Below are 72089 nucleotides of genomic sequence, written 5' to 3' on the forward strand. Positions count from 1 at the left end.
TCTCTTAGGTATCGCAAACGATGATCTTATCTAGGAAAAGTATCAACCTACAACCACAATTTGAAGTAGATACTTTTGTATATCACCTAGGCCTTATCCCGCCCACCTTCCCTCATATCCGTCTTAGGTGGATTTTGACAGTATGTGAGTTCTAATATTATTCTCAACTTATGAAAAAAAAAGTTGTAACTAGCTATAGGATAATACAACTGAAAATATCTCCACCATGACAGCAAGGATTGGAACAACTATTCACAAATTCAATGTATCATTTCTCATTTTTCTTGTATAGTTGTCATGTGATATGTGTTTTGCAACACATTAATGGATTCAAAAGAATGATAAAAATTAACAAAATTTCATTGAACTTCAATTCATCAATTGCCCTAATATATACCTGGCAACAAAGAGGAAAATGTATAGCTATTATATGCACAAATATCACAAATGCTACAGATATATTCCAACAAGAACTGAAATGTGATTTCAAACCTGATCGACTTTGAGTGATTTACTGAATTTGGATAACTAAAAGGGTGCTAGGTCCAGGGTCAAGGTGAATTAAAGGTAAGAGCAGGGGTGTGAATCTATGACAATCGATATGAACCTAACATGAAATTCACGAGTTTTGGTTTAGTCTAAACAGGTTCGGGCAAGTTTTCAGGTCGAACATGTGAACCCGTTTAACTAAACGGGTAGGTTCATGTCGGACCCCACGGGTTGGCATTTGGCATCTGGTTATCAAATCAGTTCTTGAACCAAAATTTTAAACGTCCCTTTCTTTGAACCAATGAGGGAGTGCAACCTCATTTCCCCAACTCCCGCTCTTCAAACCAAAATCAGTTCATGAACTAAAATCCCGTTCTCAGAAATTCCACATTTGACTTTGAACTTCCAAAGAGATTTATGATGAACTTCAAATCGTCATGAATTTGAACACGGTTAAAGGAAAAGTTGAAACTGAAACGAGTCATAACATGTCAAATTTCGGCTTGAAATATATGTTTTGACTTTCATTGGTCAAACAAGTAATTTTACAATTTTACTACACAAGAATTCCAAAAGATATCGTCAATTAAGTCCCATTAATTTATTTAGACATCAAAAACCAAAACGTTTGCCTTTCACATTCCCAACCCAACTCAGTGATTCATCATCAAAGTTTATAAATAAAATCCAAACTTACATTTTATTCCGCAAAACAACAATGGCAGACTCTTCTTCTTCTTCAACTCCAACAATAGTTCAAAAAAAAAAACTCCAACAATAGTAAGTTTAAAGCTTCTAATCGACGTCAAGTCCAAGAAAGTTCTATTTGCTGAAGCCAGCAAAGAATTTGTTGACTTCCTGTTTCATATCCTTTCACTACCAATCGGTACTGTAATCAAGCTTCTTCGAAAGAACTCAATGGTGGGCTCACTTGGTAACCTCTATGACAGCATAGAGAACTTAAGCAATACATATATGCAGCCAAATCAAAGCAAAGATGCTGTTTTGAACCCCAGGATAGCAAACTTTGGGGCTCATGTCCCACTTTTATTACCTAATGAAGACGGTTCGGTGGATAGGAAGTTCTACAGGTGCGCTAGTTATAGTAGTGGTCATGTCACTATAACTGATGATCCTAATGCATTGTGTCCTCATTGCCACCAACGCATGAACACTGTGATGACCTTTGTGGCTGGTAATGGTGCGGCTAAAGTGGCGGGAGAGGGTGGTGGTTTTGTGAAGGGGGTTGTGACATACATGGTAATGGATGATTTGGTGGTTAAGCCCATGTCCACCATATCTAGTATTACTATGTTGAACCAGTTTAATGTGAAGGAAGTTGGTGTTCTTGAGGAGAAGGTGGTATCTTTGGAAATGAAAGAGGTGTGTTTATGTTATATTAGACCATGTGTAGTGGGACGTTTTCTTTAAAAATATTTCAAAAAAAAACGCCCAATAACGCCTACCCCACCATTACATGGGGCGTTACTTTATAAAATTTTTGAAAAAAGGTCATCCGGCGTTTTCTTTGAAACACCCAAACAAACAAGTAGAACTTTTCATCTTTTTGACTGACCAATAGGAGCATGACCAATAGGAGCATAGATTAGTGGATGACTTTTCATCTTTTTGAATAAGTTTTTTTTTTTAATCCTTTTTAATAATTGGAAGGGGCATTATTAGGCATTATGCCCACTACACCACTTTTGCTATAATGCCCGATGCTAACTGGGATGACACGTGTCGGATAATGCCCCATGGTGGGGGCATTATAATTCTTCACCACTACACATGGTCTTAAAAAGGTGTTTGGTTACATGTTTTGATACTAATTACTGTGTGATGTTTGTAGGGTCTGATGTTGCTGAAGGCCTCATTGCAGTGCAAGAATGTGCTTACCAGTGTGTTCCTGTCTTAAAGGTGCTGTTCTGCATGAATGGAGTTGGTGTTTTGTTTCTAAAGTCAGTATGTTATGTTGGTTTGAAGGAAATGTTTTGCTTCTTTCTTGAGTATTGTTCTTCATTCTGAATTTATCTATTAATAATTAATGCTTATTATCAGAAAATGTTATAGCCTGCACGAATTAGCAACCGTACTTCCGAATTTGGACAGACTAGTATTTTAATTTGAAAGACCTTAATATAAAATAGCTTTTAACATTAGTTAAAGATAATATCTAATTAACCTTAGTTACTTTGTCCGAATTTGGACAGACTAGTATTTTAATTTCAAAGACCTTAATATAAAATAGCTTTTAACATTAGTTAAAGATAATATCTAATTAACTTTAGTTACTTTGTATATTTGAAAGACCTTAATATAAAATAGTTTTTAACATTAGTTAAAGATAATATCTAATTAACCTTGATTACTTTGTATAATTGTATGGTACAACACTACAATTTGTCTCTTCATTCTAGGGTCTAGACCAGAACTTTTTATTTCTAAAGCTTTTGGCTCGTGAGTTTTTTTCTTTTTAGCTTGATACAATCTAGGCTTGTTTATTACTTATTAGTTACATATAACAATATTTTTTTTGTTATATCAACTAAAAGTTTGCATGTTTATATAAATAACGTGCTTGTTAAGACTCAAGCCTCTTTAAACGTGACATATGAAACTTGGGTTGGCTCTAACTCATTTAAACCCAAATCAGTTCGGAATTACGAGCGGTGCGCTATGGCTCTGCTCGCTCTCCCCTGCTCGATTAGTTTTTGAGACCCAATATTGTTTGATAGCAATATTTAAAAACACATTGGTCAAAAACGTGACCTGATTTTAACTAACTCATCATCATTATAATACCTAGTAAATCTTACCAATAGCAAAACTAAGGTAGAGTCTGAGGAGGGTAAGATGTAAACAGCCTTACCACTACCCCATAGGACTAGAGAGACTGCTTCCAGTGAGACCCCTGGCTCCATAGTAGTTTTGCATCAAGCCTTGGACATAAGGCGCATAACTCTCGACAAAAAGGCTGATTAGCACATGTACCCCCCCTTTTCGACTATCAGCGACACTACATAATACATGATTAACTGTCCCTCGCTTTTAACGTTCTTTTCATGAAATTTGTAAAATGACGTTAAAATTAATGCAATTTCACTTTTACCTCTCGAGGGCCCACACATATATACATTACTAGGTTATATACCCGTGAGCTTCACAGGTTATGGGTTTTGTTAAAAAAAATTTATATATATAAATGTATTTTCTTTTGTATGACTTATAACCTGATGTCTCTTCATGCTAAGCCATGTAACCCCGTGTAAAAACATGGGTGGTTTTTAAAAAAGAGTAAATTACAAGTTTTGTCTTTTATGTTTACATCAAATTGTAGGCGCTGTCCTTTTGCCCAAAAGTTTACAGGCGGTATCCTTAACCTTTCAAAATCTTGCACGTTTTGTCCTTTAGGCCAAACCTGGTTAGAAATCTCAGTTAAAAACTAATGCACATGAGAGTAAAATGGTAATTTCCCTCTCAACCTTTTTTATTCCCCATTTATAAACCTCACCCCTCTTTCTTCAACATTGAGATCTGTAAATTCTGAGCATACTAAATAATTCCCATCGTTTGGGATAACAATAAGAGTTGAAGCAGCAACAACATTATCATCAATCATCATCCAATCTCTCATCTTTTATAGCCAACATTAAATTAACTGTCACAATGTGATTTCAAATCAACCTCTTCAACAGTTTCAAGCACCAAAGTTAAGTGTAAGCTCAGATGGATCCTCACTATTAATCTTCTAGACAATTACAAAATTTTAAAGAGTAATAATCCTTATTAAATACATAATACATACTCCGATTGAAACTAAATAACGTATTCAATTTCTAAAAATCTAGACCAATAAACTCACATTTTGCAAGCATAGCTAGCTTCTGCGATGTATGGTGAATACCATACCCAATCTTAGAAGCTCTCTTGTTAAACTCCGATTGAACCGATACACTTGATCGAGATCCCTCAACCTTAGTGAAATAACCACCCCTACCGTTAACTACTCCGATTGACGGCACTAACGACTTTCTCAGGCTCAGTTATGCTTGTAGAAAGAGGGGTAAGGGTTATAAATGGGAGAATAGAAAGGGTGAGGGATTGGATGATGATTGATGATAATGTTGTTGTTGCTGCTCTTATTGTTATCCCAAATGTTGCTGCTCTTACAGATCTCAATGTTGAAGAAACATGGGTGAAGTTTATAAATGGAAAATAAAAAAGGTTAAAAGGGAAATTACCATTTTACCCTCATGTGCATTGCACATGACAGGCTTTAACTGAGATTTCTAACCAGGTTTGGCCTAAAGGATAAAACGTGCAAGATTTTAAAAGGTTAAGGACACTGCTTGTAAACTTTTGGCTAAAATGACAGCGTCTGCAATTTGATGTAAACATAAAGGACAAAACTTGTAATTTACTCTTTAAAAAATTTACATACCACATTTTATTAAACGACGAATGGATACACATTTTTTAAGGTTTATTAAAAATGTATTATAAAGAAAGGGAACATCTTTTAAATAACAAATAAATAACAAACATCTTTAATCGTTTTAAAACAATAAACCGAAACCTAAACACAATGCATGACACACTTTTGACCCATTCACTTCTAAGTGAAACCATTCAGGTTATTGTTATACAAAGAGGTTGAAAGAAATTAGTAAAAAACCATGGGTCACAGGTTGCCTACAAGACTGGACTGTACATGCCATGGGCCATGTGGATCATAGTAATTCTCTAAGTTGAACCACCTTAACTGAACCATCACCACCACATGAAAAAAAACAATTTGAAACAACCTAAATATCTATCACAGTGTTTCAATCTTTAATTTAAAATTCAAGTGCAAACCTCATGTTATTATCTACTAAACAAAAAATTAAACTAAAAGGGTTTAAATGGTATACCCTAACCACTCCAAATCCTCTTGAGCGGTTGAATGAAGGTCGTCTATCATGCATTTTTGGCCAGTGATACCAATTTTGCCCTTTTATCATCCCAAAGCTTTACATCTCCATCTTTACTTCCAGTTAAGAAAAAAATGGTATTTGGAATACCCAAAGTTCTGGTACCACTCCCTACAAATGCTTAACAGAGTTAGAAAAAATGGCATTTGAAAAAATGGTAGCACGTATTCGACGACGAGCTCGATCCAGCCGTGGCACGTGCGTAACAGAGTTAGAGGCGCGGATGCACGCGCAGATGGACGTCGCTCACGGCCGTATGGAGCGTCTTCTCATGGAGGCGATCCAGACATTCCGGCGTGGTGAGCAGCCCGGTCCAGATCAGGGGGCGGGGACCTCAGGCACTGCGAGGGAGGGGCCCTTAGGCACCACTCAGGATCCATAGGTTTAGGTTCGTTGTACTTTTCTTGTATTTTGACGGTTTATGTATTTTGAACAATGGCCTGTGTATGTACAAACTTATTATGTAATTAAATTTGCAGTTTCAGTTTATTTGTATTTGTGATTGTTTATTTTAACTGTTTAGATTGGTATGCTTGGTTACGTACAATCTATAATACGATATTAAGTAAAAATGTGATACGGTACGACACGATACGCTATAATACGATAATTAACGATATAAAAAAAATAATAGAGATGTGATACGATACGACACGATACGCTATAATACAATACTTAACGAGATAAAAATAATAAAGATTTTAAAACTTATTAAAACAAAAATAACCAATAATAAACACTAACAACAAACCCAAAACACCAAAACCCCAACACAACACACAAAAAATAAACTTCAAAAATTCAGGGCCTTAATACGCATCGTATAGGCCTATACAATGCGTATGATGCCAACAGCTAGACAACACCTGCACCTGTCAGTCTGCAATGTTGTTTTACTTTTTCAATACGCATCGTATAGACCTATACGATGCGTATTGAAATTCCATGGTGTGCGGATAGATAATGAGGTGTGGGAATAGAATTCCCCTAATTTTATGCATGCCATTTAATGATACGTTTTGGCGTGTCATAATTACCCTGTTATAACGCGTAATGTGCGTCAAGAAATGTGTTTTTTCTAGTAGTTACCCTATACAATTTTCTAGAAGAGCACAATATATCTTAAGATACACAAATACTGATCCCGGTTCAACTGAACCTGAACCCTCACCGAACTTGCGCCCGCATGAAGATCCATTGGAGTTTGTTGGAGTATGGCATTTTGGAGAAGATCAAGAGATATCTTTTCCATATATTTATTAGAATTTCTTATTTTATCGTATTTGTTTTCTATTTGAATTATAATTTTAAATTATAAGTAGCGACCTAGGGTTTATTGTTTTGTTGTTTTTACTTTTTGATAAACAATTGTAAAGCCTTAAGCTTGCTAATTGAATAATTCGTTAAGAGTTTGAAAAAAAATCATTCCCTTATTGCCCATTTGATTGTTTCCGCAACTGCATCAACCACAATAGAAGACGTCTTTTCATCGAGACCCCTCAAAACTTGTTAAAAATATCTTGTAAATCTCTCTCATAACGTGTTCTGAAAGGATATAAAGCAGAGCCGTACGCCCGTACCTATAATATAAGTAACTCAGGTTTGGACCTAAAGCCTCCAAAAATATAGGGGTCCCACTTAAAAGAAAATCAATAACAAACCACTTTAATTGTTTTAGATCTTTTTGATTTCTTATACAAGTAACCCACTCTCTGTTATAGTTGTGTTAGATTTTTGTTTGATTCCAAACACGGATAAAAAAGTATCGTTTATAACAATCAAACAAGGAAAGTGGGTCTCAAAATTTCATTTCAACCACTCTCTGATGTAAAATACTCTTGTATGCAAGTAATTTTGCGAAAGTTGTCTTGAATATATTTGTTCATATATATCAAAGATAAGACTCAATTTAGTAGATACTAAACTTAAGTAGTAGAATCTTTCACCGCTAACTCAAGCCTAGATTCTCTTAATTATTGAATCTCATCCTCGGTTAAGGCATTAGCAATGTCTACACCCGATCGGAAAGTGGAGGATTTCACCGTCCGTCAGATCTCGGGCATGGTTGTAAAACAAGGTTTCCAAGGCCGAGTACTCCCCGAGTAGTCGCTACAAGGTAGGCTGCCGAGGCGACTTTCTTTGACTCCGCCTAATTACTTGGAGTCGGTCAAACGCGGTCAACCTCATCTAGAATTGGATCTAGTAGGTCAACTCGGGCCCAGTTTGACTTAAATAATAATATAACATAATTTCTATGACTATCATATTAAAGAATGAATATCATTTTCATGTATTTTGTTATAAATATCAGTAAATTTGTGTTATTTGACATATATTTAATCTCCAAAAATTAATTTCTTTGTAATTTAACATGTCCGAGTACTCCCCGAGTACTCTCCGCGTACACCGAGTACTCTCAACTCCCTGGTCGACCGACTAGGGAGCGCCTAGCGACTTTTGCAACCATGATCTCGGGTGCTAAATCCCAAATATAATGGGAAATTCGTTTTTATGACATGGAGTTATACTAAAAGATATACTCCCTACAATTCATGTTTACCATGGTCAACTTTATGAAGTCTAACTCCATTTTTTCTATCTCATGGGGTGGACAATAAGTTTCCTTGATAAATTCCTCGAACTTACTACAAGTCATATTGTAAAGAGAAACTTTGCCACTAGCTTGGATCATAGCTTTCCATCATGATAATGCATCTTCCTTAAAGGACCGTGATGCAAACTTAATCATGTCCTTTTCAGCGCAACCACTGATATCGATGATAGTCTCCGTCTCCTCGAGCCATTTCATGGCATCGACTGCTCCCTTCTCCCCGGTGAAGTCTCGGGGTTTACACGAGACAAAGTATTTGTATGTACACCCGTCCTTGGAACCAAATGGTTTCTTTGTAGTGACACAGTCAGACTGGCTGGTCTTACTCCTACTAGAGGATTTGTAAGAACTATAGGATCGATGAGAAGCTGAGTGAGAGGCATTTTTAACAGTTTGTCTTGATGGCTCAAGGCCTTATAATTGGCCATAGCCATATTAACTTCTTCGGCTATTTGAGCACCAATGTTATTACTACCCTTTCCCTCACGGGTGTGGGGTGCTTTACCACCACCGTGATTTGAACTAGGCATGAGTTATCTATGAGCAATCAAGAAGATTTATCAGCTATAGTAGGGGAATCAATTAAAACTTGGCCTTAAGCTAAGGAATAATAACTGGTTTCGAAATCAATATGATGACAAGAAAATTTAGTCATTAACTAATGAAAATTAGTATAATACTATGTCCGACTAGGACGATGAAACAAAACAATGTACCACACAAACATAAAAGGAACTTGAAAGACAAACAAAAGGAACTCAATCCTCCATCTTTGATTGCACCATCTTCGATATCTTCCTGAGCATTTTACTGGTCCTTTGTTCACTCTACTCAACTTGTCGTTGGATTTGCTTCGATCATTGTACTGCCTGACTGATGATATCCATTGGTATAGGTTGTGGTTGAGGGTTAGCGGGGTATTGGTAATCATAGGCCGGTATTGGGACTGGGTTGGCATAATTTTCTGGGTTTTAGACATACTGGTTCGTATATCCAGGTGGAGGGTTCTCAAAACCCATAGTCATGGGGTTCTCAACAGTGGTTGGGTTAACGGGTTCTCCCATCGGTTCATCCTCTTCTGGGACGGTAGGGAGCTGGCTGGGAGATGGCGTGGAGGATATCTTTCGCATATATTTTGTTAGAGTTTCTTATTTTATCTTATTTGTTTTCTATTTGAATTATAATTTTAAACAATAAGTAGCGACCTAGGGTTTATTGTTTTGTTGTTTTTTTAGTGAGAAATCATCCTTGTGTTTTGCATTTTTTCAACTATTATGAAATAAAGTCCATAAAACTTGTTAAGTTTTTGATAAACAATTTCAAAGCTTTAAGCTTGCTAATTGAATCATTCGATTCAAGCGTTTGATAACAAACATTCCCTTATTGGCCGTTTGATTGTTTCCGCAACTGCATCAACCAGAATAGAAAATAGAAGACGTCTTTTTATCGAGACCCCTCAAAACTTGTTAAAAAAATATCCTGTAAATCTCTCTCATAATGTGTTATGTGTTCTGAAAGGATAGAAAGCAGGGCTGGACCTATAGTATAAGTAACTGAGACTTGGGCCTAAGACCTCAAAAAATATTGGCTCCCACTTAAAAGAAAATTAATAACAAACCACTTTAATTGTTTTAGATCTGTTTGATTTTTTATACAAGCAAACCACTCTCTATTATAGTTAGTGTTAAATTTTTGTTTGGTTTCAAACACAGATAAAAGAGTATCGGTTATAACAATCAAACAAGAAAAAAAGGTCTCAAAATTTCATTTCGACTTGGGTCTCAGAAAAGGTTAGAAAAACCCTATGTAAAGTACTCTTGTATAATTTTGCGAAAATTGTCTTGAATATATTTGTGCATATATATCAAAGATAAGACTCAATTCAGTTATCAGTAGATACTAAATTTAAGTATTCATAGAATCTTTCACCGTTAAAAAAAAACTAAACTTAGCCCGAATAGGACAAGATATTTCATTTACTACGTGTTTACAACTGTGATACGAAATGTTTTTAAATGGTCAACAAAGTCTCCTGGGTGGGACAACACAAAAAAATAATTGAAGCCACTTTGTGATGTTTTTGGAATCCGGAGTGGATGTCATAATTGAAGCCACTTTTTATATAATATTTTTTTTTTTTTTTTAACAGCAAACACACTTTATATATATATATATAAAGAGCCAGCCAGAGGCTGAGAAACAAACAACAGGAAAAGAAAACGGAAAGAAAAAACAGCAAAAAGACGCAGAGCCGAAGCAAATCACGACACCAGATTACAACATAACTGAAATATCAAACGCCCTCCAATCTTCCCAGCTAGGATTAGGCCTTTTAGATCGATTACAGATCCATAAAAAAGCATCTTCCTTCACCTGCTCGACTATATTGCCTACCGGGATGAAGCGACCCTCAAAAATCATCTCATTTCTAGCTTTCCATAAAAAGCATCTTCAGTCACCTGCTCGACTTTTTATATAATATTATTAAAGATTTTGTAGTAGTGGGTATCCCATCATAAAGTTACACTGAAAAGAAAAAAGTATGAATGAAAAGGAAATATGGGAAATGCTGTCGGCTATAATAACATTACATTTATAAAACCCCCCTTCTATCTATCCTTTTACTCATCTCGTTAATTAAAACTCAGTGTTATCATCAGAGATTTTGAAGAAAGATCGCATCTAAGCTATATAAGGTATTTTACTTATTTAATTAAAATTTGTTTTAAGTTTCGCTATAGCTGCTGGATAATTCTTCTTCTTCTTCTTCCTACTTGATTCTGCACATTCAGTTCATCATTGCTTGTTTCTTTGTCGTGATGCTAAGTTTGCACATATACTTTTTCCATATTATATGTTGTAGTATACCTTTAGATAGATCTATATGTTTCCATATTCAGAGGCGGATCTAGTGTGATGGGAGGGGTAGTCTCCGATACCCCTTAACTTTTCCGGCCAATTTGATTTTCTTTTTACCTTCTATGTGTTACGTTACCCCTACGATTATATTATGCTACCTCTCAAAAAACTTTAAAACTAACAAGGAAGGGAGAAGAGAGAAATAACTCAGCCGAACAAGAAAGATGAAGTGGTTGAATGTGAGTAACAAAATGAGTGTTACATCTGGTGGCTGCAGCGGCTGAACTAGGAAGATGAGATTGAGATTAACCTAATATTTGTTGTGTTGAAGTAGGCTTTCTACAACCCAATATCTACATTAAATATAATGTTGAACTCTTTAAGTAGGCTTTTGATAGCTCACTATCACCAATCTATTATTTAAGTTAGCATACAAAATTAAGTACTTTTTAAATGATCTTTGCTTTTTTAGTTTATTTATTAACACTGGCTTACAACCCCGTGTATTACACGGGTTAAATGACGAAAAAATGTAAATTATAAACTTGTATATAATCCTTATTAATGAAATGACTTATTTAGATAAAATAGTAAAACAAAAGAAAAGTTATATTTTCGCTATTCAAAATAATTTTCTAATTTTTCACTTCTCTTTTCAGATACTACAGTCCATTTTATTATGTCTTAAAAAGAAGTAACACTAAAAAAAATAATGATCATAAAATTGTAAGTATTTTTAAAAATAATTATAAGTTATTGTAATTGAATTCTACTATGTATATTAATGATATAATAAATACTTTGATATAAATACTATTTTTAGATATATGAATCATGAGACAAGATACGAATATTATCATTATATAGATTATATTACATGTTAAAAAAATCATACTAAAAACAAAGTATACGTTTAAAAAAGTAGGACTATAGTTTTTTAAACTATAAATTTGAGCGTCTACAACAACTTTTTAAATTAGTAGTTGACATTTAAATATTCAAATTAAAATTTTTATTATATTATATAATGTCTTTATTTAGCATGATGATAATGTCTTTTGTTGCGTAATATGATTGAAATTAAGTTTAATATTTAAAACTCAATGTTATTAGGAAGTTGGACCATTTTTTAAGATGGAAACATATTGATAGTAACATAAATTTAAAATTGGAATAAAATATTGAACACGTGTATTATACGGCTTAAGTAAATATAATGTTATATACTTAATAGCAAAAAAAATATGTCTATTAAAAACCATTTAGTGTTCGCTTTAAAGATAATTTGGTACTTTATTTAGATAATCTGCTTGTAATTTTAGTCTTCTAAGCTATATACTATAAGTACTTGTACATGTGATTTGATACTTTATTAGTAATTATTGTTTATATCCAAATAATATATTTTATCTTAACAAATATATATGGTTAGGGTAAAATGAAAATTTCGACAAGTTGTGAAAACTTAAAGAACTTGGTCTTACAAAAGGTTTTTTGAATTTTTTTTACAGGTGGTGTGAATGAGGTGTTAAAAACTCAGGACGTTAAACCTTTTGATTTTGGATTCAAGTGGTTAAAACCACTAAAACATAGGGACCCAAAAAATAATTTACTATTAATTAAATTTGAAATTATACGTTTGATCTCTAACTATATTAAATAATATTATACTTATTATATTATTTGATACATTTATATTTGTTATAGATAATTATTAATTAAATTTGAATTTATACATTTATCTCTAACTATATTAATTAATATTATATCATATTTTGTGTATAAAAATTAATATGTATTATTAAAAGGGAGGAGGCACCAGAGAGTGACACGTGTACAAAAAGATTTTTGTTTATTAGTATAGGATTTTAACCGTTCTTTTACACATATATAAAATACGGTGAACGTTTTTTTTCATATAGATATGTTCGATATTTTGATAAACAAACTAATGTATGATTTATAACATCATTAAAATAATACATGTTTCTTGTTTTATAATACATGATATGTTCGATATTTTGATAATACATTATTATTAGAGAAAAATGCCCGGATAGTCCCTGTGGTTTGCCAATTTATTCATCTTTAGTCCTTAACTTTCTAAAATTACAGCTATAGTCCCCCAACTTTTGCAATTTCGTTTTCGGATAGTCCCTGGCGCAGATGGGGGTTAGTTTTCTTAGTTAAGTTAGTGTGAAATAACTACAATACCCTCACTAATAAAAAATTCAAAAAGAATTCAATGCACATCTTTCTCTAGTCTTTCCTGTTTCTGTCTTTGTTCCCATTACTCACTTTCTTTGTTCATTCCCCTTCTTAAACTCCAACCCCCAAACAAACAATTTTGCAAAATCTTGACCTAAAAAGTCTCTTAATTTTCAATATCTATCATTCAATTATTGATAGATTTTCATTCTCCCATTGGGGTTTTTCAGACAAATACCCAGGTAATCAAACCCAGTTCTTGTATTTTGTAATCTTGAATTGTATAGTTTTTTTATTTGTTTTTCAAGATTTGACTGATTATTTTGAATTTTTTTTCTTTGGGTGTGTTTCTTTACCTGAAAATTTTAGTAGGTGGTATTTTTCTTGTATGATTTGTGCTTACTGATGTCAAAGATGGAGAATTTGTTCACCGGTACAACCACCATACCCGCTCCATCTAACCAACACCACAGCGGCAGCTCTCTGGCGACCACCCTCCGACACCGGTTATCCGAATCAACCTTCGAGTTTATCCGAAAGAGTTCGAATTGTTATTCTAAACAATTTTGGAAAACATCCGAAACAGTGCTTCATCTTAGCCATCATTGATCCGAAACAATTTTTTTTCGAAACACTGCATCAGAAACAGACAGTTTCTGAAATAGTTTTCGAAATAGATTTTGGATTCAACTTTTTCGAAATAGAATGGATTCAACTTTTTCGAAATAGAAAGGTGCTGGTAGCAGTGCGGAAGATGAAGTGGGTACGGCGGTGGTGGTTGTGGCGGAGGGTGGTTGTGGCAGTGGTGATGATGGCGGCGGTGGTGGTTGTGGCGGGGATGGTTGTGGCAGTGGTGGCTGAGTGGTATGGCGGTGAAAGGCGGTGAATAGAGGTGTTGACAGGCGGTGGGGATGAAGGTGGCGGTGGTTTAGAGAGAGAGAGGGGTCTAAATGTGGTGGTGGTGGTTTAGAGAGAGAGAGATGGAGGGTCTGAATGTGATGTGTGTATATATTATACACTAGTTTAAGATCCCGCGAGTTTCGCAGGTGGCTTAACACAAACATATAATATCTACTGGCATTGAAGCCCATGTCGATCATCATTTTTGTTCTAGGCCTTTCCAAACTTAGGCTTCACGTTTAAGGGTCGGCAGATAGATATCTTCTGGACCAAATATTAAAGCACCAAGCAAAACCTTAGAATCCCTGAAGACTAAAAAAATACAATTCACTTCAAAATGAATATACATGAGCTGTCACAGGTAGAGACTTCCAAGCGTGTAGCAATTCTTTTAGCCTTTTGGTTGTCATTGAAGCTTCTTTTGTCTTCCTTTGAACAACCTAAGTCTTTAGACTTTAGCTGCAAATAAAACATGTTAAAAAGTTGTCACACTACACTATATATGAACTTTGAAGTTTGAATAATATACAGATTAAAGTTTGAATAATGTATAGAATAAAAAGTTAAAAACATGAAATTGAAATATTAAAGCTACATGATGTAAGTGACCATGCTTATAGATCAAAATTAATTGGTTTTTAAGCAACTGATCCAACAGAGTGGCTCTAGCACTTTGTTTCAAAACCAAAGGTCCCTAAAATCATTAAATCTTATGATGGAAAATTTACTGATTTTCTTAAAAAATAATCATGTCAAATAGCTCAAAATTCACCCAAAATATCAATAATCTGCGCGACCCATTTCAGCACTTTGTTTTTGTAATGTTTTTTAATATTAATGAAAATATTTTGTTACTTTATTTGTTAAATGTTTAAAAAAAGTTGAAGATTAAAAAAAATAAAAAAATATAAAAGTGGTGGAGGATGATGACTAGGACCATCCTCCCATGCCCTCTAGTTTTGGAGGATGATCCATCCTTGGGAGAACTATGACGTTTCGCCTATGTGGCGGATCATCCTCCCTTGGAGGACCATGGCCATACCTTGTAGTCTTACGTATTAAAAAAAATAATCAATTTATGTACTATCTTTGAAAAGTATGACAGCAACCAAACCATGGCAATAATTACGTTTGTAAAAACCCCCTTCTGGCCTTCTATCCACCAAACCATCTGATCACACTGTCGGCAATAATTACATTACATTTATAAAACCCCCCTTCTATCCTTCCTTTTACTCATCTCGTTAATTAAAACTCAGTGTTATCATCAGAGATTTTGAAGAAAGATCGCATCTAAGCTAAGGTATTTTACTTTTATAATTAATTAAAATTTGTTTTAAGCTTCGCTATAGCTGCTGGGTAATTCTTCTGCTTCTTCTTCCTACTTGATTCTGCATATTCAATTCATCATTGGTTGTTTCTTTGTCGTTGGCTGTATTTTCCAAACACACAATCCGCCTGTTGTATAAGAAAAATACTTGGTTTGGTGTCGTGATGCTAAGTTTGCATATATACTTTTTCCATATGATATATTTTGGTATATCTTTAGATAGATCTATATGTTTCCATAGTCAGGGGCGGAACTAGGGGCGGAACTAGTGTGGTGGAAGGGGTAGTCTCCGTTACCACTTAACTTTTTTGGCCAAGTAGATTTTTTTTACCTTTTTATGCGTTAAGTTACCCGTAAGATTATATTATGCTACCACTCAGAAAAACTTTAAAACTAAAAGGAAGGAAGAAGAGAGAAATAACTCAGCCGAACAAGGAAGATGAAGCGGCTGAATGTGAGTAACAAAATGAGTGTTACATCACGTGGCTGCAGCGACTGAACTAGGAAGATGAGATTGAGATTGAGATTAGCCTAATATTGTTAGGCTGTAGTTGTTGTCAGGCGTTTGATCAGAAGGATCAAAACAATTTAAGAAATTTTTTAGTGTGGTTATTCGGATTCAAAGGAAGCAGGCATAAAAATTGTTGACAATTGTTGTCTCGGTTTCAAAAGGAAACAAAGAAGGCAGAAAAATACTATTGAATCTGGATGTTTAGCTTGTATATGTTCTTTCAATTGGGAATATAAGGAAGTATATGATTTTGACAGGAAAATGCAAAATAAATAGGGAATTTGATTATTAGTATAAGAAAACAAATTAAAAGGGTCATAGAACAACATTGGGAAGTCTAAGCAGCGGAACCAACATCGGGAACTGAAGTCAATTAAATGAACAATACAACAATTGCATTACTATACCAAGCGATTATAGAAATTTGTTCTTGCAAATTGTAGTTCTTACTTCAGCCAAAGATATTTGGGATACATTAAAGGTTTGACACGTAGGAACTGATAGCATTAAAGAAACATGGTTATAGATACTCAAATTAGACTTTGAATCCCTAAAGATGGATGTTAATGAGTTACTCCATGTCTGTGCACTAGAAAGATTAGTAAGATTTCATAACAAGCAAGTGGTCTCATGCATACTCTAGATGACAAAAGATTGGTTGGAAAACTTTTTGGTTCAGTACCAAAAGAGTTATTCATTTATTTGCAACAATCACACAATTTGCCAATCATAACACGATGCCATTTCAATGCATGTGTTGGTAGATTAAAGGCTTCTAATAGCTAAAGCAGACGGGAAAAAAATCTAAAGATCAAGTGTGAGCATTGTAGTGGTGGGAACTCAAATTGCAAATACTTTGGACGTGCCCGAGGTAGAGGTCGGGTTTTGGGAACGGTTGAGGCGATGGTTGTGTACAATGGGACAAACGTACCTTATGTGACGTTTTTTGGGATAATATTGGTACCAAATCGTGCCCTACAGATTTAATTTTGGTACAAATTCGGTACCCATTTTTGACAGTTTTCGAGATCAGTACTAATAGATAATATAAAATAGGAAGGTAGATATCTTATAAATGGATGTATATCTCTCCCAAAAAATACGAGATACTCTTGTATTCTTATATATTGTGATGATCAATGAGAAGAGGGCAATGACTCTCAATTCTATCATGGTATCACCCTAAACCGATCCCTAGCCGGCGATACCCTACTTCTGAAAACCTCTTCCCAGTTGTCTTCTCTTCTTCCCAAGCGTCTGTAGGTCTTCCCTACAGACGCTGCTCTTCTTGTGTCTCCACTGACCTGTTGGAAACCTTTGTGCCCTACTACATTTGCTGCCTATTTTCTCTCAGCCCTCTTCAATGGCGTCTTCCCTACATCCCGCTGTTACAGTCAACAATATTAAAACCCTCATCCCGGTTCCCTTGGATATTGAGTCAGGCCATTCATTACACTACATGGTCCGAGCTCTTCAAGATCCAATGGCAGGCATACCAAGTTTATGATCATCTTTAACCTAAACCTGTTGCTGCTGCTACCTCCTTTGCCGATAAAGAAAAAGTTCCCTCTGAATCTTCGGAACGCCGGGGATGCTATTGTTTTACAATGGATCTATGGTACTATTTCAACAGACCTTCTACACACAATTATGAAGCCGAACACCAATGCTTTTGATGCCTGGACCGCTTTGGCTAATCTTTTCCTAGACAATAAGGCTACCAAAACGATAGACTTGAACAACAAATTCGCTACCACTAAGCAAGACCAGTTTTCCAGCATGCCTGCTTATTATTGTTAGGCAATGAAAGTTATTTTTTATCAGTTCAAAACGTTGGCTCCCCTATTACCGATGAAAACTTGTCTTCCAACTTCTCACATGTTTAAATGACCAGTATGAAAGTGTGGCATGATAATACGACAAACGAAACCTTTTCCTGATTTCTATGAGACACGTTCTCGGTTGTGCATGGCTGAAACTCGAAAAATGAACCAGGCAAGACACGTTGCTCAAGCTGCTGGCACTGCCCTCACGGCTGTACCTGATCAACACTCATCGGCTTAACAACAATCAACTCGTTAGGACCAACGTAGTGAATCGGAACGGGCTAGGGAATGTGGTCGAAGTCGCGGTAAAGGTCGGGGTCGTGGCTCATCTGGTCGTGGTCGCGGATCTGCTCTTAGTCAATCACCCCAATTTGCTCAGCATCCTGCGTAGTCCCCTTGGCCTGCTCAGTTTGCACAATGGGCCGACCCACAACCTAGATACCCTAATTCCAACTGGGCCGCATCGAGCCCCACTCCTCCTTGCCCATATTCGTCGACTCCTAGGCCCAACAACTCTGGCCCAAGTCTGCTAGGCCCACGACCCGCTCAGTCTTATGCTGCGAACTACACTCCAACGAATATTGACCAGCTCTATGCAATGTCACTTAACTCTGAAGATTAGAACTGGATCATGGATACAGGCGCTTCGGGCCATATGACTCCCAACCCTTCTCTTACTTCTTATTTTAATAATGGCTTAATTCGAAACATAATTGTGGGCAATCGTATAAACATTCCCGTTTATGGTCAAGGCAACCTCACCCCCCCCCCCCCCTTAAACTAAGGGCTGTTTTTTAGCTCTTAATGAGACTCTTAGGAGGTGTTTGTTTTTTCTTCAAACATCTTCAAGGGAGCTGATGTCTGCAGGCACGCAGACGTTACCCTTGAAGACTGTTTGTTTTTTTAAGTAGATCTGAACTTAGCTTTTTTCATCTTAAAAAATAAGCTAAGGACTCCCTTCTCCAAACATCTTCACAAAACCATAATATACTCATCCCTCATATACGCTTAAAACACCTCCTCGCCGTCCGACGACCCCCCTCTTCTCCTTGCAGACAGTAAAAAATAAACAGTCTTATATTTTCAGCTTGCAGAGATTCAGACCACATCTTCAGTTGTAGACATGAAAACAGATGAAATCAGCTTGCAGACAATTTATGTCTGCAAAAACAAATAGCACCTTAATGGTTCAGACCTCTTACTAGTTCAGTACTTAATGGTTCAGACTGTTTGTTTCGCGAGAAGATGTCTGAATGGTTCAGACATTTGCTCTGAATGGCTAAGCATTATACTGAGTCTGAATGGTTAAGACCTCTAATCTGAATTGGTCAGGCATTAGCCTTTGAATGGTTAAACATTATACTAGCTCTTAATGGTTCAACACTTAATGATTCAAACCTCCTCTTACTGGTTCAACACTTAACCATTTAGAAGTTGCCAAATAGCCCCTAAACCAAGTTCTTTACGCACCCTCCCTAATTAAAAACTTACTTTCTATGTGGTGTTTTACTACTGATAATCAACTTTCTATTGAATTTGACCCGTTTGGTTTTTTGGTGAAGGATCTCAAGACCCGGACCCCTATCCTACGATGCAATAGCTCAAGGGATCTCTACACTTTTGATCCTACACAAGTTTTCAAGTTCTCCTCTCCTACCACTCTCACTGCTATTTCTCAAGACACTTGGCACCAGCGCCTCGGCCACCCAGGCTCTGCTTTATTACAGTCTATTAAAAATTTTGAAAATTATTGATTTTAGTAGCTTAAAACCTAAATTTGTCAATCTTGCGTGTTTGGTAAACATATTAGACTTCCTTTTGTTGATTATGTTAATTCCAATTCTTTGCCTTTTGATATTATTCATAGTGACCTATGGACTACCCCTGTCTTAAGTACGGGAGGTCACCGTTATTATTAGGGGTGTGCATGGGTCGGTTTGGGTCGGTTTTTACTATTAACCATAACCATAACCGCTAGTTCGGTTATGGAGTTTTCGTAACCATAACCATAACCAAACTTCGGTTATGGTTAATCGGTTATGAAGTCGGTTATGGTTCGGTTTTGGTTAATTTCGGTTACATAACCAAGCAAGGTTTGAAATAAATAGGGTTGTGCACGATTTGAACTTAGCTTGAGCCTATTTTATAAGATAACGAAGACTAAACTTTTTGGTTAAACTACCGATTTAGAGTTCTTTTTAATAAGTTAATTCTCAAACAAAAACAGTTATGGCCATAACACCTTAGTTCTTTATCAAAATAAATGACATCTACATCAAGATCATTTTGTTACTAGCATACTTTTATATTAGTAAAAACCCTCTATATGGTTTTGTAAAACACAAATCTGTTATATAAAGTTAACATCACAACTTCGGTTCGGTTTCGGTTATATTCGGTTAACCAAAGCTTCATGACCATAACCATAACCGATTGAGCGGTTATACAAAGTTTCATAACCATAACCATTGGTTATATTGGTTATCGGTTATTAGTGGTTCGGTTATGTCGGTTATGGTTCGGTTATCGGTTATGGTGGTTAATTTGCTCACCCCTAGTTATTATATACTCTTTCTCGATGATTTTACTAATTTCTTATGGACTTTTCCATTGTCAAATAAATCACAAGTACACTCCATATTTACGACCTTTGCAAAATTCATTAACACACAATTTGAACAAAAAATAAAGCAATTTTAGTGTGATAATGGTAGAGAATATGAAAACGCAATATTCCAACAATTTTGTCAAAAAAACGGGATGCATTTTCGATTCTCTTGCCCCCCACACCTCGTCTCAAAATGGCAAAGCTGAACACAAAATAAGGTCCATTAACAATATCATTTGAACACTCTTAGCACATTCATCTCTACCAAACACTTATTGGCATCACGCCCTAGAAGTTGCTACTTATCTTCTAAACATTCTACCCAACAAAATCCTCAAAAATCAAACACCTACCCAACGCCTCTGTCACTGCATCCCATCTTACACTCACTTACAAGGGTTTGGGTGTCTTTGTTTCCCACTTATTCCACACACTACTTTACATAAACTTGCCCATCGCTCTATGCCATGTGTCTTCCTCGGTTATCCCCTTAATCACCGAAGTTACAAATCTCTTGATCTCTCTACCCACAAAATCATCATCAGTCGACATGTGCTTTTTGATGAAACTGTCTTTCCTTTTCCAAATCACCCCAAACCTCCTCTACATTCATATGATTTTCTTCACACCTCCTTAAACCCCTTCTTCTTCACATCATCTTCAAACTCCACTGACCCACAATCACCAAACACCCAACACGACATCCCACCCCAACAAACCCAATCTCCTCAAGCCCAAACATCCATGACCCAACCTTCCACACCGAACCGGCCCACTCACCCTACTGTACCAGCCTCCCTACCAATTCGTTCATATTCCAGACGCACCCGCCCAGTCCAACAACAAATGACCCCCCCCCCCCCCCGCACAACTTCACACCGATCACGACCTCTACCCAGCCCACACAATCGTCCCCGAGTCTGACCACACCTACCATACTCACCCCCCTACGTGTGCTATGGATGGTATTTCTAAGCCGAAACGAATCCTTATATTTACTCCTTCGTTGACGTTCCCATCCCTAAAAACCCGGGCCTTGTCCAATACGGAGTGGCATAATGCAATGAACACCGAATTTAATGCTCTTATTAAAAATAAGACATGGGAGTTGGTCCCTAGACAACCTCATATGAAGCCCTTCGTAGTATGTGGTTGTTTCGTTATAAGTTTCGTTTAGATGGTACGTTGGAACGTTATAAGGCTCGATTGGTGTGCGATGGGAGTAATCAACATATTAGGGTAGACTGTGGTGAGACATTTAGTCCTATGGTTAAACCTACTACTATTCGTACTGTATTGTCACTTGCTTTGTCTCAAATTGGCCGATTCATCAGTTGGACATTACCAATGCCTTCCTCCATGGTAACCTGAATCAGACAGTTTATATGTACCAACCAATGGGATTCCGACATTGCTAGTATCCAGATCATGTGTGTTTGCTAAATAAATCACTTTATGGTTTAAAACAGGCACCTCAGATGTGGTATTAACGTTTCACCGATTTTCTGCTTACTTTGGATTTTCAGCAAAGTAAGTGTGATAATTCTCTGTTCACATATCACCACAATTAGGCCACTGCATACCTGCTTATCTAGGTTGATGATATCATCCTAACCACATCTACTGGTCAACCCCGAGTGTATCTCATGTCCCGTCTTGCTCCAGAATTTGCTGTGAAAGATCTTGGACCTCTTTGCCATTTTTTGGGGGGTCTAAGTTACAAGACACATTGGCAAATTGTTTCTATCACAACAGGTTTATACTAAGGATGTTATTGAGCGAGCCGGCATGTCCACATGTAAACCTGTAGCGACCCCTGTTGATTCAAAACCGAAGCTAAGTGCCACATCCATCCCGATGTTTCATTACCTGACTCTTTATCGTAGTCTGGCTGGAGCCCTACAATATTTTACATTAACTAGACCTGACATTTGCTATGCGGTTCAACAAATTTGTATGCACATGCACTCGCCGCGTATTGATCATTGGAATGCGTTAAAACGCATCATCAGATACTTGCAGGGTACTTCGTCATACGGTCTAACACTTGGGTCCTCCTCTGATTCTTCATTATGGGCTTATACTGACGCCGACTAGGCCAGCTGCTCTGACACTCGGTGATCTATCTTGGGTTATTGGGTCTACATGGGTCCGAACCTCCTATCCTGGTCCTCGAAACGACAAGCGGTTATCTCTAGATCGAGTGCGGAAGCTGAATATCGCGGTGTGGCCAATGTGGTGGCTGAACTGTGTTGGCTGAACTGTGTTGGCTTAGAGATCTATTATTGGAGCTTCATAATCATGTTACTAATGCAAGTTTGGTCTATTGTGACAATATTAGCGCTTTATGCTTATCGGGTAATCCTGTCCAACATCAACATACAAAACACATAGAGTTGGATATCCATTTTGTGCGTGAACTTGTCCAATGCGGTGCAATTCGAGTCCATGTTCAAGCCCGATCTCAGGTTGCAAATATATTCACAAAAGGATTACGCAAGGTTCTATTTGACGACTTCCGTTCCAGTCTAAGCATTTGGCCTCCTCACGCTTCAACTGTGGGGTTGTAATAGATAATATAAAATAGGAATATAGATATCTTATAAATGGATGTATATCTCTCCCTAAAAATAGGAGATACTATTATATTCTTATATATTGTGATGATCAATGAGAAGAGGGCAAGGACTCTCAATACTATCAAGTACTTTCGATTCGGGTAGGGTGTTTTACCCACTTTTTACCTTCGTCATACCGTACTGAGCACTTTCAGTACCGGCACCCGCTACCACTTTTGACAATTTTTGTGATAGGTACTTTCGGTACCGGTATAGTACCAAGCTCATCCCTAACATAAGGTGTCATAAGTGTCAATAACTTGGACATTACATGAATGAATTTCCAAACAGAGTGAAAGATGAGGAGTCTAACCTGATCTGACACAAGGATGATGAACCAGTACTAATATGATGGCCTACTGGATCTTGAGGAAAAGTTGAAGACCTTCTTAAGCTAAGTTTAGTTTAAGGGGGAGTGTTGAAAGTAAACTAAGCTTATTATTTATTATAGTAATAAGGGTAAGTGTATCACTATTTTAAACTAGGTTAATGTGTCTAAATGTATTTATAGAAAGTTAAAGGGTTATGTAACACACTAGGCAAATCCCACATCAGTCGTGGCCAGAGAGAGATGTTGGGTTCATAAGGAATGCCATGCCTCTTAAATCACCAACGCGTTTTAGTCTTAATGCTAGTGGATGAGATAAAAACTTATAGTTAAACGTGCTCGGTGGAAGTTGTATCAGGGTGAGTGACCTCCTGTAAGTCTCCACTTGGAAAACCAAAAACAAATCCCTGGGCTCTTTGTGTGCAAAGCAGACAATATTAATTGGTGGTACGAGAGATTGGATGTTACAAATGGTACCAGAGTCTGTGTTGGTCGAGATAGATGATGGGGATCCTTATCGATGACTGTTGAGTCCTGTGGGGGGGGGGGGGGTTTCATGAGGACACCTTAGGAAAATCACGCATCCCTGATTAGGATAGTGGGGCAGACCTCATTGAGGATGTTGAGTCCAAAAGGGAGGGTGATTGTAATACCCTAGGAAAATCCCACATTGTCCATGACTAGGAGATACGTTAGGTTCATAAGGAATGTCGGGCCTCTTAAATCACCAATGTTTGGGCTTAATGCTACTAGATGAGAGGGGAACTCTATAGTGAAGCGTGGTTAGATGGAAGAAGTATTAGGATGTGTGACCTCATGGTAAGTGTCTATACTTAGGCAACCAAAAACAAATCCATTAGCTCTTCGTAGGCAAAGCAGAAAATATTGGTGATATGAGATGCCAAATGTTATAGTTCAGTATGTAATATGTATATTAGATTTGAAGGTTATTTGCCAATCACGTATGGATCGGAGGCACTGTTTCATAGGTTTCTATATACATGTATTGATACATTGTATATATTGCAATCAAGAATCGACAATTATTATTAGAAATCAAAATTCAAGCTTGTTCAATCATCTTGTTTGTTCATTCAGTTGTCTTTGATTACCAACAGATATTAAAACTAATTATAGTCTTCTCCTTCCATTCAGCTTTTAGTATTTCCCTTAAAAGATAGTTCTTAATTACTTTCAAAGAGTTGAAACATAAATGGCTCCTCTAGTTTAATTATCAGAAATATGAAGTTTGGGTTTTAATTTTGTAAAGTTACACATTTACTATTTTGAAAAGTTACACATTTACATAACACTAGTGCGATTTAACACCGACTTTAGTCTATTTTAAATGAAACAAAGACATCATGTGTATTGGTTGGTATATAGCAGTGGCGTCTCTGAGAATTCATATACCTTGTTCGAGCTCAAAAAATGTGCCTATATGCTTTAACGATATAGGGAAATAATCCTATTCTTTCATATGCTCCAAAACGTCTATACGTTGCTAAATTTATTGGTTAGTGAAATTGCCATGAAATTTGCCGTTGTGTGTTATAATTTTTAGAGTAAATTACAACTTTTGTCCTTTATGTTTGTACCAAATTGCAAGCGATGTCCTTTGTCTTTAAAATTGACGAATTTTGTCCTTAACGTTTCAAAATACTGCACGTTATGCCTTTAGCCCTAACATAGTTAATTTTTTCTGTTAAATCTGGTCATGTGCCTTACATGTGAGGGTATTTTTGTCATTTCATGTCAAAAGGACTAATTATGTAATTAACTTTAAAAATCAAAAAGTTTTTAAACAAATAAAAAAGTTATATAATTTAAAATAAAAACACTCTCATTTCCACCACCATACACCATCTAGCACCACCACCACCATCCACTCTACTGCCACCCTAGTTAGTATCCAAACCCAAATGCTACCATCTGCATTCTTGAGGTGGTATACAAAACAAAAGAAAAAAACGGACATAACCCCAAACAATTGAAAATGACGCCACTGCTCCCAAGTGAAATCTCCCAACCTTGCTTTGCTCGTTATCCATAGATATCCCACAGTTTGGATTTCTCCGAACACCTCTTTCGGCTGCACCCGTTTGCGGAAAAACACGTGGTCGTTTCTAGACTTACAAACATCTCTTCCAGCCGCTCCTGTAAATCTGACCAAACCCTAACCCTAACCTTAACTCGCTAAAAAAACCCGCATCCACCGACAAATCTCGGCCATGGCTCACCGGCGACCTACTCGCTGCTCGACCTAACAACCTGCGACGAGTCTCTGGACTCCGGCCGTAACTCACCTGCGGCCTACCCGTTCCACCCTACCCCCATCACCAAACCATAAATCTATATTGAGATCCGGCGTGATGAAGACCATCACCGCCACAACTACTGCCTTTCACCACCCTCACCGATTTCCACACAAAACCTCCATATTCAGCCACCCCTAACCTCTAATTCACATATTACTCATCACCAACAATCGACATTCACCTCAACCTTGCGATGGTGGAGTTGGGGTTTTCAGATTTTTTAGCAATGACGCCGGAAAATAGATTCAGGTGGTCGGCGATGTTCAGTAGGTTAGAGAGGGAGAAAGAGATAAGGGTTGTTGTAGGTTAGAGAGAGCAGTGTTTTAAAAAGCGGTAAATACCAGCCGGTTATACCGGTATTACCGGTTTCGGATGCAAATCCGGTACGAAATACCCCGGTAAATAAGTGAAACGGCATAAGATTCATACCGGCAGTAAAATCCGGTATACCGGTTTGAACCGTAATACCGGTACCGGCCCATGGTTATTTTGGTTTGGGTTTTTAGTATTTTAGAGTTTCATCATATACATATACCATCGATCGACATTCAAAACCATCATCACTTACGGTTCATCACCTCATCCACAAGATTCAGCTCCATCTTCATCGGCTCATCACTCCATCTTCATCATGCTTCCAGTTCCATCTTCATCGGTAGTTTTACTTATTTCAGTAAAATAATCTGAGAGTAAATAGATCCACAAGTGGGTCAAAAAGTGAAAGACTTGAAGCAATTCGATGTATCTCTCTCTCCATATGTATGTATGTATGTGTGTGTGTGTGTGTGTGTGTGTGTGTGTGTGTGTGTGTGTGTGTGTGTGTGTGTGTGTGTGTGTGTGTGTGTGTGTGTGTGTGTGTGTGTGTGTGTGTGTGTGTGTGTGTGTGTGTGTGTGTGTGTGTGTGTGTGTGTGTGTGTGTGTGTGTGTGTGTGTGTGTGTGTGTGTGTGTGTGTGTGTGTGTGTGTGTGTGTGTGTGTGTGTGTGTGTGTGTGTGTGTGTGAAAGATTGTATTTTAAAACTTGAAAAAGAAAGAGGACATGATAATAGTTATATTATAATTCATGTACGTATGTAGCTCTATGAAATTATAGAGTTAACTAGTTCATACGGTTGAACCACCTGGTACAACCCAGTTCTACCGGTTGAACCATTTTTAAGGCCATCCCGGTATGATTTAAAAACCGGTTTTTAAAACATTGAGAGAGAGTGTGAGGGATGTTTATTTTATTTATATATATCTTTTTTGTTTTGTATATAATAGTCACTAAAAAGTAAATGGAAAAAATACCCTCATGTGCAAAGCACATGATCACATTTAACAAAAATATCTGACTGAGTTAGGGCTAAAGGACATAACGTGCAGGATTTTGAAACGTTAAGGACAAAACTCGTCAAATTTAAAGGCAAAGGACACCGTCTGCAATTTGGTACAAACATAAAGGACAAAACTTGTAATTTACTCTAATTTTTATTAAAATCATATTAGTATTGTGTCAATAAACCTAATGTGTAGTGAGCTAAATTATAAATTATTAAAAAGTATTTTATAATGGGCCTATATTAGAAGTGGTATGTGTTTACAATTTAAAAAAAAAAAACATACACATATCGAATTTTTTAAAAAAAAAATCTCGTACTCCTCGAAATCACGGGCCTTGTGCGGAAGTCCTCCCTGCACACCATCATAGCCGACCTTAGTATATACATATATATATTTAACTTTTAAAGTTTAAACCACACTTAGGTAACTATTTTTTTATATGTTTATGTGATTTGTAGGTCTCACAAAAATGGAGCAGACATCTCAAATTATTGGTCCGGTTGTGAATATTTTGACTACACACATCACGAAACAACTAGGATATGTCACTTCCTCCAGAAAATATGTTAGGGACATGTCAAATAAAATGACGGTCTTAGAGGGTAAAAGAGTTGATGTAGAAACGCACAAGCACGCTAACATTATAAATAATAAAGAGACACCTGCTCGTGTCGAGGGTTGGTTAGGGGATGTTGAAAATGTCAAGAAAGAAGTTCAAAGCATTTCAAGCAATGTCATTGGGTGTTTAAACATCAAAATGAGGTATCGATTAGGAAGAAATGCCTTCAATACTATCAAGGAGATTGAACGTCTTATTAGCGAAGAAATTTATTGGAGAGATGCTAATATACCTACTGGAAGAGTCAATTCGGAATCGGTTTCATGGTCTGCACCGTCAGCATCAGGTGAAATTACTCAAAGTGACTTCAAATCTAGAGATCAGACATTTAAGGATGCATTCAGGTTCCTTCAACAAGACGACAAGACTAGTCAAGTAATAGCCTTGTGTGGAATGGGTGGTGTGGGCAAAACAACCATGATGGAACAACTCAAAACGGTTGCACATGACAAGAAGATGTTTGATTGGATTGTGAAGGTGGTTATTGGAAACAATCCCAACATGCTTTCTATTCAAAATGATATAGCACTATGCACCGGTGAAGTTCTACCTGAAGCTACCAAAGCTGCAAGGGCAGAACATCTTTGTAGAAGATTCAAGAATATATTAGAAGACGAAAAAACAAAGATTCTAGTGATATTGGATGATGTATGGGAGAAGGTTGAACTAAAAGATATTGGATTAACAGGTCCTTTACCTAATGGTGTGAAGTTGTTGCTCACTTCAAGGAATTCTAATATTTGCACTCAAATTGCAGCTAGTGTTGATTTGGTTCTTCGGTTAGTTAGTGTCGATGTCTTGGAGGTGGCGGAAGCACAAGGTTTATTTTCTCAAATTACAGGACTTTCAGAGGAAGATGATCAGGATCTATATCAAATAGGATGCGATATAGTCAAGAAATGTGGCCGTTTACCACTCGCCATCAAACTCATTGGCACGACTCTTAAACATCAAGAAAATTTCGTATGGAGAACTACACTTAACCGTTTGAGGAATAATGATCTTGATGCTAATGTGCAAGAAATTATCAAGATAAGCTACGAGCATATAAAGTATGATGAGGATAAAGAGATTTTTATGCATTGTGGCTTGTTTCCGGAAGACTATAATATTCCGATAGAGCATCTCACAAGATACGTTTGGGGTCTAAAATTGTTAAGAAATGTTTCCACTTTAAGTGAGGCTAGAGATCTAACATATACAAGTGTGCGCAATCTCATAAACGCAAACTTGTTGATCAATAGCGATCACCTTGGGTGTGTCAAAATGCATGATCTGGTTCTTGCTTTTGTGTTAGGTAGAGTTTCCAAAGGCGATCCTACCTGGATTATTAACCACAGTGATATGTCCAAGTGGGGTAGAGATGAATTGAGCAATTCTTGCAGCAAAATTTCATTAACATGCAGAGGTATGCCTGAATTTCCGAGAGACTTTAAGTATGTTAATCTCTCTCTATTACAACTAATGCATGGAGATTTGTTGCTCAACTTTCCGAAAGATTTTTATGAAAATTTTGAAAATCTGGAAGTCATAGCGTATTATAAAATGCAATATCCATTGCTTCCAAGATCATTTCATTGTTCTACCCACCTTAGAGTACTTCTTCTCCATGAATGCCAGTTGATGTTTGACTATGATTTTGTTGGAGATCTTGTGAATTTGGAAGTGCTCAGCTTCGCTGGTTGTAGCATTCACAAGTTACCATCTGCAATAGGGAATTTGAGAAAGCTAAAGTTACTAGATTTAACGGGATGTGTTGACCTTCATATTGATGATGGTGCCTTTAAAAATTTACACAATCTTGAAGAGCTTTATATGAGAGTTGGTGACAAGAAAGTAGTCAGGTTCACGGAGGCCAATTTTGAAGAACTGAAGATGCTATCCAGCCAACTTTGTGCATTAGAGGTCGAGTTTGTTGAGAAGAAGACTTGGATGAAGAATGTGTCCTTTAATAAACTTGATAGGTTCAAGATATCTATTGGTTGTCTATTGGAAGTACAATATGACGACAAAATACATTTGTTTGAAAATACATTGAAGCTTGTCACTAGTTGCAACCACCTTCTTGATTTGAAAATTAGTGAGTTATTTAAGAAAACAGAGAAACTTCATTTACAAGTGGAAGATATGAGTCGTCTTGAAGATGTTTCGCACCGTCTTTATAATCAACACTCTTTTTCATATTTAAAAGACCTTGTGATTTCTGATTGTCCAAAATTGAAATACCTATTCCCAGTTTATGTGGCAAGTGGGTTGAGGAAACTTGAGCGCCTCGAAGTTTCATCATGCGCTGATTTGGAAGCGCTGGTACATGGCGATGGAAGGGAGATAAATAGTGAAAGTGAGCTGATTAAATTTGAACTGCTAAAGTTTTTGTCTTTGGAAAACCTACCGAAGCTGGTATGTATGTTCCTCATTGACCATGCAGTTGACCTACCTCAGCTCGTTGAATTAGAAGTTGATGGGCTTCCTAACTTCACTAGCATTTATTCTTACAAGGACAATATATCTACATTCTTGAATAGCAATGTAATTAATTACACATAATACAAATTGAATTTGAAACTTGTAATTTAGTAGCTATGTTTTGTTCCTAATATTGTTTGGTTGGAACTACTTTTGCAGGTTAAAATTTCAGAGTTGAAGAAACTGAAGATTACATCTATGAAGAATTTGAAGCAGATATTGGATGTTTCCAACCAATCTAGTGAGGTGGATGTTAGTAATATTTCCATGTTGAGAGAGATTGAAGTGGCGGGATGCGATAGTCTAATGAATCTGTTTCCAACCAATCCTATGAGACTACTAAAACATTTAGAAAAGCTTGAAGTTCATAGATGTGGTTCCATTGAAGTGATATTCAGCATTGACATGGGATGTGTAGGTGAAGTTGAGGAAGTTTGTAACAGCAGTTTGAGAAGAATTAAAGTGACAGATTCAGAGAAGGTAAGAGGGGTGTGGAGCATAAAATGTGGTGAATATAACTCAAGTAATAGTAGTAGTAGTAGTATCCTCATCCGTAGCATTGAAGCTGTTGAAAGCATAGTGATCAAAGAATGTAAGATGTTTAGAAATGTATTTATACCAAACAACAAGTTTGATATGAGAGCAGTTGAAGACATCATATATGAGTGTGGAGAAAGTGGGAGAAACAAAGAGCAAGAGGTATGTTCTTTCTTTTCATTAAATATTAATCCAATTATTTCTTGGTTGTTTTTTTTATTAGAGTTAATTACATAGAGGACCCTATGGTTTATAACTAATCTCACCTTTCGGTACTTTCTTTTTTTTAACATGTTTAGGTTTTATGGTTTCAATTTTGTAACACCTTTGGGTAGTAACACCAAGATTAGTTAATTTTATCAATATAATGACTAAAATACCCTTCCATTTTTTTTTAATGTTATCAATGTAACACCTTTGGGTACTAAGATCTAATTTTATTTAAGTTTAAATCAATTTTATAAAATATATTAAATTTTTTTATTTTCATCTTTTTATTATATCTCTTAATTAACATAAAATCTATTTATTTATTTTTTTCATCTTTTTATTGAATTTCTTATTTAACATAAAATCTACTAGTTAGACCAGTCTCATTCTTGTATCCACTTGCGAGGAAATTATTGTTAATTATAAGAAATTATTTTGTTAAAAAAATTATAAGAAATTATAATTAAACATTTCTAGTGAAACTTTCATCGTTTATATATTAAAATCTTCATTTTTTTTCAGTTGTTAGTGCGCATCAGTTGTATATTAATAGGTGTAAGTTTCGTATGATCATGTATAAGTTTTTGTTGTGGTGTTTATGTTTAAATCGATCTGCATGCGTTTTGTATTTAAAAAACAATGTACAATAATACAAAGCACACATAATTACTCTACATTTATTCTATAGTTAACTTTTTTTTATATGATAATTTATCAAAATATGATTATAATTATTAGTTTTTAACTATAAAAAATTTAAAATCATAATTAGTTAACATAATTGGATTCCCTTAAAATAATAATACTGGTGTAACTAGTAGATTTTATGTTAAATAAGAAATTTAATAAAAAGATGAAAATTAAAAAAATAATTATGTTAATTAAGAGATATAATAAAAAGAAAATAAATAGATTTTGTAAAATTTATTTAGGTGTTAGTACCCAAAGGTGTTACATTGATAAAATTAAAAAAAAATGGAATGGTATTTTAGTCATTATATTGATAAAATTAACTAATTTTGATGTTAGTACCCAAATGTGTTACAAAATTGAAACTACAAAACCTAAACCTATTTAAAAAAAGTTAGTACCCAAAGGTGAAACTAGCTATAAACCATAGGGTCCATCTGTGTAATTAACTCTTTTTATTATAATCATAGGCCCCCGCCGTAACGCGAGGGTGCTTAATCCTAGTTATATCTATATATCATTACCTCTATACAAACCATAATTCCTACGTTACAACAACCATTGCATCAATATATTGCAAATTATGTCTCTATATAATATATATCATTACCACTTTACAAACCATAATGCATACATTACAAAAACCATTGTATGTTGCAAATTATAGTAACACAGTTCAACTATAGTTACTGGAAATCAAATCACTAATTACGACTGTTGTGATATATATGCAGTTTAATGTCACATCCAACGAGGAGATACAAGATGTCGTTGAAAATGGTTTTAATGTTGTATTCCCATCCTATCTCATACCCACTTTCCAACATCAACTTTCTTACCTTAGTTTATCGGGTAGAGTGAATGTAGTATTTGAGATGCGCAATGGAGAACCGGAAACACCTCAGGATACTGAACAACAAATATTACTATTTCCACACCTCAAGGATTTAAGTTTAAGCCAAATGGAGACGCTGACTCATGTGTGGAAGTGCGACAATTGGAATAAATTCTCAGTTCTACATAAACAATCCTCATTCCGCAGCCTCACAACCATATACATGAGCAGATGCGACAAGATTAAGTATTTGTTTTCACCTCTAATGGCGAAACTTCTTTCCAACCTAAAGACAATCGAGATATCTACATGTGGTGGATTGGAAGAAGTTGTTTCAAAGAGAGATGACAAAGATGAAGAAATGGCTACATCTACTACCACTAATGTATTCCCTCATCTTCATTTTCTCAAACTCAGGAGCCTAAAAAATCTAAAGCGTATTGGTGGTGGTGGAAAAATTAAGGTATTATTTTAGCTATTCTTTTCATCTCTAAACTTTCTCTATGTCTCCTCTCGTTATTTATCTATCTGATCATCTTAATTCTTAAGCTAATTAACCTATAAATAAGCAACTTAATTGTGCTTAAGGTTGTTGTACCTTTAGCCAGTGGCAGAGCCAGAAATTTTTTTTATGGTGGCTTTTTTTATGGATACCCCGGTTTATAGTAACTCGGAGTAGAACTTTTTGGATCGGTTCGGATCAAGTCGGGTCAAATCACATAATAAAAATAAATATTACAGTAAAGTATAATGTCATTGAATAAAAACACATAATAAAGTTACAAAGTCATTTGAAATATATATAAAAAATGCATTTAATATTTGCTCTATACACATTTTTATGTTTTGAAAACGATTCATAATGTTTTCAATGGCAACTTGCAAAGAAAAACCTCTTTTTCATTATAACAAACAAGTGCACGCATCATTCAAATTGTCATCAAACATCCTGTTAGGTTACACAATTGAAACAAAACCAATTAGACATTGGGTTATAATGCTTACTGGAATAGAAAAAATAAAAATTAAGCATGGACCTTTAACGATTTAAAGTATACTAATTAAATTAAGTAACCGAGCTTTATATTCAATTTAACATATATTCAATTTAAAATGTTAATTCATCTCAATTCTTTTCTAATGTGATATTAATAGACAAAAATAAAAAAAATGAATTTTGCTCAGATTTATTTATTGAAGGGACTTTTATATGCAAAAATTTGTTTAGGGACTTTTATAAGACAAAAAAGAAAGTACATTGGTTTTAATGTGCCAATGATCTCTAGATCAAGTGGTGGAGGACTTGCATTTCTTTTGAGAGATGCAGGTTCGACTCCCACTTAGTGCAGAGTGAGGCATTGGTGGGCAATGATAGGAGACCCAGTGAAACCTGGGTTGGATCCTTGAGCCAAATGGGTTTTACCGGTAATTTCACCGTCGTGCCTACGGGCGGGTGGGTTACTGGGTTTTCCCCGGAATTGGTGGTGGACTCGGGTTACTCTCGGAGTACTCCGTTTGTCCAGTGGGTGTCCTGAGAGTGCTCGGGATTGAGTTTGTTGGCCATTAAAAAAAAAACATTGGTTTTAATGTGTAAAAAATTAGAAGGATTTTTATGAGAAAAAATGAACAGTATTTTAATGTGAAAAAAAGTGGAAAAACGAGAGGTGTTGTGATGTGAAAGTGAAAGGTTCAATATTTTGAAGATGTTAGGGAAAATATCATCATAAAAGGATAATATCGAATATTTTTTTCAACACATATTCTTTATTGTTTTTACCTTCCAAAATTTTGAAGATGTTAGGAAAAGATCATCATAAAAAGATCTAATCGAATATAAAATGAAAGTCAAAGTTCTCTTAAGTTAATTATAAATCTTGAATGAAATTTGCTTTGTTTAGTATATATTTTGTTTAGCAGAGGGTTTAAATGAGAAAAAAAATTGTAATTGTAAGATAAAAAAAAAGAAATATTAATCAATAAAAATGTTTCATTTAATATAAGTATTTTAATATTATATTACAAGAAGATATGGGTAAACTTATATAAATTACTAATTTGTAGTCTTCGGGGTTGTTTGTTTACCTCTTAATGGTTCAGACCTCTTATTGGTTCAACACTTAATGATTCAGACTGTTTGTTTCACGAGCAGATGTCTAAATGGTTTAGACATTTGCCTATGAACGCTTAAACATTATACTGAGTCTGAATGGTTAAGAGCACCTATCTGAATTGATTAGAAATTTGCCTCTGAATGGTTAAGCATTTTACTGGCTCTTAAAAATCGTTCAGCACTTAATAGTTTAGGCCTCTAACTAGGGATGAGGGTACCACCGGTACTAAAATTCGCCAAAACTGGGTACCAGTATTGGTACCGAAATATTCGGTAAGTACCGTATCGGTATTAGAAGGTAAAATTCGGTATTTTACAGCTACCGTACCGAACCAGTACCGATACCAAAAATGCCAAAAAGCGGGTACCGGTATCGGTACCAAAAAAATCGGTACGGAAAAATCGGTACCGGTACCCAATACCAAATGCTCATCCCTGCCTCTTACTGGTTCAGCACTTAACCATTCAGAAGTTGCCAAACAACCCATTCCTCTTTAATGGCTAACTGCATTAAATTTGTAACTTATTTTCAAATTATATATATTTTTTTTAAAATAAAATAATTTAGAGTATAAGATAAATTACGAGGTGTGTAAGATAGATTACGAGTTGTGAATAATAGATTTCAATATGTGTAGGATAACTTTTGATGTGTATAGGTGAAAAATTTAGCGTGAAAGATGATAGTGTTTAAGACTAATTAATTATCAAAGATAAAAACAATTTAATGTTTTATAGTTTTATCTTTTTTTTATCAATTAAACTTTCTTCTAAAATGAACCTCTCTCATTTTGTTAAATTCTTATTTTTATTTATTGTAGGTTTCCAAAGTCGTTGATGTTTCATGGTCCTTATGCCAGTACTCTAAAGTGATATACATATACGAGTGTCATGCATTGTCAAGTGCGATTCCATATTATGCAATAGGACAAATGCAAAATCTTCAAGAGTTGCAAGTAATTCGTTGTGGTTCAATGTTGGAGGTATTTGAAACTCAAGGGATCAACAATAGTGATGGTGGCAGTAGTAGTACTAAAATTGATGAAGGAAATGGGGGTGCTCATACTACAACACTGTCTATTCCAAAAATAAAAAATATTAACGTGCCTCAACTATCCGGCCTAAAGAAATTGACAATCGTATCTTGTAACCGTTTGCATCATGTATTCACATTTTCCACACTTGGAAGCCTGAGACAACTCGAAGTGTTAAGTATACGGAGCTGCAAGTCAATGGAAGTAATTGTGAAGAAAGAAAATGGAGAACAAAGAAAGGTTGTAGTATTTCCTCGTCTAACATCCCTTACACTACTCGATCTACCAAATCTAAATGGTTTCTTCTTGGGGATGAATGACTTCCAATGGTCCTTACTAGAAAAGGTTACGATCAGTCGATGCCCACAAATGATGGTGTTCACATCTGGTCAATCAATAGCTCCCAAGCTCAAGTATATACATACGAGATTAGGCAAACATAGTCTTGACAGCTGTGGCCTTAATTTTCACGTGACAAGAGACTTGCATCAGGTATATTTCCAATTTATTCACATAAATTATTTAACACTAAGTTTACTTATGTATACATCTATAGATTAGAAATGTGAACCTAACAAGCCTTTAGTGGAGTTGATTATCATCATTAATATTAATAATTATTATAATTTCTAACATGTATATATATATATACTTTTCAAACTTACGGATTAATTTAAAAAGTTTACTTGTGTAATAATTGCAAACTAATTCCATTTAACCAATGTAGTAGTTGAGGTTCATTAAGTTGTAATCTGGTGGCTGAAGTTTAAATAATACATCCCAAATTTCCAGCTTTTTGTTAAAACCCAATTTGTCAGTTACCGTTACCGACAGGAAGAGTTGGTACGACTGGAAAGGTATATGTTAATGTTTGCAGTTGTAATAATATAATGGTGGATATATAAATACCCTCTATCAATCCAATCCCATAGAAGGATCAAGAAAAATACATGCTTATTTTAAATATATTTCTGTTTGGCCTTGCAGACCATTTTACCAAGTTCGGAGCATACAAGCTGGTGCTCTACTACTTTGGAACCATTACCTTGGTCTTTTCATAATTTGATTGAAATAGACATGCAATGGAATCGTGATGTTAAAAGCATTATTCCCTTCAATGAGTTGCTACATCTGCAAAAGCTGGAAAGGATTCAAGTCATAAGTTGTGAAAATGTTGAGGAGGTGTTTGAAGTAGAAGCAATGGAAGAGGAATTGGGATTGGAGTTACTTTTCAGGGAAGAAGAAGACGTGGAGGTGTTTGAAGGGAGAAACAGTGAATCCCAAACTCAAACTCTACTTGTACAAATTCCAAACCTAACACAGCTGAAGTTAGATGATCTATCCCATCTCAAGTATATATGGAAGAGCAACCATCATGTGTTGGAGTTTCCAAACCTAACAACACTCTTTATTCAATCATGCCCTGTATTAAAACACGTATTTACTAGCTCCATGGTTTTTAGTATGCAACAACTTCAAGACCTATATATAGGTGGCTGCAAAAACCTGAAGGTAATTGTCAAGGAAGAAGAAGAAGAGTCTGAATGTGATGCAAAAGTCAATAAGACTTTGAAGTTACCTTGTCTAAAGTCTTTGAAACTTGAGTACCTTAAAAGTCTCGAGGGATTTTGCTTAGGGAAGGGTGATTTTTCATTCCCATCGTTACATACTTTGGAAATCAAGAAATGTCCTGAAATAAAGGTTTTCACCAAGGGAAATGTGGCTGCTCCAGCACTGCACGTAATTGATACAAGCTTTGGGAGGTGTTGCATAACAGAAGACATCGACTCCTTTATAAAAACCAAACAAAACGAGGTAACTAGAGGTTGCTTCCTTCTTTCAACATTGTTGAAATACCAAATCAATCTGAGCTTTTACATATAAATTATTTTCTGCAGGGATTTAGAGTATGAGGGAAGTTTCTCATATATACATGCAAATTGGCAAGTTGTGCCGAGGTTTCTGGCCATTTTCTTCTTATCAAACGTGAGTTCCAACTTGCATGACAAATGATGAAGGCAAGTCATCTGAATTATGTTCCCCTTGCTGAAATTTGACTAAATTCGGGCGTCGGATCAAGCTGAGATGAGTTCTCAGCCGTTTAAAATTCCCTAAAGCTTCTAGAAGCAGCATTTGGCGGCGGTTTAGCTCCTGATTTTACTCCAGTGATTTTCGCTAGATCTTCTCGTCCACGTTCCCCAAATTGATGAAGTTCCTTTATTTCGTCTCCCCTGAACGATGATGCATGTTATCATCCCGTCGGCTATGGTTTCAAGGTATTGTATCTGATTTCAAATCTTCTTCACATTCATCTTTTTTATTCTTACTGATTTTGTATTCTGATTACAGGATTCGCTATATACCTATGAATCAAGTTATCAAAGTTCGAACCGGTCTCGTCTCCGGCGTGAATTGGACCAAAAATGTAAGTGCATTGCTACTTTAAACAATTAGCGTTTATATTGTCTAATTCAAGTTGCAGGAGGCATATATTTATATATAAGTTAAACCTTTTTTTCCAAATTGACCCATTATATTTATGTGTATATATGATACTTTAATTTGTTTTGTTTGTTCGGGTTGGATATGTGACAACCATCTGCTTTACATGTTTCCTCATAAGATGTGTCATGGTAAGTCGTGTTTGGCCATTCAGGTTATTACATTCACATAAAGATTGTGATTTTAATCTGACTTTTTCTTTTGCGGTTTTATTCTTTGGTGAATAGATTATAAAGGATACATATTACTTATCTGCTTTCTACCTTGACATTGTTGAAAGAGGTAATTGGATTTTTACCTAAGCAGAGACAAATTATGTTGCTTTCAACTAAATTTCCGGTTACAGTCAAAAGAATTAAAAGACATACCTGAAACCACCTGTAGATGCCGATTTACTTCCTGAAGTGGTTCCTGGATACAAGCCACCGTCACCCTTTGTCTGGTAGATCTAAGCTCACCGATGCTGAGTTAACTCACTTGAGGAAGCAAGCTTACCATTTACCTACTCATTTTGTCCTAGGTATGCACATTAATCTTTCTGATCATTCTTATAATTACGTTTTGTAACTTGAAAGTGATTATGTGATATTTAATAATCTGAATCAAATAATCAATCACTTATGCAGGAAGAAACCGAAACCTTCAAGGCTTGGCTGCAGCCATCCTAAAACTGTGGGAATTCCTAACACAAGCAATGAGCAGATGGCCTCCGAGCTTAAGGTAACATCTTTAATTACTATCAGTTTGACCAAAAAGTCAATGCTACTGTTAACTTTGAAGCTATTATTTCGTTACATGTGCAGCTTCTCACTGGCGTATTGTTATCCATATAATACGCTACAGAGGCAAAGATTTCCTTCCTCCCGATGTTGCAGATCTTGTAACCAACTGAGAAGCGGAGATCAAAAGCTTCCAACTTCAAGAAGAAACCATACGTGCTAATACAGTTATGTTAGTTATGTTCCCATCTCAGCATGAAACGAAATGTTTTAGTTTGGAACAATTACTATTTCAAGGAATTGAAGTCGTTACAACGGCTTGAATGTAGCATGCGTTGAACCGGCTTATTTATATTTAAATTACCCCAGTTCGAATTAATTTGTTCAATGGTTCATTAGGTTCCACCAACTTGAGCTTTAAAATGCTTGAGAGCCCGACACTAAAACTATCTGGACCACTGTTGATTTCTGATGATTTTGTCTTCAAAAATACGAACCCAATTCTTGCATAAGGCTACTTCCTCTGCATCAATCCAGTTTTTCGAGTCACCCTTGTTGTGAATTACCTGGCAAACGGGTCGGGTCGGGTCATGGGTCAAAATGGGTTCGGGGTCAAAAGGGGTCAATTAAAAAAGAGGTTGATTTGGTTCGGGTCAAAAACGGGTTCGGGTCGGAACGGGTTTCGGGTCGGGTTGGTTGAAAATATTTTTTTTAAAGAGATTGTACATCAAGGGGCAATTTTGTTCGGTTCGAAACGGTTCGCGTCGAAACGGTACGGTACGAAATGCTTCGATTCAAAACGGTTTGGGTCGAAACGGTTCGCGTTGAAACGGTTCGATTCGAAACGGTACGGGTAACGGTACTGGTCAAAACGGTTCACGTCGAAACGGTACTTCTTACGTTCCAGATGCTGCAATTGAAAACAAAGTTCTAACTCATATACTCATATCACAATTCGTTGTAGCATAAAAGCCTGAGAAATCACAAATGTTTTCTTAAAAGGAAGCTCATACTTTGTAGTTAGAATTTCTTTAAAAAGTCATTAACCATGTTGATTTCTAGTGATTCTCATAACACAGCATCGTCGACTAAGCCACATTTGCCCATGCGTCACAGGTATAACAAGTGGCAAATGAGAATAATTTTTTTTGTCCCATCAACAACACCCTGGGTGTAGGATTTTTTTTAGATTTCTTTTTGTTATGGGTCAAAATGGGTACGGGTCGAAACGGTTTGATTCGAAACGGTATTGGTCGAAACGGTACGCGTCGGCAGAGCCGTTCCAATGTTTTTGGAGGCCTTAAGCGAACTACAAAGTCAGGGCCTATTGAATTAGTATAAAGGAATTGAGATTGAGATTTGAGACATTGAATAACCATAGCGATGATTTTTCCTAATCTTGGCCCTAATTTTGCTCAATCCGCAATCAGTTTCACATTGGTTACTCAAAAGACGCCGCAAGTAACGAGGGTTGATGTGTTGTGTGAGTGGACAACGCAGACTCCTACAGTGGCGGACCCAGAAATTATTTGCTGGGGGTGCGGATGAGGTGTTCAACCATATTTTCAAGGGGTGCGGTCGGGTTTTTTGCCTAAAATATACACTAATTTTTTTTTTCAAGGGGTGCGGCCGCCCACCCTGACCACTATGTAGGTCCGCCCCTGGACTCCTAGTGTAAATTCTAAATCTTGGGCCTAGAAACGTTGTTTAAATGGCAAAAAAAAAAAACAAGTCTAATTCTAATATATGAAAGGAAATAAAATTGGAGGCCCTTGTTTTTTGGTGGCCCTAGGCCTTAGCCTAGATTGATAAGCCTTACGGGTCAGCCTTGCGCGTCGGAACGGTTCGCGTCGAAACGGTACGGTACGAAACTCGTCTCGTGCGGAAACCTCCTCTCGGCCGAAAACCCGTTGTGATCCGAAACCAGTCCCGTGCAGAAACCCGTGTCGGCCCGAAACCCGACCCGAACTGACCCCGTTCCGATCAATAACCTGCGTCGTGCCGAAACCCGTCTCGGCCCGAAACTCAATTTGAACTGAACCCGTTCCAATCCAAACCCGTTTCGTGCCGTAACCCGTCTTGTGCGGATACTTGTGCCGGCTCGAAACTCATTCTGATCCGAAACCTGCCCCGTTTTTTAAGACATTTACCCACATCGACCCATTTATTTAACGTTGTCAACCCGTTTGACCCATTTATTGTAGATGTGAGATTTTTGTTGGCCCCTTCTATTGTAATTTTTTCTTTTTTGTAAAAGTTACAACTTACAAGCAACGAGGCCCAGTAATAAGGCAAGTGGGCCGAAATGCAGCAGGTTTTCTCGCCTATTTTTATTTTCTCTCCTGCGCCCGTCCTCTTCTTTTACATCCCAAAATAACAAGATTCGAATTCCCACAGCAGCCGTTGCTTTCATCATCACCCCCAATTTCCAATTATTATCGTCGGTAAATCACTTTCTATTATTTCTTTCCACTCTGTCTGTTTGTGTTACCTAATCAAATTCTCTAAATATCGCCGTTCGGTTTTATGTAATTTCAAGCTAGTTTTTGATATAATAACCCCTTCAATAGCCTGTACTTTGATCACTATAAGGTTTCTAATTTAATGGAAACGTAGTTTTACTTAAAAGAGTTTGGATGATATGTACCAATCGGGTTTAGATAACAGTAGAATGGATCGGTCAATTTAAGAAGTATATTTAGAGTCATTTCATTCATGAAAACAACTACTAACTGTTGTAAATAATAACTACTCTAGCACTAATACCACTAATGACTAAACAGTAGTAAACCTGCTTGCTACTCTAAATCAACTAACAAACAAACAACTAGTAAATACGAAAAGAAGAAGTTGGGTGTATACCACGGGCTATGTGGGTTTCGGGAGGACATGTATCATTCGATTACCAACAATAGTTGATGTGTGTAGGGGAATCCGCAACAGTGATGCCTGCTCAACTCACACCCGAGGCTGCCATTCAGCTAAGAGAAGGGATCGGTTTGCTTCTTGGTAGATGGAGCGCTCTTCAGATGGCTATTCAGAACGAATGGGGTGGGCGTGACACTCGTCAGAGAGCCCAACAGCTTACCCTTGATATCTACCAATGGCTTATCAGACCTTCTGGTATTTACTTAGCTTTATCTATTCATTGCATTAGTAGGTTTATATATCCACAATTGTGCTTTATCCAATGCAAAGTTTATTATTTAGTTACATGTTTTTAGTGGGTGTTTGGATGTGCATTTAAACCAGTTATTTGGAATAATCACTGATCAGTCTTGAGCGTTTGGTTTATGGTCAAAGTTATCAACTTTGCAGAAACTCTATAAGAAATTGTTACAAAAATATTAATTAATGCTTATGCTTTTACGAGATTTTGGTTTTGATTTATTGAATCACAGTAATCACTTTAAAAGCGCACATTCAAGCTCCCTCGTAGTCTTGATTACCAAACAAAACAGACATTGTATCAGCTATTCTTCAGTTTTTAGAAACAACCATGATGGTAATATTTTTTGACAAATATTAACCATGAGTCAGGGTGATTACACATCTTATTCAGTTTATTAAGATAATTTAATTTGTCTGAAAAGAGTATTTCTTTGTTCAAATTATATTTGGGATTCAATGCTCTTAGCACTGGTGTTACGTGCTTCTGTTTTGTAACATTTGTTTAATCTGTCAGAGGGGTTATACGTCGACGAATTGGAGGATTTACTTGATGACTTTATGCTCTCTCTTAATACCGAGATCGATGACGGTAGCATTGAGGAGGTATGATACATATATGTAACCAGTTGTAGTTATGTTATGTTTCTTGAACTCTTGATCAGTTACCGTCTAGCTACTATCCTTGTCTTATTATTCATCTTTTTTATATTGTAATCAGATAGCAGAAAACTTAATGATAATGCATGAAGAATGTTTGGAAGGTAACTTTGCCTCCATTGGACGGCTAAGGCAATCCGTTCCTACTTCTAATCAACAAATACAGGTATTATGTCAAATTTGTGTTTTATCACCCTTTTTTCGTTTTTGTCAATAGTTAAGCTAATAATATTCTCTTTTATGGACACCCTTATTCAAGTAAAACACGTCAATCACTATTCGGATTAGTTATAAACTTATAATTAATAAATTATGTGCTCCTTAAGGTTCATGTTTTCTTAATCCAGTTGATGTGAGATACGTTTTTCTTCCTTTTTAATACGCCTTTATTTGTAAAATGTGATTTTACCATGATTTTGAAAATAAAGATGTATTCCTTATACCCATTAGGCCATTACTTATTATTTTTTTTTTCATTTTGAAATATTTACAACGAGAAAATGTGTTACTTTTGTATATCGTTAGGTTGTGAAAGGTGGTGAAGATGATTCAGATTCTGCATCAAGCTCAGGGGATGATGAATCAATGGAGGATGCAAATGAAGATGAAGATGAAGGTGAAAATGACTCTGCACCACAGGATCCAGTGGCAGCACCGAAGGTGGATGCAGATGGCTGGACCGTAGTTTCTTCTAGAAGAAACAGAGGCGGCAGGCCTTGAGTTTCCGTCTTTTCATCTCTATAATTATACAACTCGTTTCTCGAACAGATATTTTATACACAAGTATGAAGTGTTCAAGTTCTTTTTTTGCTGTGTTTAGTCAGACATGAAGAATTATGTGCTTGTGTTTTAGATGTACTTGTCCCATGTCTGAGGTTTTGTCTGACAATGATTTGTTATGCAGCTAACTTATTTGGTTTGTTTTATCAATTTATGTAGCTGGTTAAAACATGTTGTAAACTCATCTTTGTATAATTGTATTAACTACTTACATGGATGTGTTTTGTTGCATATGTATGCAAATTTGAAAGTGTTTTCATTCAAAGACTTCAATACTTAAAAATTTATCTATGCAAATTCTAAATGCCATCAAGGCTAAGTGGAAAGGACCAATGTAGAAGTAAAGGTCTCCGATATGTGGAAGCGTCCATCTAGGGTAAATGGTAATCGACTACAACGCTTCTCATAACCTTGTTTCGCTCAAAAAAACCAAACATCAAAACTGAAAAGGGGAGAGGCGATGTGAACATGATAAACTCCAATGCAAAACGCTTCTCATAACTTCTTGTGTAATTTTTGATGGGAAATCCCTATGATGTCTGTTAACTTGCTGTGTAATCCATGACGGGGGAAAGATTGGAGCGAGGTCCTAGGGAAGCAAATACCAGTCATGCATTTTAAGAAATGATGCAAATGCAAGTAAGGAATCTTGGTGTTTGGCTATAAGAACACATGCCGTGGGTCGGGAGGTCACCGGCCATGAACCTCCACTTAAAGTTTTTCGACCAAAAACCTTCCACATATCTCCACCAGTTTCTCTCATGGCCCTCTTGTAACCCGTCTTCTCCTCCTAAGGGTCAAACGCCTTCTTTCTTTGCATCCTCTATCTTTCACATAAGAGTTTTTGAAGTCGACAGACCCCATTGCAGATGCTCTAATAATAAAGAAACAAATAGTTGTTTGTATAATTATATCAAAATATGTTACACGTGAATAACTTTATACAAATACTTAAAACTAATTTGCATAACATTAGTATAAGCATTCTCATTCTCATTCTCATTCTCATTCTCATTCTCATTCTCATTCTATACAAAAGGTAGATAGGGGAATAGTGCCACACAGCTGTGTGGCACTCCCCTATTCGACCATCAGTTTTATCATTTTATATTCGTTTTAAAATTACGATTTCGTTCTTAATTTAAAATAAAATTATGTTTTCACCCCCACTTCAAAATAAAATTACGTTTTTGTCCCTCGCTCAAAATTATGATTTTGTCCTCGGTTCAAAATTATAATTTTTCCCCATATTACAACTACAATTTTGGCCCCGGTTCAGAATAAATTTTTGCTTTTGCCCAAACTAAAAATGACGATTTCGCATTTTCTTTCAAAAATTATGATTTCGCCTTAAGTTTAAAATTATGTTTTTGATTGGTTCAAAATAAAAGTATGCTTTTGCCCCCCCCCCCCCCAATTTAAATTACGATTTTGCCATCATTTCAAAATTTTGATTTTGCCCGAGTTCAAATTAAAAATATAGTTTTGTCCCCAGCTTAAAATTACGATTTTATCCTTAGTGCATAGTTATATTACGATTTTGTCTTCGGTTCAAATTTATAGTATTGCCATCACTTTAACTTTTGGCGAATTACGATTTTACCCAAGTCAACAAATACAACTTTACCCTCAGTTCAAATTACATTATTGCTATCGTTTTAGTTTTTTTAGCAAAACTATAAAAGTGTTATTTTAATTGGTTGACTGGATTTAATTTTTTCTCATGTCACGGAGTTGTCTAACACTCGCTCATTAATCCTGACAAACTATAGTTTTGCCCTGTGCTCAGAACTACGGTCTTGTCAACGTTTTAGTTTTTTTTCCTAACAAAACTATAATAGTGTTTTTTAATTGATTGAGAATTATTCGGCTATCGCCCCGCAACGCGGGCGGGGCATCACCTAGTCTTAAAACATAAAATAAAAATAGATACGTGAATAGTAAAATAAATAGAGAGAGAAAAATATTAAAAAAAATATGTGCTCTTTAAATGGGCTTATTAAGCCCAATCGACCCATGGATAGTGAAACCCTGTGGCCCATTAAAACACTATGTTGTGTTTGCTGCTATAAATCTCATAGGGCGAAACCCTAGCTGCAGCTCTTCTTCATCACCGTTTTGCAGGTATGCTTCTTCTCCCTTTCAATCTGGCTTACAGGCTTTACAAACTTGAACATATAGATCTATCGCGTATGATCTTTTGCTTTTACACATAGTTATTTCGATATAGTTCTGAATTATCCATACATGTGATTTTCAGTTGTTCGGTTATTGGAGTAGCAATGGCGCCTAAAGGTTCGTATTCCTTTTCAATGAAACGTATTGTTCAATTTGTATGTGTGTCGTTAAGTTTAGCTATTGAGTAATGAAAGTATGAACTACATTTTGCTGGAAAAAAATGTTATTTTTAGTTCACTTGTGTATGTTAAGTTACAAAATATTAGGTGTGTTGAATCAAACATAGGTTGATTTCCAATGGATGTAGCCTTAGTTAATTGTTGAACATGTTTATTTCCAATGTAGAATTATTTTACAGAAATAGGTGGAATGTAAATTGAATAGTTAATAGAAAAATGTATTCATCTAATTCATTATGGTTCTCTGGATGTGTAGTACTATTTTGAACATGTGTTGCAACTATATCTGATATTTTGAGTTTATGATTCTATTTGGAACTTGCATAGAATTTATTAGAGCCATTTAAACTATCAGAATCAACTATTCTTTTAAATCATAACCTTGGTTTTAAAATGCACTCATAATGCGTGATGCGCCCGATGCGCTGATGAGAGCGCATCGCCACATCTGATGCGTTGCGTTTACGTGATGCGAGTATATTGCGCGCATTTCGCATAATGCGCTCTGATGCACGTAACATTGTTTCTTGTGTTTTTTTCCAGATTTTATGAACTGGGTTCGGTTTTTCAATAATTAATATCTTAGTATGCTTGATTTGAACCAAAAAGCACAACTCTTATCTTCTTATTGCGTCATTCGTTTTACTTCAAGTATATTTTCACAAGTTTTTATGCATAAATAAATTTTTTAATATTTTTTTATATAGAGCGCATCACGCAATTTAAAACCAAGATCATAACCATAGTGCATAGTTTTAAATCATTTGTTCAAACTATTTGACTGTTTTGGCTATAAGAATTCATTCTTGAAGTTGGAGATAAAATCATAGAACCCTTTCTACGTATTAGGGATGGATTGTTGCAACATTAACAATGAGTTCTCGTGGTTTCAATCTATGCAGTTAATATCGGTGATATATCGGTTATATCTGTCTCTTAGTAAAATAGTGTCAAATGTCGGTCAAAATATTGGTACCGATATTATCGGTGATATTGACCGATATATCACTGAATTATTGGTGTTAAATTGCTCTATATATAAATTCTGCATTATATTAAAATTACCGATATCCCACTGATATCTTACCGAGATAACCTATATTTCAAATATCGGTGCTTGACCGATATCCGATATCTTACCGCATTAACTGCATAGGTTTCAATCCATCATTTTTTTTTTCATTTAGTTCTCTGTATCAGTAATTTTCACATGCACCTTTCACTAATTTTTCTGAACTTTTTAATTTTTTTTCTTATAGCTGACAACATAAAGAAGACTGATGCAAAGTCTCAGGCTTTAAAGGCAGCCAAAGCTGTGAAAACAGGTTCAACATTCAAAAAGAAGGCCAAGAAGATCCGAACTAAGGTCACCTTTCACCGCCCAAGGACTTTGAAGACAGACAGGAACCCGAAGTATCCCCGCATCAGTGCTCCACCAAGGAACAAGTTGGATCACTATCAGATTCTTAAGTATCCTTTGACAACTGAATCTGCAATGAAGAAGATCGAAGACAACAACACTCTTGTTTTCATTGTTGACATCCGTGCTGACAAGAAGAAGATCAAGGCCGCAGTCAAGAAGATGTATGACATCCAGACCAAGAAAGTCAACACCCTAATCAGGTATTTCTGCAATATATCATAAGTCACCCGCTTTCAGTAATATTGAGTTTCTGGCTGCTTCGCTTTTTTTTTTTTTTGGTTTATATTTTGTTTATTGTGTTTCAAGGATCCATCTGTTTATGTTTTGTTTGGATGTAATGTAGACCTGATGGAACGAAAAAAGCTTATGTGCGGCTGACTCCGGATTATGATGCGTTGGATGTTGCTAACAAGATTGGAATCATCTAAGCTTAAGCTGTTATTGCTTCAGTCGAAAGGTGTATTGTCATTTTTGACATTATTGTTAGTTTTGTTGTCTGGAATAGAGTTTGAAATTTCTTATGTTTGATCAAGGATGTTAATGGATCATATTTTAATAGTTGGAGTTGCTGTTTCAATTTTTGAGAGTTTACATTCATTCATTGTCTTCAAAAGGCCCTTTTATGTTTGTAGTTGTTTTCTTTGATATTGTTTTCAAGATCCATTTTAGGTGTAATTATTTAACATGGAGATTGAAATCCTGTTTTCAAGATCCACTCTTTTAAAAAACTCGTGGCTCGCAGCTCGCTCGAAAAAAGCTCGGCTCGAAATTGGCTCGGTTGTAAACGAGCCAGCTCGGCTCGGTTTGTATACAAGCTGAGCTCGAGCTTGGCTTGGCTCGGCTCGTGAGCTGGCTCGATAAGGTTTACATCTTTCATTTTTTTCCCACATCGCTTAGAAAACAAAAACTAAGGGAGTATTACCCTGTAAAAGAAGGCAATTATGGCCCTTAGTCTATTAAAAGGGTAATTGCACGGTACCCCTGACCGCGGAAGGGATTTCCCTTCCCAGTTCACCACCCGACAAGGATCCCTGGCGGCAAATACCCATAGCCATCAAAGAGGGGTAAGAAACATGTTTCGAACCCGAGACCTCGAGTGTCCTCGGTCCGGCTTTAAAGCGGGTGTCGGTGGCCACCAAAGTGACACTAATGGGAATTGAACTTGGGTCTCTATTGGAGAACCCAAGTCACTCCACCACTAGGCCACTTGCGGTGGTTCCCTTAGTCTATTAAGAAATCATTTTTAAAGGCTTTTTAAGTAGTAAATTTTGTAGATCTTTGTTAGTTCGAGTTAGATCGAGCCGAGCTCGCTCGAATTCTAATCGAATCGAGCTCGAGCCTCAAATCTCAGCTCAATTTGAAATTCGAGCTCAAGCCGAGCCAGCTCGAATCGAGTTCGAGCCGAGCTTGAGCTGGGTCTAGCTTGGCTTGTTTACAGCCTTATGCTTGCTTACTTTTAAGTGGGTTAATTATAGTCTAGTTAAGGTTTTCTTTTCTTTTTCTTTAACTAACACCATCTAGACATGTTTTTTAAACTACACTAATGTCGACGAACTAGAACTCAAACCATTTGAGAAAAAAACATGTTTATTACATTTGTTAATAGTGTTAGATTACAAGTCATTTTGGTGTGTAATGAGGTTATACATTGTTTTATTCTTATAACACTGGCATACTTTTAGTACGTTCAAATGAGTTGCCAACCCCCACCCCACACACACACACATCATTCATTGATTGTTGGTTGTATATGACCACTGTTGATTTAGTCGTGGCAAATTGTGGTGGAAGGGGGCGAGCAACATGGAGCACAAAAGCTTAAGAATTTAGGTTCATTCTTCCAAAGTGGCGGGGTTCCAACGATGAAAACACGTGTCACTACTGAAGGTCGGGTTGTCTAATTAGGTTCAAGAATTTAAGGTCGTTCGTCCAAATGAAGAGCAGTCATAAGGGTATACGAGACAAGGGGAGGCTCTATAGGCTATAGCATTGTGGTTCTCCCAACTATATTAGATGGAATTGATTGTTGGGCTGTTAAAATGATGCAAGCAAAAAAGGTGGATGTGTGGGTACAGTAGACAGTTAAATCAGGATAAAAATGAAGTTTGTGTGTGGTTTTTTTTTTTTTTTTTTTTTTTTTTTTTTTTTGAGAAAAACTTGGGGTGACACATTTTTTCGGATAATATATGGGAGGGGATGTTAAGATCGTCTGAACATGCATAGAGGAGATACATGATGACACCGGTAAGAAACGTGGAAACACCTAACTATATTATGTATATAATTTTTGAAAATAAAACATGACACACATGTAAAAGTTTAAATGTGAACGTAAAGTCATATATCACATCACTGTAGGAATGACTTTTCTCTAACATTCTATATGATATATCTAGGGTGGCAATAAAAACTCAAACATGATATTTTGTGTTATTTTGGGCCTTTTTTAAAAAGTAAATAAGTCAGAATGGGCTAAGGATTTAGTTAAGATGGGTTAGGATGGGTTTTAAAATGGCCCCCCTTATTCCCACACCCCCTAAATCTTATTTTCACATCCCTCGTGTATACGGGCCATATACAAATATACGGCCCGTATATAATGTTTTTGAATAGGAAAATGCGCAGAGAATGTTTTTTTTTATTTTATTATATACGGCCCGTATATAGTTATACGAGCCGTATACAAATGTATACGATTTATAAAAAGTATACGGCTCAATTGATTTATTTCTGAGGTTTTTGATGTTTACCAAATGTATACGGGCCGTATAAATGTATACGGGCCGTATAGATTGATGTTTTTCAATTATCACGTTTTTTCCCGTAAAAACACCATCAATCAAGGGTTTCTAAACTCTTCATCACCTTAAACAACGTTGATCGGAACACGCCACTTAAATCGGAGGACATGTAGAGTAACGTTACCGATGAGTCCGTTGATCAAGTAACTAGCACCTTTAAACAACGTTGCTAGGAACACGCCGCTTAAATCGGAGGACAAGTAGAGTAATGTTACCGATCAGTCCGTTGATCAAGTAACTAGCAGAAGAACCCGGCGCAAACAAGTTCTCCACAGTTTGTTATTCAGATCTCTATTCGGTCATCTTTCCAAACTACAACACACGATAACTTTAAACTTTATAGTGTGTGATTTGACCAGGAGGTGATTTGCTACTTTTAATAAGCTGTCATAGTTGTCAAATTCGATTTCAACAAATCTTTTCCTTTTCCTTCAATTTCTAGAACATTCTCCGTAACATGAAGACGTGTCGGGTTCTTCTACTAGTGGTATTTTAATGAAGTATTGAAGATTGAATGTGCAAACCCAACCGTTTTTTACTACGGAAACGATGGCTATGCGAAATACAAACCCCAATTTAAGCGGGTCGTATACAAACCCAACCGTTTTTTTTACTACGGAAACGGTGGCTATGCGAAATACAAACCCCAACCGTTTTTTACTACGGAAACGGTGGCTATGCGAAATACAAACCGCAACCGTTTTTTACTACGGAAACGGTGGCTATGCGAAATACAAACCGCAATCTTCTGTGACTATGGGAAACACAAGTTTTCTTTTTGAGCTTGATGGATGTCCGTTATCTCAGTTGAGGCGGGCATTGTTTAAATCTCAATATAAGTAGATGTTACGTGTAACTTAATTAAACCAAGAACAAAGCCTGTTTCGAAACACATGTGTTCGTATCAACGTTGTTTATCACCCTGTGTGAGCATTGGAAACCCGACAAACAGTCTTGACAACTGTGACAGCTTATCTATCAAAAGAATGCATACATAAATAGTTATAGTGGACGAAGCAAAGAGACCGTTGTGTATATGAATCACGTTTTTTTCTAATTAGCGTTGTTAACTACCTAGAAATTGATATGGTGAGTTGGTAATCAAAATCAAGATGTCAGACAACGTGCCTTTCGAGATCCAAGAGGAAATAATCAAATGGCTTCCAGTAAAATCACTGATTCGGTTCCGATCAGTCTCCAAATCATGGAAAGCCGTTGTTGTTATTTTGCCTATCTCGGTTGTTCAGTACTTTCGTGATAATAAAACAAGCATGCATTGATTTTGCCAATATTGAAGGAGAGAATCTGGCCATAAGCGTTGTGGATTATCAGCGTTATTCGAATGTAAGTGGATCGGGTTCTGCTAGTTATTCGGAATGTTTCGAATCATCACAGAAGACGTGTCGGGTTCAACTCTCCTATATCAACATACTCTTCTCCAGACGCTTAGTTGTTACGAATGACAACTTGAGGGGTCTAGTTAACTTTCAGATTCAGATTCAGGAAGCAGATGATTGGAGCGCAGGAATCAATGCAAAACCCTCACCCTCAAAATCAACCAAAAACCAAAGGAAAAAGGGCAGATAATGGTTGATGGTTCTTCGTTGAGGAAACCAGTGATGAACTTGTACTGTAGAAACCGGTGATGAATTTGTGTATCTAAATCAGGTTCTTTGCCTTAGATCGGTCATTCCTTGTGATACATGAACGTTGTATTCTTGTCTTTCAGAAATTCCATTGTTTAAATCAGAATCAGGTTCTCAAAACAAGGATCGTTCTAATAGATTAAAGAGAATAAACCAATTTTTACTATTTTTTACCCATAGTATACGGGCCGTATAACAATATACGACCCGTATACATCGCTCGTATACATGGTATACGACCGGTAAAAAAACTTTTACCGAGAGTATACGGCCATATAAAACGTATACGGCTCGTATACATAGGGTAAAAACCTCTGTAATCTTTATATAGTGTGTGATTTGACCGCTTGTATTAAGTTATCTCCGTAACATGAAGAGAAATCAATTGTATTTTTTTCGTTGCTTCTCTTGTTAAGTTTCTGAACCAACCGAAATCCACAAATTCCAACAGTTTCTTCGTTTTTACACAACTGAAGGTTCAGTGCACGAAAAGTTTCTTACGAACGATATGTATCAGGAAGCTCAGTATCAACAACTTGTGAGTGGGAATATGGCTATGAATACGTGTCGGGTTCTGGTAGTTATTCGGAATGTTTCGAATCATAACAGAAGACGGATGCGGTTTGCATATTCAATCTCCGTTGCTTCATTAAAATTACACCCTGTGTGAGCATTGGAAACCCGACAAACAGTCTTGACAATTGTGACAGCTTATCGTTGTTAACTACCAAAAGAATGCATACACAAATAGTTCTATTGGACGAAGCAAAGAGACCGTTGTGTATCTTAATCAGGTTCTCAAACAACTCTCCTATATCAACATACTTTTCTCTAAATGATAATGGCTGATGGTTTTTCGTTGAGGAAATGATAGGCCTGGTAACCGGAAGAGAAATCAATTGTGTTTTTTTAGTTGCTTCTCTTGTTAAGTTTCTGATCCAACCGAAATCCACAAATTCCAATAGTTTCTTCGTAGATTCCGTACGGTTTCCAAACTCTTTCACTCATAGTTAACATTCACTGTGGTGGATGCAAGCATAAAGTTAGAAAAATACTCAATAAGATTGGTGTTTTGGTAGGTTGAAAGAGGTGAATGGTCCTTGTTTTTCCATGTATGTGACAAAACAAGGATCGTTCTAATCATCACAGAAGACGTGTCAGGTTCTTGCAACTTAAATCCACAATCAACGTATACAGATGCAAGAGAATGGCGAGTTATTTTCAGTTATTTCTGTTGATCCACAAATTCCATTGTTTAAATCAAAATCAGGTTCTCAAGACAAGGATCGTTCTAATACATTAAAGAGAATAAACCAATTTTACCATTTTTAACCCATAGTATACAATCGGTAAAAATATTTTTTACCAATCGTATATGGCCGTGTAAACGGTATACGACCCGTATACGCATGGTAAAAAATGGAAAAAACCTCTTAATCTATTAGAACGATCCAATAAACGAAGAACAAAACCTATTTTCAAAACACATAAACATCTGTTTCCTGAATCTGAATCTGAATGTTAACTCTTTCCTTTTCATGAGGTAAAACCGGTTTCAACATCAAGGGTTGTATCGGAATCAGGCGTTGGAAGGATTGTAGTAGTAGGACATTGGTACCACTGTATTTTTTTAGTTGATTCTCTTGTTAAGTTTTTCTGACCCAACCGAAATCCACAAATTCCAACAGTTACTTTGTAGCTGAAACCAAACGTAGACGGGGATGATAGGCCTGGTAACCGGAAGAGAAAGAACGGCAGTGATTCAGAATGTTTCGAATCATCACAGAAGACGTGTCGGGTTCTTCTGCTAGTGATTTGGAATGTTTCGAATCATCACAGAAGACGTGTCGGGTTCTTCTGCTAGTAGTATGAGTCTGAGTCCATTGTGGTTCGTGAATGTTTCGAATCATCACAGAAGACGTGTCGGGTTCTTCTGCTAGTAGTATGAGTCTGAGTCCATGCGACAGACACAATTCTTGCAACTTAAATCCACAATCAACGTATACAGATGCAAGAGAATGGCGAGTTATCTAAAATTTTGAAAATTCAGGTTTACCTTGTTAGTTTCTCAAAACATCTTCTTCCTGAATCTGAATCTGAATGTTAACTCTTTCACTCATAAACATCTGCTTCCTGAATCTGAATCAGAATGTTAACTCTTTCACTCATCAACATCGAGGGTTGTATCGGAATCAGGCGTTGGAAGGATTGTAGTAGTAGGACATTGGTACCACTGTGAAAGTTGCATCAGGAAGCTCAACTTTAACGGACCGGTTATTCGACCGAGTAATCAATTGTATTTTTTTAGTTGATTCTCTTGTTAAGTTTTTCTGATCCAACCGAAATCCACAAATTCAAGTCAAGGATCGTTCTAATAGATTAATGAGAATAAACCCTCGTTTCTTCATCTTCAAGAGCAATGATAAACAGATAATGTGTCACGACCACCGACCCACCCTGGCCGGAATCGGTGCCGTGAGCAGTCCAGTGGTACCGATGATTATTTTGAAAAAACTTTGCAGTGGGAATTTTATCAGGACCGTGAGTTAGGAAAAATATCAGAGTTTAGAACACCGGATTTTATTTAAATAGATGGAATAAATTCCATGTTTTACAAAGGTAGCTTTTAATACGGGATAAACCCAAAAACAATATTTCTTAGGTTGATTTAATTAGTAAAATAAGCCACTTCTTGAAGTCTTTCAGTGCTGGATCCAATCCTTACTCCAATATACTGTAATTACCTGAAACGCGTTTTAAAAAGGTTTTGTCAGCGGGAAATACTGAGTGAGTTCATTCAGGTTTTATACAAAAACATATTTGTTATAATTTACAGTATTAAGAGAGATTACAATGTTTCTGATATCAAACCAACTACCCACGGTACTTTACCACTCGACCCATTGGCCCACCTGTCCAATGGTGTCTGTGATTATGTCATATCACCCAATGGCTGCCCCAATGGTGACGATTATCAAGTAATGTATACAAAACCCCACATACCGGCTGTACTTTGGTGATTACATAAAATTAATCACTGTAATTATAACTTTGGAAAATAATATGGAGTTTTGTAAAACAATTAATAAAAAGAGAATGACTCACAAATCAGCATGCAGGATTGAGTTAACAAACTTCTTGATTCTACTTCTTCCGATAATTAAGCATGCACTTTATTATTCTGGATCTTCTGATGATTTAATAGTTTGTTTGATTGTGAGTGTGTAGTGGGAAGTATTTTCGGTAGTTAAACATATAGTTTAACAGAATGGAATACGTATTTGTGTAAAACCTAAATCAAACCTTAACGATGGTTACGAGATTCGAACCTTAACGAAATTCACAAAGTGTAGTCTTATTCAGACAGTACTTTGGCATCCGTTTAACGAACTCACAAAGTATAGCACTTTGGCATCCGTTTAACGAACTCACAAAGTATAGTACTTTGGATTCCGTTTAACGAAATTCACAAAGTATAATACTTTGGCATCCGTTAGTTGGTTCCTGAATCGACCGAACAGAATATCGTATCGGTGATTATTGGTTAGAACACCAACGTATAGAGAGAAGAAGAAGAGAAATGAGCAAGGAAGAATGAAATCCTAAGCTTCCTATTTATAGCAAGCAAGCAAGCACCTCAAACATATTTACTGGGATAGATTTGACGTGCCTACCTACCTGCTTGACATGCTAGCTAGCTTGCTTATATATATTAATTCAGCTGCTTCACTCGTTTTTCTCGTATAACTTTTAAAATATGACGTTTTATAAAACGACGAACATGTCTTTATAACGAGCATATTTTTATCTACGTTTTAACCTAAGTTTCATTAAAAACGGAGTAAGGTAAAAAAAAATAATATATTTAATTATTAATATTAAACGTTCTCATACGACCCCATATATATCTATTTTTAATAAACCTTACTTAGCTTAATTATTCTTGTTAGTTTAATTAATATTGATTAACTGATTAATTAATCATACTAAACTTAATTAACAAATTAATTAATTTACTCAGCTAACTTAACTGCTAAGTTTATTTAACTTATTAAGTTTACTTAGCTTTTAAATATTTTAGCAGCTCCCTGCTTACGAGTTCTAATTTCTAGATACAAGGGAACCCGTATTAGTGTATTAACTCAATTCAACTTTAACGATAATCACGAGATAAAAACCCCCACAACGATTTACAAGTGCAATACTTAACAATTCAGCGGATTCACAACGAATGACAGAATATAGCCCGAGTTCGGACAGTACTCAAACATTCAAGTCGAAATCACGATGAATAACAAAGTATAACTCAATTTGAGCAGCACTTAGACAATCGTTGGATATTTATAATCGATCGGATAAAGTATCGTACCAGTGATTAGAGTTATTACCCTAATAACGGGCAGAGTTTAGGGATTTAGAGGGTAAAATCCCGAGCTATTATTTACAAAAATAAAAGCTGAAGGAAAGAAAAGAATTGAACAGCGATCGGGTTAATACCCGGCATCGTAGCAGTATCCCGCTACACTAATTAGTGATTTTGTGTGTGTTGTGAAGTGAACAGCGAATAACTCAACGTAGGAAATGAATTTGAACGTCGTTCTATCGCCCAATTTCCAGTCCCAAAGTCTGCTATTTATACACGGATTTGGACATGCTTACGGACCGTAAGCATTATCCCTTACGGTCCGTAAGGGACACCTAATCACTATAGGCTTGCCGCGTGTGGGACTAGCCTAGCTGAGTCAACATATTTCGAATTTCAATTGTGACAACGAGTTTATTTAGATAATCGTCCACTAGGTTTATCCCCCCTTGAGTTTTAAGGGCCTTGATCCTGCTTCTGATTGTTCTGGAAATTTTGGTTTATGCAGAATTACTTGGGTGTCTCAATTAGGGTTTCCTTATTGGATAATTATCATATTAAATATTAATTTTAGTGAGAGTTGTTACATCCTCCCCACCTTAACAAAAATCTCGTCCTCGAGATTTGGACTATGATATTTTCTTTAGGTTTCTTCTTTTAATTAAGAGAAATAATGTATCGTGGAATGGAATCAAAAGATATTTTGAGGGGTATGAATTTTGAAAATAAAAATGATTTATAGAAACAATTGGATTCAATATCCGAAATGAACTTACTTTGATCAATTAGGGGAGATTCTGAATTGATAAATATCTATTTGTGAATGGAAGTATGGAAAATGATTTGTTAATGATTATCCGAAAATCAATATCGTTTACTTAAATGGTACTGGACAATAGAATTTAGTGTATCGTAATCTGAGTACATAATTGTACCAAGAACATGACAAATCAAACGAATGGCGCATGAATAGGGTTTATCACAGGCTACAAATATATTCGGATGCTACAAAGTGTTTATAATGATTGAAAGAATTCAATAATTATGATGACTGAATAAATTCACCGTTTTCGAAATTGAGAGTTTCAAGGAAGCGAATTTGGATATTTCAAAAGATGAGACATTCCGGTGAAATGATATAGTTTCCAAGGTGATTATGTTTAAGCCAAAAGATATATGATCTATAGATTCTTAAAATGAATGTGAAGAACTTTTTTTGGAATTAGTAAAATTCTTTGTCAGAAGAAAACTTACCTTGATTGGTACCTAAGGAAGACTTAAGATTGACCGGTTCAAAATGAAATGAAAATATGAAAATGTTTTGTCAGATATTGAATTATGATATGAGAAAATCAATGTGCTAAGATGGGTGATTTGTAAGAATACATGAAAAGATAAAGTTGGTGTATTTTTGTCTTAATTCATAATTGTATTCAGATGATTTTAATCAAAAGGTTTGATTAAAGATAGGTGATCTTTTGATTTATTAAATACCTTTTCCTTTTATGTTATCATAAAGTAGAATAATAAATAAATATAGATAGGTTTAAAATATCAAAACCCGTAATAATTTTTTGATAAAATAATGATATATGTTTTATAAATAAGTTTACCCAATATCGTAGAACTCATGATTATCATTTTTAAAATCAAGTATGTTTAACTATAAGATTAGGGTATTTTAAATCATAAAAGTAGAATAATAAATGTTTATTTTAATATCAAGCATACTTAAATATTGGCTTGCGTAAATGACATTTAATATTTTAATATATATATACATAAGAAAAAAATATTTCTATAAGTATTTAATGGTTGTGAAATATTAATTAAGATGACATTTATTTATAATATGTCTTGTTTATGAATACTTAGATGATTGTTTAGATAATTTTATTCGTCCCTTTAATTGTTTTATGAAAATATGTTTTCTCTTTGCAGCACGAAGTATATATATATTTCTATATATATATAATATAAAAATATTTTTACATATAATTGAAATTTATTAAATAAATATGATGACTTAATTTATATATATTAAATAGTTATTATCATGGTTGGATATTGGTTAGTGCTGCCTTGTTTAAGCATAGGTGGCCAGTCCATGCCTAACTAAGGCTAGGCTATTCAATACATGCCCCTGATAATAACTCTAGTATCTAAAAATAATACTAACACTATTACTATTAATATATTATTACTAATAATAAAACTAATATTAATTGCCAATAATAAATGCATAAACTTAAATGAGAATATACTTCAAACAAAATTTTATACGTAAAAATATAAATTCTTTACCTTAATGGTTTTAACAAAAAGAATTTAAATACAGGAATACTATATTGTAAGTTTCTATATATAATCAATTACTTTTATATAATGTTTTTCGATCAATGATGGTAAGGTAAGAAATATCACGAAAGGCTCGATTGAGGTTGTAAGGACTACGGAATTAAGACATGAAATGGTGGATCATTATCTTAGCACACAATTGTGTTAAGATTGCTTTTATAAAATAAATCAACAAAGCGGATTCAATATAAATAAATAAATAAATCCTAGATTAGCGCAATCTTCAAATTTGTGAAAATGTCATCACAAAGTGATCGTGATCAAAGAAATGATTTGATGAATTTGAAGACTAAACAAGCATGTTATGGTTCAAGAGAATTGAAGTGCTTATTGGGACTATTTTGAATATGATGGTTTCAATCCATCATATGGGACTTCGAATTGAATACGTATTGCGAGCAAGTTAACTGGGTTTGGATAAAACGAGTTTTAATAAGGAAGTTCGGACATGATCACAACAGAAACCATGTATACCCTTCAAAAAGAAAATCGAGTTTTTCAAGAAATTCATTGATTTGATATTAAAGAGTTATCGCTTTGTAAAACGCGGTTACAATGCAAAGATCAAGTATAGCAAAACGAGATTTGAACTTTGGATAAAACAAAAAAAATTGGAATGAAGCCTTCCTATGGTCTTCGTAACTCAAATGAACCACATGTACAACAAACAGTGCATGTGTACCGTGTAGATTTACCAAGAAATGAAATAGATCAATATTCGCCACTATGAAAGAAATCCTCATTGTATGATGACCATTAGGGGAAGTAGCAAAAGTTTATTCATAGAGGTCAGAATTGCAACGAAGGGAATATAAGAGCTTTATCTGGAATTTCGTGTGATAACCGTTGTTAAGTGACATATCAGGGAATGTCGAATAAAATGAAATAGGGGATTTGCGAAGGTATGGGATTCCTTTTGCAGTGCTAGTAATTATGACTCAGATTGAATTCTTGTTCTAACGTATCTAGTGAAATTTAGATCGTTTGTAAGATCATGTGGCAAAGTGCCGCTTTTTCATTAGTAGTACTTTTACTGACGGAATTAGTATTGGGGTCATCGTGCCTAATTTATATTTTTCAAAGGTCTTGCCTTGGAAGTCGTGTGTGATAAACTTCGACGTCTGTGGACATATAATTTAAGTTTCATGTGTTTTCTTGTGCATTAGCACAACTTTACATGCTTCTTACTTGCGTTAATAGATTATGGTAATGTATTGGAAATTCATTTATTTTTGATGGTGTTCCAACTTATAAAGTTTCCACTGTTTTATGTTGACGCTCGAGTTACGAGGTAGATGGTCAAACGAAATAATGTTTGATATCGATATAGGTAAGAGATTCTTGATAAAGGAATCTAGATTTATCATTGACACATATACTTGTGCTTTATTCTTAATTATCAATCGTTGTGGCTTTTGGAATTTCTTATAGATATACATATCTATATAATCATATATTTCACATGCTGTAATATACATACCCTTTATAAGGTTAATGTATTTAATAGATTCTTATTTCCAAAAACAAGTCTGATATCAGGCCATGATACTATTTAGGGAAATCTTATCACTTGTTTGACATTTTATATACCCCATCTTACCCGGTTCGCGCCGGAGAGGTAACTTTAGTATATCCGGATAAGCTGGAGAGTCTGCTACTCTATACCCAGTTTTGCCGAAGAAAATTTTCTATTTTCCATAAACAGTATCTTTTCAAAAAGTGTCTCTTTTTATTAGGGCTTTTATCCAGAATTAAGGAAATTTGTATTCCCATAACATATCTTATTCTAGACCAAATAATATCAATAAGCAAGAAGCAATTAAGTACTATTGCCTGCTAATCGTCATTCTTATGGAATACCAATATTGTACTTATATAAGTAATTTACCTTAAAGTTTATTTTAAGGCAAAATTCTTAAGTTCAAGTCTAAATATCATCCGGAGTGCTATCAGATAATATTAAGTTTCTAATTCTCCGTTTAAACGTAGGTATTATTAAGTACTATTGGGTAATAACTCTAATCACTGGTACGATACTTTATCGTATACCCTAATAACGGGCAGAGTTTAGGGATTTAGAGGGTAAAATCTAGGGCTGTTCAAAAAGCTCGCGGCTCGGAGCTCGCTCGAAGCTCGCTCGGATTTAGCTCGGAAAAAGCTCGCTCGATTTGGCTCGGTTTAAAAGTGAGCCGAGCTGGCTCGGCTCGGTTAGAAAGTGAGCCTAGCTCGGCTCGGCTCGTAACGAGCCGAGCTGGCTCGGTTCGGCTCGCTTTGTAGCTCGGCTCGGTTTAGCTCGAATTATTTTACTTATAATAAGTTTTAATTTAATATACAATATAATATATTACAAAAAAACTGATTATTATTTACATGTATATAGGTTTGTAATTTGATATTTATGACATATTTAAAGATTGATTATCATACTACTGAACTAATATTGTATTTTATTGAAATTAAAACTTATTTTGCGTTGTTAAACTTGATTTTGGTTCGAATTGTATTAGGTTGAACTTATTTTGAATATATTCTTTTAAATTATTGAATAATATTTTATTAGGCTATTAAATTTTAAGAGGTATATATTAGTTTTTTTTTTATAAAATCGAGCCAAACCAAGCCGAGCCGAGCTAGCTCGGTTTAAAACCAAGCCGAGCCCGAGCTTAGATTTTCAGCTCGGTTTCAAATCCGAGCCGAGCCAAGCCAGCTCGGTTTAAAATCGAGCCGAGCCCGAGCTTGGCCTGGCTCGGCTCGGCTCGGCTCATGAACAGCCCTAGTAAAATCCCGAGCTATTATTTACAAAAATAAAAGCTGACGGAAAGAAAAGAATTGAACAGCGATCGAGTTAATACCCGGCATCGTAGCAGTATCCCGCTACACTAATTAGTGATTTTGTGTGTGTTGTGAAGTGAACAGCGAATAACTCAACGTAGGAAATGAATTTGAACGTCGTTCTATCACCCAATTTCCAGTCCCAAAGTCTGCTATTTATACACAGATTTGGACATGCTTATGGACCGTAAGCATTATCCCTTACGGTCCGTAAGGGACACCTAATCACTATAGGCTTGCCGCGTGTGGGACTAGCCTAGCTGAGTCAACAGTTTTCGAATTTCAATTGTGACAACGAGTTTATTTAGATAATCGTCCACTAGGTTTATCCCCCCCTTGAGTTTTAGGGGCCCTGATCCTGCTTCTGATTGTTCTGGAAATTTTAGGGTTTATGCAGAATTACTTGGGTGTCTCAATTAGGGTTTCCTTATTGGATAATTATCATATTAAATATTAATTTTAGTGAGAGTTGTTACATGATGTTGGGAATTAAACGCATGTACGTGACAAAACAAGGATCGTTCTAATAGACGTGTAAGGTTCTTCCAACAAACTGTGTATGTGCTTGTGCTGTAGAAACCGGTGATGAATTTGTGTATCTAAATCAGGTTCTCTGCCTTAGATCGGTCATTCCTTGTGATACATGAACGTTGTATTCTTGTCTTTCAGAAGAGTTGGTATTGAACCAAGAATACTTCAACCATTCTAAACCCTACTTGGAAACAAACCAACAAAATCTTCTACATCTTTTAACCAATTGTCCATCACTTAAGACCTTCAAACGTTCACGAACCATAATGGACTCAGACTCATACTACTCACCCTCCCCTGAGGAAAAGTTTTCCCGACGACTCAAGACAAAGCAGTTGGTTTGGGTTCATATCACCCTGTGTAATCATTGCATTACATCCCCGTTGAAAACAAGTGATTAAAACACTTCTCCTTACAACTCTCATCAAATGCCTCACCCTTCCTTTTATTACAGTCATACGTCACGTTTTTGTTTTTTGTTTTTCAGTCTTTGTTACTTGGGTAAAATCTAATTTCTTTTCATAATGGCCGTATACAGTTATACGGCCCATATACATTATTCGTTTCATTGTATACGACCAGGCAAATTATTTACACATGGTGTATACGGGCCGTATACAGTTATACGACCGTATGGAATGAAAAAAAAACTGACAAAGTCTGAAGGCACAGACTTTGTTAGTTTTATTTTATTATATACGGGCCGTATAACTGTATACGGCCTGTATACACCATGTGTAAATAAGTTTTTACCATGTATTAATATTAGGACCCTTTAAAATACCCATCTAAATTTTAAGATGGGTCAGAATGGGTTTTTACTCTCTCACCCAAAAACACGCATCAGACTTGAATGGGAACGGTACGTACCATCTCTCAAACCTCGTCATCAGATCCCTAAATCACCATCGTCATCTGATTTCAAACCTCATCATCAGATCCCTAAATCACCATGATCGTGGATTCAACCCTAAATCACCATCATTATCTGATTACAAACCAGTGATTATCGTTTCTAATTCTTCCTGTTTTCACCACTAACATCAGAACGGTACGTGTTTCAGTTGTTTCGTGTTGTGTGAATTTGTTGTTGTTGCTGTCATTGTTTTTGTCTGCATTCCAGTTGTTTCGTGTTGTGGGGAATTTGTTGTTGTTGCTGTCATTGTTTTTGTCTGCTTGATTTTTCTTTTAGGACTTTGAATTTGTGCTTTGACATTGTGTTGGGACATGCTTTATTTTGGAGGAATTGGATGTGAGGTGACTTAATATGGACTTACTATTCCAACGATTTAGATTTCTACATGAACAAATCTTACCAACTGGCAAGAATGGTCTCACACATCTGATTCAGGTGAAATATTTTAATTTTAATTTTAAACGGGTGAAATATTGGTGTTGTTTTGATCGTTATTCAGGTGGACCCTGTGTTGTTAAAAGGGGGTGATGATGATGATCGGTTAAGAGCCGAAGGTGTGCAGTTCATGAAGGTCGGGTAATTATGTGTTAAAGAGGTCACAAAGCTTCGGCCCAAAATGTCTACGGTCATCATAAAAGTCAATACAAAAAAGTCGACTTCTACTTTTTAATAGTTAGTTGATGTCTAGTTTTTTTGGTAAAGTTGATGGCTAGTTTTGAAACGAACACGAATCCTGTAAATTTGTTAATTGATATCTGACAAATTTGCAACAATGTCATGGTTCATATGAGTTCGATATTTGGCTACTTCATCTTCAGCTTCATCTTTGGCTTGTTTAACCCTGTTTGATTTTGCTAACGATAGAAAAACAAAAAAAAAAAAATCATTATATGATAACAAACAGGTTTGATTTCTTTACATTCTTTGACTTTAGTTCTTTCTTTTATCACCATTATAAACATTTATACCTTGTGAAGCAAATTACAGTTGTGTCCCTAGGTCCTGAACAAAACACATAGGAGGAGATAAGGATCATGTTTTTTGACCTGCAGATAGGGGTGTTCACGATCCGATCCGATCGAGAGTCTGCTCATGCTCGGATTGAATTACAACCGATCCGATCCGAGCGGATCAAATTTGTAAAACCGATCGCAAAAGTGATGCTCATGCTCGGATTGAATTTGAATCGATCGGCTCGGTTTTGCTCGGTTTTGCTCGGTTTTTATCAAATCCTAAAAAAAGCTAGCGGATCGTTTTCGCTCGATTGAATAATAAGGCTTCGTTCAACAAAAACAAATTCTAACTTAAAGTGCGAATACAAAAGCAACACAAAATAAAGTGCGAATACATAAGAAACACAAAATAAAGTGCGAATACAAAAGCAACACAAAATAAAGTGCGAATACAAATTGTCATTTACTTCAAAAGCCATAAACTTCTTCTTTAAACTTGTTCATCTTCATCCACAAAATTCAACTTCAAATCAACATATAACATATAAACACAAGCATTAAACAAAACCATTAAGTTCTACACATTACAACTGATTAGGGAGCGGAGCCGAAGATTAGAGGGTCGGAGACAGAGACTGTGAGTCTGTGACTGTGGAGACTGGAGAGTGAGACTGAGATTAGAGCGGCGATTTGAATACGACCGATTAGGGAAGAATAGATTTAGGGTTAGATTATACTTAGATTTATATATTAAATATTAAGTTGGGTTGAATGTTATTTGGGCTTATAGTTTTTTTGGGCTATTATATTTTTTTGGGTTTTTAATCTATAAAATCTATATAAATATATATTAACTATTAATAAAAATAATTCTAGCGAAACCGAGCGATCGACGAGTGAGCGGAGCTATGCTCATGCTCGGATTGAATTTGAATCGAACCGATTCGATCGGCTCATTTACAAACTGAGCGGGAATCGAACGAGCATTTTTCGAGCATTTTTCGAGCGATCTTCGATCGTCGAGCAGTTTGGACAGTCCTACCTGCAGATGTCAATAAGTCACTAAATATGGTTGACTTTTTTTATATATTTGTTTGTTAGACTGTAAGCTTGCAGCCCCTTTCAAATCTTGGAAATTGATGTATTGATCAACTGAACCTTTTTTTTTATTTTATAATTTTTTTGATTTTTTATATGTTTTTGATTTTTTTTATTGTTTTTATTGTTTTTTAAGTTTTTTAATTTTTTCTGATTTTTTTATTTATTTATATTTCTAGCCTATCATGCCCATATTCATCTTGACAAAAACCCATCTTAACCTAAACCCATTTTTTAATAAACCCATTCTAACCCAAACCCATTCTAACCCATACCCATCCTAACCCATAACCCAAACCTACCCAACCCACCCATTTTGCCACCTCTAGATATATCACTTGGAATATGACCACATCATTAACCGGATACTTTGAAGTAACCGGATGTATTGAAGCATAATCTTGAAAATATACCTTTTAGGGTGAACGAAGTGGGGGCGGTAAACCCATTCGGTACCGACCCTCCTCCATTGCCAACCATTTTTACCGATCAAGATTACAGAATTGGAGGGTGTTTCCGGTGAAGGGAGGGAAAGGGGGAGAGAGAGCGTGTGATGGGGTCCATTTCTTCTCAAACAATCACACATTTTTCTTTTTTTCTTTTTTATATAGTTTACCTAAACCCCATTAGATAAACCACCGTCAACATTTTTTAGCATTAGGTAAACAATTGACATGACGCTATGTGATTGGATGAATTGGGAGTTTACCTATTTCATTAGGTAACCACTCCCTTCACCCTTAGCCCTTAGTTTTATTGCAAATTTGTTTTCAATATATTTGAGGAAACTGATATATTTGAAGCATACTTTAAAAAAAACACCCTTTTTTTCCAAACGTAAACAAATACACACAATACTTGGAGGAAATTGATATATTAGGAGCAAGTACACACAATACTTGAAAGTAATGCATAAAATACATATATGCCAAAAAAAAATGAAGATATAACATAAGCTAGTGTAAATAAAAATCTATACTATATAATAAAAGAAACCTGAGTTGGGACACATGTCATTCAATGAGGCATCAATAATTTATTGATAAATTTTAAATTTAAATTAAAAAATTTTAAATATTATATTAGAATTTTATTTTTTTGTTGATAATCAACATTATAATTTTAAATAAAGGTAACTCGATAACTTTGATGTAACAACTTTGCCTAAATAAGTTCAAGTGGCCATTAAATTAATAATATGATATTATTGTAATGCTTTTATTTATTTAACTTTTTCAACTCTTATTAATTCATGTAATTGTAGATAAGTAAGATGAATATTAGTTTAGTTATATTAATAAATTCTTGGCAAGATATACATGGAACAGAAATTACTTTCTTTTGTTAGTGGAACATACACAAATAATCATGTAACATGTCATTTTTTATAAAATAAAATAACTATAACAATATTATATGGAGGCATCTACTATTTAGTTTCCCGTCTTCGTTTTATACTTATACTTATCTTATATAAATTAGGGAATATTTCACAGAATAGTAACCAAGTTTTAAAAGTGTTCTAATTAGGTCACTGGTGTTGTTTTTGTAACAATTAGATAACTTAACATTCAAATCAAGCCATGTCCTTTTTTTTCACGTGTCAAGAAAAAAATGGAGTATAAGATGCCGTGGTCGAATTATTTTAATATATGAATTTATATTTATTAAAAATAAAAACCGTTTAATTAAATTAAAAATTAAAAAAACAAGTTACAATCCACATCATCACTCGACGTTAGCATCAAATAAAAGAGAAAAAAGAAACAAAAATCCACATCACCACGGTTACCTATGAAATGGATGAAAAAAACCCTTAATTTTGATAAAAAATGAATGTTGAGTGACCTGATTGTAACAATTTTAAAACTTGAGTGACCTAATTGGAACACTTTTAAAACTTGGTTACTATTCTACAAAGTTACCCCTATAAATTAATATTAATCTTATCCTACTTTAAATTCGACGTGTAATAAACGAGATTTTTAAAGATATAATATTTTATTATTTGGTATATAAAATTAAGTTTATTCAAGCCGTCTAATACACATGGTTTTCTTAGGGATATAAAATTTTAACTATTTACTATAAAAATTACATTCATTCAACCCGTGTAATACACAGAGTTTTAAAAGATATAAGTTTTTTTTTATAATTTGGTATATGAAATTCGATTTAGTTAAGTATTCAACCTCTAAAATACATGGTTTTTTTACTACCGTTAAAAAAACATGGTTTTTTGAAGATATAAAATTTATATTTAGTGTACAAAATTACATTTATCTAATCCGTGTAATACATAGGGTTCTTAAAGATATAATGTTTTTATTACTTAATATATAAAAATAATTTTATTCAACACGTGTAATAAATGAGGTTTTAAAGATATATTATTTTATTATTTAGTATAAAAATTACATTTATTTAACCCGTGTAATACACGGGGTTCTAACCTAGTCTACACTATATAATAAAAGAAACCACTTTTGGAACACTTGTCATCATATTAGAACATCTCTTATAGATAACTATTATTTTAATTTAATCTTTTCTAATTAATTATAGATAACCCTCCTATTAAATATTATTTAGTTTAATATCTTATGAATAATTATTAATTAGTTTAATCTTCTTTTCATTTATAATATTATTTAGAGAAAATTACGATTTTAGCCCCTGTAGTTATATCACTTTACTCATTAAATGTTAGGGGCCAAAAGGGTTAAAAAAAGACGTTAGGGGCCAAAAATGTTAAAAAAAGACGTTGGGGTTTAAATGTTAAAAAATTATTTAGAGAAAATTATGATTTTGGCCCCTATAGTTATATCACTTTTACCGTTTTAGCCAAAAAAAGAATTTTTTAACATCTGAGCCCCCAACGTCTTCTTTTCTAACCCTTTTGGCCCCTAACACTAACCTCATCCATTAAATGTTAGGGGCCAAAAGGGTTAAAAAAAGACGTTATGGGCTAAGAAGGTTAGAAAAAAAGACGTTGGGGGCTTTGATGTTAAAAAATCTTTTTTGGGCTAAAAGAGTAAAAGTGATATAACCAAGGGGCCAAAATCGTAATTTTATTATTTGATGTATAAAATTAGATTTATTCAATTCGTACAACACACGAGGTTTTTTAAGAATATATATTTTTTATTATTTAGTACAGAAATTATATTTATTCAAACCGTTTAATACGTATATTTTTAAAGATGTAATTTTTTTTTTATTATTTGGTATATAAAATTACATTTATTCAACCCGTGTAATAAATGAGGTTTTTTTTAAAAGTTGTATTATTTTATTATTTGGTAAACAATATTACATTTATTCAACTCGTGTAATACACGTGGTTTTAAAGATAGAACTTTTTTATTTTGTATTAAAAGTTACATTTATTCAACCTGTACAATATTGTTCTTATATATATAATTTTTTTATTATTTAATATATAAAATTATATTTATTCAACTTGTGCAATAAAGAAGGTTTTTAAAGATATATTGTTTTATTATTTAGTATATAAAATTTATTTATTCAACCCGTGTAATACACGGGGTTATAACCTAGTAAAGTATAAAGTAGGTTAGGATAATTTGCGACCATAAAAAAATACACAACAATTTCTTAAGGTTTATAAACATTAACATAAAACATGTCTAACAAATAACAAAAACACCAGTATATAGATGTATACTTAAAATGATTTTATTGTGGAATTTTCTTCATAATAAAAAGCATGACTTGACAAGTTGTTTGATTAGGAACAAAAACAAGTCTAAATCGACCACAATTGACAAATGCAAGTTAACTAATTGAACCCTTATAAATAATTAACAAATCACACTTGATTGAATAACATGCATGTAGATGACCAAAATGAAGTTAAAATGAGGCTTGAAATTGTATTCTAGTTTTTTGACTTGTAAAATATGCAAGTGTTATTTACCATGTAGAAATAAAATAGCAAGGGGCTATTTGTTTACCTTTTAATGAGATTCTTAATGGTTCAAACATCTTACTGGTTCAGCATTTAATGGTTCAGACTGTTGTTTCACAAGCAGATGTCTGAATGATTCTGACATTTGCCTCTGAATTGTTAAGCATTATACAGAGTCTGAATGGTTAAGATCTCTAATCTGAATTGGTCAGACATTTGCCTCTGAACGGTTACGCATTAAACAAGCTCTTAATGGTTCAGACCCCTTACTGGTTCAGCAGTCAGCACTTAATGGTTCAGATCTATTACTATTTTAGCACTTAACCATTCAGATGTTGCCAAACAGCCCTTAAAGTGATTACAATAAAGTAGTTAGTTACTTGTATCCTAGCGGTCGCATTTTGTGGGATTCGTTAGGTGAACCGGGAAAAGTAGGAAAAGTATTACGAGTCAAAAGTAGTTAAAATGACAACGCAACTACGCAAGGCATGTAGATTTGCCTTAAATGTGTGGGTTCAATATTTTTCTGCAATAAACATTAAATTAGTTTAAATACATGCCACGTTTTTGGTTTGGAAATAATATCCAAAAAGTATCACAATAAATAATTCATTTGAAAATAGTTTTTTCTCTATTTGGTTTATGTTGTCTTCAAGTAAAATGACAAAATAGAGATGCATTTTTTTTGGTTATATATGAGCATTTCTTCTGAATTTTAATAAAACTAATCTCATAAAAAGTCTACATGTTTTATCTTTTTTACCTGGAATTTTTAATTAAACTCTTTTAACACATTAAAACTCCTTAATTCGTTAATTTTTATACAAACATATTAAGTTTAATTGTGAAAGTTGATTTTATGCATTTTCATATGATAGATTTATGTGTTATTCTAGCCTAAAAGGTTGACATTTTCATATGAAAGTTGTGGCCTAGATTTATGTGTTATTCTAGCCTAAAAGGTTGATATTTTGCGTATTATATACAAGCATAAAACCTAAAGACCATTTTGACATGCACACCACAACAACCAAAAACCATCGTGTTTTTGCTCCTCGTAATGTAAGTGCTGAAAGTGATTTGTCATAATGCATTTATCTATATAAAACACTGAGACTGACATAAACTTTATGCTACCAAGTACCAAATACAAAACGAATTGTATGATGTAACTAACATGAATTCTAACTTACTCGCCAACCTAATTTGTATACGCTACTTTTTAACGATACGCCTTAGTATAACAATCTATGTTACATCATATCAGCGAAAAAGCATGTAACATCGTCTAAGTCTATGATGACTATACAAGTTTAACAAATTTAGTATCATAATTAGGATTGCTTTATACAAGCTAGGAAAGTGTGAAGGATATACATATAATCATACATGTTCTTTCCTTTTTTTTACTTTCAAGTCTTTTTCAATTTTTAATCCGATTACATAAACCCTCGATTAAAAATATATATATACATGGTTCTTGAGTAGGAAATGAATGATGGTGTCATGGACCATAAAAGTGCAAATGCAACAGATAAAATGTTCTGGCACCTTCAATCATCACAACCCACTTTTTTTATTACTAAATAAAATAAATATTAAAATTAAAATTAAAATATAAAACAAAATATGGGGAAACTTTTCTGGTCTCGATACCAATTTTTGCTAGTTTCATCCCCCACTAATTACTGGACAGCTGTCCTCGAGGACTGGGATGACACACCTGTACGTAACTCTTTCCAGTATCAATAAATAGTTCATTACACACCCTTAAACCTTCACTCTTTTGGCATTCAGGCCTCGAGTTTGTTGGTGTAAATGCTATTTTTATTTTATTAAATGGCATTGTATCAGGGGCGGATGTACTTAAGACCAAGGGGTAGCCTCCGCTACCGCTTGGTTGGAAAATTTTTGACGTTTTTAGTGTAAATTTTGGAAAAATTTAACGTTTTTTCGATTTCGTTACCGCTTATTTATAAAACGTTACCGCTTGGTCGGAATCCTAGATCCGCCACTGCATTGTATCCTCAAAAATGTATTACATGTATGTTGTTAGTCTTATGTCGTGAACTATTTCAATGACATAGTTAATCAGGCACATTCATTTTTTTATATTTAATACTAATTCGCCATAGTGGCTCTTGTTGATGCTAAAATTGATCTAAAATGAAAATGGAAATGAAAAGTTTACTTTCAAATAATATATGTTACAAGGTTTATCTAAAATGTTGCGACCATATATTTAAATTACACAAAACAATGAAACATTATATATCAAACTTCACCAGATAGAACTAATCACTATTTTGCATAAAGAACTGAAGAGATATGGATCATCTCACACATTTTGGGCAAGTCACGTGAAGACCACCTTATGCACATATGATACACTCAGAGACCACAATGCCAAATACAAAATATTGTGCATGGGGAAACATCCCCATGGCAGAGCGGGCCCCCATCAACTCAGACCCATCACAACTAAACTAATAATCACCACTTGAGAGACAGCAATGATATTCTGTTAGCGACATTCCACCAACGACACTTCACCACCCCGACTATAAATAGGAGGAGCATCCTCGATTTCTCTCCAGGTATCATCTTCTTTCCAACGCTAAAACTCACTCGCTCTAATTCTCTATTACATTATACTCATACAGCCAAATAAATAACCTCTATGAAAGAAAACCCAAAATTTAAGGGTCATTTCAGACAACAATCACTTCCTTAAGGAAATACGTACGACAATATGCACAACCAACAAAGAAGAAGGTAAAAACTGAAAATTAAACAAAAAGCCCCAAAGAAACTTCGATTTCCGAGTCAACTCTCCCGTTTCACGCCTTATTTGACCGAGTCACGAACTCGGTCTCTCTCTCTCTCTCTCTCTCTCTCTCTCTCTCTCTCTCTTATGCACACACCAAATCGTGTGAGAGAAAGTTGGAGAGAAAATCTTCAACACACATCCACTCGCTCAACAATCATTCACACAATTCACCTATCAATCAACCTCAATTCCAGATTTCATGATTATTTCTAGGGTTTTACAACTCTTTTAACCTAACCTAGGGTTTTGAATTTTGATTCAACCGTTCGCGACTAATCCACCAACATGATGGTATCCAGAGGGTTGTTCGGGTGGTCGCCACCACACGTACAACCACTAACACCGGTATCGGAGGTGTCAGAGCCGCCGGAGTCACCGTCGCCGTACATGGACACGAGTAACGATGCGTTACCGGTTGAAGCTGAAGAGGAAATGGAGGAGACGGAGGAGATCGAACCGCCTCCGGCTGCTGTGCCGTTTTCGAAACTGTTTGTGTGTGCTGATAGGCTTGATTGGGTGCTTATGGTCGTTGGATCGGTTGCTGCGGCGGCGCATGGGACTGCACTCGTGATCTACTTGCATTATTTTGCTAAAATTGTTCAGTTGTTGGCTCGTAGTGGTGCGGATGCGGAGGCTGATGTGCTGTTTGATAGGTTTAAAGAGGTCAGTTGATTTGAATTTTGAATGTTAATTAGGTTTTTTTTTTTTTTTTTATATCTGAGTTTTAATCATGATGTGAATATGTTAAGAGTTAGCATGATCTTACTTTTAGTGTTAATAGTAGCAATGTAGAGATGAAATTGAGTACTTAGTGAAT

At 35.3% G+C, this 72089-nt stretch overlaps 5 protein-coding genes across 11 annotated transcripts in view; all 5 read left to right on the top strand.

Annotated features, from left to right (window-relative positions):
• Window positions 1–1103: 1103 nt before the first annotated feature.
• LOC110906207 lies at window positions 1104–2542 on the top strand. The gene is made up of 2 exons (XM_022151428.2): window positions 1104–1872; window positions 2342–2542. The coding sequence occupies exons 1-2, from the start codon at window positions 1408–1410 to the stop codon at window positions 2405–2407; spliced, it is 531 nt and encodes a 176-aa protein (XP_022007120.1). The 5' UTR covers window positions 1104–1407; the 3' UTR covers window positions 2408–2542.
• An 8100-nt stretch (window positions 2543–10642) lies between these two features.
• Window positions 10643–39004, top strand: LOC110904715. 7 transcript variants are annotated; one of them, XM_035983478.1, is made up of 13 exons: window positions 20176–26237; window positions 27362–30051; window positions 30148–30687; window positions 32160–32723; window positions 35192–35896; window positions 36392–37219; window positions 37303–37680; window positions 37754–37829; window positions 38028–38037; window positions 38134–38188; window positions 38291–38426; window positions 38533–38626; window positions 38710–39004. In XM_035983478.1, exons 1-7 carry the CDS (start codon window positions 26063–26065, stop codon window positions 37315–37317), a joined length of 5517 nt encoding a protein of 1838 aa, XP_035839371.1. In that variant the 5' UTR covers window positions 20176–26062; the 3' UTR covers window positions 37318–37680; window positions 37754–37829; window positions 38028–38037; window positions 38134–38188; window positions 38291–38426; window positions 38533–38626; window positions 38710–39004. The 7 variants fall into 7 exon arrangements, with proteins under 7 accessions (XP_035839375.1, XP_035839376.1, XP_035839374.1 ...); XM_035983482.1 differs by lacking the exon at window positions 20176–26237 and adding an exon at window positions 10643–10772 and having other exon boundaries at window positions 37754–38037; window positions 38710–39000; XM_035983483.1 differs by lacking the exon at window positions 20176–26237 and adding an exon at window positions 12826–13385 and having other exon boundaries at window positions 37754–38037; window positions 38710–39000.
• Window positions 39005–40913: 1909 nt separating this feature from the next.
• Window positions 40914–43450, top strand: LOC110904717 (pre-rRNA-processing protein TSR2 homolog). The gene is made up of 5 exons (XM_022150564.2): window positions 40914–41069; window positions 41554–41748; window positions 42311–42399; window positions 42515–42619; window positions 42979–43450. The coding sequence occupies exons 2-5, from the start codon at window positions 41571–41573 to the stop codon at window positions 43171–43173; spliced, it is 567 nt and encodes a 188-aa protein (XP_022006256.1). The 5' UTR covers window positions 40914–41069; window positions 41554–41570; the 3' UTR covers window positions 43174–43450.
• Window positions 43451–45262: 1812 nt separating this feature from the next.
• On the top strand, window positions 45263–47610 carry LOC110904718 (60S ribosomal protein L23A). Its single transcript, XM_022150566.2, has 4 exons — window positions 45263–45357; window positions 45494–45528; window positions 46850–47213; window positions 47357–47610. Exons 2-4 carry the CDS (start codon window positions 45516–45518, stop codon window positions 47439–47441), a joined length of 462 nt encoding a protein of 153 aa, XP_022006258.1. The 5' UTR covers window positions 45263–45357; window positions 45494–45515; the 3' UTR covers window positions 47442–47610.
• Window positions 47611–71304: 23694 nt separating this feature from the next.
• LOC110904719 (ABC transporter B family member 20) overlaps window positions 71305–72089 on the top strand; it is an 8752-nt gene continuing 7967 nt past the window's right edge. Inside the window, exon 1 of the mRNA XM_022150567.2 lies at window positions 71305–71935. Within this exon, the coding sequence (XP_022006259.1) occupies window positions 71558–71935 (378 nt within the window). The 5' untranslated portion in view covers window positions 71305–71557. The remainder of the gene's footprint in view (window positions 71936–72089) is intronic.

Source organism: Helianthus annuus, chromosome 14, assembly GCF_002127325.2.
Source record: "Helianthus annuus cultivar XRQ/B chromosome 14, HanXRQr2.0-SUNRISE, whole genome shotgun sequence".
Lineage (NCBI taxonomy): Eukaryota > Viridiplantae > Streptophyta > Magnoliopsida > Asterales > Asteraceae > Helianthus > Helianthus annuus.

Excerpts from the sequence above, each read along its gene's own strand:
- LOC110904717 (XM_022150564.2), top strand. The coding sequence starts at position 41,571 with ATGCCTGCTCAACTCACACCCGAGGCTGCCATTCAGCTAAGAGAAGGG. Across the intron at positions 42,400-42,514 it reads ATGACGGTAGCATTGAGGAG|ATAGCAGAAAACTTAATGAT; the intron begins GTATGATACATA and ends TATTGTAATCAG. Across the intron at positions 42,620-42,978 it reads CTTCTAATCAACAAATACAG|GTTGTGAAAGGTGGTGAAGA; the intron begins GTATTATGTCAA and ends GTATATCGTTAG.
- LOC110904718 (XM_022150566.2), top strand. Across the intron at positions 47,214-47,356 it reads AAAGTCAACACCCTAATCAG|ACCTGATGGAACGAAAAAAG; the intron begins GTATTTCTGCAA and ends GATGTAATGTAG.
- LOC110906207 (XM_022151428.2), top strand. The coding sequence starts at position 1,408 with ATGGTGGGCTCACTTGGTAACCTCTATGACAGCATAGAGAACTTAAGC. Across the intron at positions 1,873-2,341 it reads TATCTTTGGAAATGAAAGAG|GGTCTGATGTTGCTGAAGGC; the intron begins GTGTGTTTATGT and ends TGATGTTTGTAG.
- LOC110904715 (XM_035983477.1), top strand. The coding sequence starts at position 26,063 with ATGGTTATTTTGGTTTGGGTTTTTAGTATTTTAGAGTTTCATCATATA. Across the intron at positions 26,238-27,361 it reads TTCCAGTTCCATCTTCATCG|GTCTCACAAAAATGGAGCAG; the intron begins GTAGTTTTACTT and ends TGTGATTTGTAG. Across the intron at positions 30,052-30,147 it reads CTACATTCTTGAATAGCAAT|GTTAAAATTTCAGAGTTGAA; the intron begins GTAATTAATTAC and ends CTACTTTTGCAG.